This window comes from Bos taurus, chromosome 2 (genome assembly GCF_002263795.3).
Source record: "Bos taurus isolate L1 Dominette 01449 registration number 42190680 breed Hereford chromosome 2, ARS-UCD2.0, whole genome shotgun sequence".
Lineage (NCBI taxonomy): Eukaryota > Metazoa > Chordata > Mammalia > Artiodactyla > Bovidae > Bos > Bos taurus.
The window spans coordinates 74,191,500-74,263,588 of record NC_037329.1 but is presented as its reverse complement, the minus strand read 5'-3'; the positions used below and the strand labels follow the sequence as shown (position 1 = coordinate 74,263,588).

The 72,089-nt window shown below is 38.6% G+C and overlaps 1 protein-coding gene across 1 annotated transcript; it reads left to right on the top strand.

Moving 5' to 3' along the window:
* Window positions 1–35,028: 35,028 nt before the first annotated feature.
* On the top strand, window positions 35,029–35,604 carry LOC784679 (peptidyl-prolyl cis-trans isomerase A). The gene has a single exon (XM_002685454.4). It carries the CDS (start codon window positions 35,029–35,031, stop codon window positions 35,557–35,559), a length of 531 nt encoding a protein of 176 aa, XP_002685500.1. The 3' UTR covers window positions 35,560–35,604.
* The last annotated feature ends 36,485 nt before the right edge of the window (window positions 35,605–72,089 follow it).

Genomic DNA, 72,089 nt, shown 5'->3' with positions numbered 1-72,089 from the left:
TCAGATTTTAGATGAAATTAATATGTAATTGACATGTCAGATAATGAAATTCAAAGAGATCAAAAAAATGTGGACTCATTTTCCTTTTGAGCATAGATCTAAAAAGTCTTAAATAATATATTATAGTTAATTCAACCCAAGAGTATATTCAGCAAAACATAATTTCCAATTCATATAGATTTATCACAGGGATGTAAAACCAAAGATATAATTACAGGTCTTTCATTTTGTTTCACCAAATTAACAGTTTAAGGAGAAAAACAAAATCACAGCATAGCAGGCAGTAGGCATTTAACAAGTTAATATATACTAGCAAATTTAAGATACCTATAGGTAAACAGGAATATAAAAAATTTCCCTAATCTAACAAATGGTATTTACAAAAACTCCACATAAAAATTAAGCTTAATATAGAAACTAAAGAGGTGTTTTTAAGTTAATAATAAGACAAGAATACCTACAATAAGAGAAAATAATTATTAAGATCAAAAAAGAAGAAATAAAGTTTTATATGTGCAAATGATATGATAATTTACAAGAAAGCAAAACTGAGAACATATTAAAACTACTTAACTAAGTTCAGCTAAACTGCTATGTAATAAAACAATGTATAGGAGCTTCCCTGGAGGTTCGGTGGTAAAGAAACTGTCTGCAATGCAGGAGACACAGGTTCAGCCCTGGGTTAAGAAAATCCTCTGCTGTAGGAAATGGTAACCCACTCCAGTATTCTTGCCTGAGAAATCCCATGGACAGAGGATCCTGGTGGGCTATAGTTCATAGGGCCACAAAGAGTCAGACATGACTGAAGCAACTGAGCACAAAGTGCAGAACAACATATAAAATTCAGAAGTATTTTTCAACATCAATAATTTTTTTAAAGGAAAACTATAACAGAATATGATGTACAATACCAACAGCAAAATAATTGGTTGAGGAATTAACCTAACAACTTTAAAAAAAAAAAAAGAGTGGATAGAAACTCTATAAAGAAGTTTAAATCTATTAACATAAACAAAAACCTGAATAATTAGAAAGATTATACCATGTTTGTATATCAGAAGGATTAATTTTGTAAAGATGTCAACTCTATTTCAACTTAAATCTATAAACTTAATGTTCTTCCAATGGGGTACATTGTGATTAGAAACTTAAATTTCAAATATATATGGAATAATTGAAAATAAAAAAGAAGGTTAATTGCACTGATGCCATCAAGCAGTCTGACAGTTTTAGGCCATGATAATTTAAACAATACAATTTTGACACAAAAATGAAAAAAGAAGACAAAATAACCAACTTAAAACATACAGATGTGTACATGTGAAACTGCTTTTTCCTTCCAGTTTTATTGAGCTACAATTGATATACAACACTGTATAAGTTTAAGGTACACAGCACAATGATTTGATTTGCATACATTATGAAATGATTATCATAATAAAGTTAGTGAACATCCACTGTTTCATATAGATATAAAATTAAAGATCTAGAAAACAGAAATTTTCCTTGTGATGAGAATTCTTAGGATTTACTCCTTTAACAACTTCCATACATAAGATACAGCAGTGCTGATCATATTTATTATGTTTTCCATAACATCCTAGTACTTATTTATCTTATAACTGAAAAATTATACTTTTGACCACCTTCATCCAATTCTTCCCCTTTCCAACGCCTCCTCTGGTAACCACTAGACCAATCTCTTTTTGTATGAGTTGGTTGGTTAGTTGACTTTTGAATTATAAATGACCTACAACTCTGTGTAGTTCATGTTACATAGCATATTGATTTTATATTTCTATACATTTAAAAATTATATGTATTTATACACACACACACACACACACACACACACACACACACCGCATAGTACATCTTCTGTGTCCATTCGTCTACTGGTAGGCACTTAGGTTGCTTCAATATCTTGACCATTGTAAATAATGTTGCAATGAACATAGGGGTGCATGTAGCTTTTCAAATTAGTGTTTTCCTTTTATTCAGATAAGCACCAAAGAGTGAAATTGCTGGGTCATGTGGTAGTTCTGTTTTTAATTTTTTGAGGAATCTCCATAATGTTTTCTGTAGTTTCTGGCACCAAGGCCCAATGGTCCCAGAACTGGTGTTGGCTCACTGATGCGTGATAGCTGGTGTTGGCCTACTGGTAAGCAGGGTGCTGGAGCTAGTGCCAGCTCCCCAATGGGTGGTTCAACTATACACTGTCTACAGGAGACAGATATAGATTCTGAGGTACAAGATTAAAAATATGGAAAAATATATCATGAAAACACAAACAGAAAAAAGCTGGATTACTTACATACTTTCAGAAGACATACACTTTAAAACAAAACAAAATGTTACCAGAGGTAAATAGGGACATTTTATACTAACAGAACGGTCAATTCCCCAAGAAGATATAATAATTATAAAAGTAAACCTTGTAAGCTGAACAATGCAAAGAAAAAGAGGAAAACAATAGAATGGGAAAGACTAAAAATCTCTTCAAGAAAATTAGAGACATGAAGGGAACATTTCATGCAAAGATGGGCACAATAAAGGACAGAAATGGTATGGACCTAACAGAAGCAGAAGATATTAAGAAGAGGTGGCAAGAATACACAGAAGAACAGTACAAAAAAGGTCTTAATGACCCAGATAACCAATATGATGTGATCACTCACCTAGAGCCAGACATCCTGAAGTGTGAAGTCAAGTGGGCCTTAGAAACCACTACTACAAACCAAGCTGATCTATTTCAAATCCTAAAAGATGATGCTGTTAATGTGTTGTACTCAATCTGCCAGCAAATTTGAAAAACTCAGCAGTGGTCACAGGACTGGAAAAAGGTCGATCTTCATTCCAGTCCCAAAGAAGGGCAATGCCAAAGAATGTTCAAACTACCACACAATTGCACTCATTTCACTTGCTAGTAAGGTAATTCTCAAAATCCTTCAAGGTAGGCTTCAACAGTACATGACCAAGGGCTTCCAGAAGTATAAGCTGGATTTGGAATAAGCAGAGGAACCAGAGATCAAATTGCCAACATGTGTTGGATCATAGAAAAAGCAAGGGAAGTCCAAAAAACCACTACTTCTACTTCACTGACTACACAAAGCCTTTGACTCTGTAGATCAAAACAAAATTGTGTGGAAAATTCTTCAAGAGATGGGAATATCAGACCAGTTTACCTGCCTCCTGAGAAACCTATATGCAGGTCAAAAAGCAACAGTTAGAACTGGACATGGAACAAAGGATTGGTTTAAAATTGGGAAAGGAGTACATCAAGGCTGTATATTTTCATTCTGCTTATTTAACTCATATGCAGAGTCAATTCAGTTCAATAACTCAGTCATGTTCAACTCTTTGCAATTCCATGGAGCACGCCAGGCTTCCCTGTCGATCACCAACCCCTAGAGCTTGCTCAAATTCATGCCCATCCAGTTGGTGATGTCATCCAACCACCTCATCCTCTGTCGTCCCCTTCTCCTTTTGCCTTCAATCTTTCCCAGCATCAGGGTCTTTTCCAGTGAGTCAGTTCTTTGCATCAGGTGACCAAAGTATTGGAGTTTCAGCTTCAGCATCAGTCCTTCCAATGAATATTAAGGACTGATTTCCTTTAGGATTGACTGGTTTGATCTTCTTGCAATCCAAGGGACTCTCAAAAGTCTTCTCCAACACCACAGTTCAAAAGCATCAATTCTTTAGCACTCAGCTTTCTTTATGGTCCAACTCTCACAACCATCCATGACTACGGGAAAAACCATAGCTTTGACTAGACAGGACTTTGTTGGAAAAGTAATGACTCTGCTTTTAAATACACTATCTAGGTTGGTCATAGCATATCATGTGAAATGCCAGGCTGGATGAAGCTCAAGCTGGAATCAGGATAGCGAGGAGAAATATCAACAACCTCAGATTTGCAGATGACACCACCCTTATGGCAGAAAGAGAAGAGAATCTAAACAGCCTCTTGATGAAGGTGAAAGAGGAGTGAAAAAGCTGGCTTAAAACTCAACATTCAAAATATTAAGATCATGGAATCTGGTCCCATCACTTCCTGGCAAATAGATGGGGAAACAATTGAAACAGTGACAGACTTTATTTTCCAAAATCACCAGACAGTGACTGCCACCATGAAATCAAAAGACACTTGATCCTTGGAAAAAAAGCTATGACAAACCTGCTGCTGCTGCTGCTAAGCCACTTCAGTCGTGTCCGACTCTGTGTGACCCCATGGACGGCAGCCCACCAGGTTCCCTCGTCCCTGGGATTCTCCAGGCAAGAACACTGGAGTGGCTTGCCATTTCCTTCTCCAATGCATGAAAGCGAAAAGTCAAAGTGAAGTTGCTCAATCATGTCCGACTCTTCATGACCCCATGGACTGCAGCCAACCAGGCTCCTCCATCCATTGGATTTTCCAGGCAAAAGTACTGGAGTGGGGTGCCATTGCCTTCTCTGATGACAAACCTATGCTATGCTAAGTCACTTCAGTCGTGTCCAACTCTGTGCGACCCCATAGACGGCAGCCCACCAGGCTGCCCCGTCCCTGGGATTCTCCAGGCAAGAACACTGGAGTGGGTTGCCATTTCCTTCTCCAATGCATGAAAGTGAAAAGTCAAAGTGAAGTTGCTCAGTCGTGTCCGACTCTTAGCGACTCCATGGATTGCAGCCTAACAGGCTCCTCTGTCCATGGGATTTTCCAAGCAAGAGTACTGGAGTGGGGTGCCATTGCCTTCTCTGGATGACAAACCTAGACAGCGTATTAAAAAGCAGAGACATTAGGTTGCAGAAATAGGTCCATATAGTCAAAGCTACAGTTTTTCCAGTAGCCATGTACATATGTGAAAGTTGGACCATAAATAAGACTTAAAGACGGTTGGATGGCATCATTGACTCAATGAACATGAGTCTGAGCAAATTCCAGGAGATAGTGAAGGACAGGGAAGCCTGGCATGTTGTAGTCCATGGGATTGCAAAGAGTTGGACATGACTGAGCAACTGAAAAACAACAAAATGCACCTAACAATAGCAAAAATTTAGAAACAAGAAATAGACAATTCAACAATAATAGTTATAGACTTCAACACCACACCTTCAATTAATGAACTGAACAATTAGGTAGAAGAACAAAAATGAAATGTGGGTATTAAATAACCTATACACAAATTAACCTTAACAGATACCTTATAGAATCATCCAACAAGGAGTGGAAGATTATACATTCTTTAAGCAGAATTGAGCATTCTCCAGGACAGACCATATGCTAGTCCATAAAACATATTTCAATCAATTTAAAAAGATAAAATTTGATGAAATTTTTTGTCGTATTGCAATGGAACAAAATTATCAATAACAAAAGGAAATTTGAGAAACTAACAAATATGCAGAAACTGAACAAAACACCTCAAACATTCAACTAGTCAAAGAAGAAATTAAGTGGAAAATGAGAAAATATTTTGAGATGAAATGATAATAAAAACAGAATATCCCAAAACTGATGTGATATAGTCAAAACAGTACTGACAGGGAAATGGAAAGTTCTAAATGCCTATATGAAAAAATAAGTAAGACCTTAAAAAGAAGAAAAGAAAAAAGAGAATGACCTCAATCAATAATCTAACCTTCTATCTTAAGATGGAGAAAAGAAAGAGAAAATTAAGTCTAAAGCAAACGAAAAAGAAAGAGAAGAATAAAAATTAGCAGAAAGTAATAAAATAGAGGATAGAAAAATGACAGAAGTAATAAAACCAAAAGACAAACAAAATTGACAAATCTTTAGCTGAATTGACCAAGGAAAAAATTCAATGAGTCAGATAACTAGAATAAAAAATGAAATAGGGACAATTAATAACAACCTTACAGAAATGAAAGAGATTCTACAGGAATGTTATATTCAATTTTATGCCTATTAATTGGATAAATAAGATTAAATCAACCAATTTCAAATAGACCAACTACTGAAACTGATTCAAGAGGAAATCGTCAATCTGACTTAGGAGAATTACTCATTTATGTTAAATAGTGACTTTAAACAATTTCTGCCAGGTTAATGGACACATTTTGAGACTATTCCCAGTTAAACCATAAACCCACCAAAATATATGATCAGTTTTACTGATGGTGAAACCAAATCCAATAAAGTCTAACTAACCAACCCAGGTGACACACTGAGGAAAACAAAAATGTGTTTCTGGCTAAAAGCGCAATATACATTCTCTAGGCAAGGAGTTGGAAATATTTTTCTGTAAAGGGTCAGAGAGTAAATATTTTAGGCTTTGCAGGTCATGTGGCCTTGTCACAACTATTCAATTCTTTTATTTAAGCATATACAAATAAATATGAAGTATTCCCTGGTGGCTCAGATGGTAAAGAATCTACCTGCAGTTCAGGGGATCCAGGTTCAATCCCTGGGAGAAGGGAATGGCCACCCACTCTAGTATTCTTTTCTGGAGAATTTCATAGACAGAGGAGCCTGGTGGACTCAGGCTATGGAGTCATAAAGAGTATGGCTATGTTCTAATTAGTTTCAGCTGGACACTGGAATTTGAAAATCACAAATTAGTACCAATGTGAAATATATTTTCTTGTATTTTCTGTCATCTAAAAATATCAAGACCATTCACAGCTCCTGAACCATACCAAAAACAGGCAATGGGGCAGAATGACCCATAGCCATTTTTTACTGACCCCTGTACTGGACTATGCTGTTATTGTGGTGACTTCAAAATGTTTGCTTTCTCCTTTAGCAAACCCCTTTAAACTTTGTAGATTCTAATACCCTATACATTTATGCAGTCACATTTGTATTCATGCCCTGAACATATCTGTACTCATATTTTTGGCATTCTAAATCAACTCTTCTTTCTCTCTCCCTTCCATCTGTCTTTCCCTTATTCTCTGTCCCTCCCTTCTCAGGTCTTTCTTATGCCTTTGCTTCTCTGAGCACATTCCATGATCCTCAAGGGCTCCATTTCACCTCCTACCAAAATGACTTCCATCTGGGCAAGAGTGTTGTCTGCTCACATGCTGTTTCAATGTCTTCATCTTGCTCATAAGCTCCTTTTTTTTCACATAGTAAGGTAACTTTCCTTTGTGCACATCTAGTTCCAAAGTCCAAAGAAGGGGGAAATATGTAATTATACTATGCCTCATGTCCCATCCCGGCAAGCTTTCTGATCTCAGGAGATCATCGGTCATGTCGCCAGCCAGAAGGGAAGGTGTGCCCCCTGCTACCAAGCTTTGATAGATCTCAACAGACAAGTACATTCCTGGGGGCTGTTTCATCTCAAGTTTATGACTGAATTAATAACCAAACTCTTCCTTTGATACTTGGGTATAAATATTACAAGGCATATGTTAAAAAGAACTTTCCTTTAGTCTCTGATATTTCTGAAAACTGACTTGATTCTGGATTTGCTTTCATCCAGAAGCATTTTAGGGAAACCTTTTGTTTAAGACTTAAGGGCTGAATGGATGCCTCTGTCTTTTGGGCTTTTGCCCTAAACTGGGTCTCTCTCTTTATCTTTCCACTGAGCTGCAGGCTCCTTAATAATTCACTAGTTTATGCAACCACTTAATTCCCTAAGGCTTTAATTCCTTCAGAACATACACTGACTACCTTAACTATAATGTCTATAAAAGTAAATCATGCCAGAATGTGAAAAAGAGCGATGAAATCAACTTTAATCCATCTGTGTAAAGAACGTGTGTCACATTTAAAATGAACAAGTCCACTCCTGTATTCTAAGAACTCAGATCTTTTAAAAAAATAATTTTATTTCTATCTCCTGTGCAAGCTTTAAGGAACTGCTGCTCTCCATACTTTGAGATGGATGGAGGAAATATGGGAAGAGAAATAGAGGTGACTGAATTGGGATAGGAGACTGAATAGTCAGTGCTATTTTGTTCCCATGTGGCATGGCTGGACCCTTGACATATTTTTAATATGATACCTGAAAAACTTTATTGCAATTCTAATAATTATCAGAGAATGTTTTCCAAGGTATTACATGTTTTATAATGCTTTAAATACATTTTGATTAAAATCTGCAGATTTAGTCCATTCATCCTAGTCCTCACTGTCACACCAATCAGCCAAAGAGGCTTAAATTCTAAGAGAAAAAGCCTAAGTTCATTGTTTTAATTTAAATAAACTTGTTAATGCACATCCCCTTCATGAAATTCTCATTGCTGAGTTTTAATGCTAAGATGCTAACTAGCTAGCTGTGGATGTTCTCTTGCATGAGTGTTTCCTGGCTGGAATAAAGCTCCCTTCTTTGAGAAGGAAACAGTCTCGAGTTGTCCTTTTGTTGAGTGCCCAGGAGGTTCTTACAGCCTGGATCACAGCACTTTAATAGATTCCAGATAGCTGAGAGAGATACTTCCTTTTTTTCCCTTGGAAATTAGAAAAAGAAATTCATAAACAGGAATTAAGAAAAGAACTGATAGACGGGTTTCATGCAGAATAATCTTAGAGAAGGGTACAAATGAAAGTCGAGAATCCATAAATTTATTTTCTTACATCTATGTAAAGAATCCACCTACAAGGCAGGAGCCCTGGGAGACGTGGTATTCAATCCCTGTGTCAGGAAGATCCCCTGCAAGAGGAAATGGCAACCCAGTCCAGAATTCTTGCCTGGAGAATCCCATGGACAGAAGAGCCTGGCAGGCTACAGTCCAAAGGGTCACAGAGCTGGACACAACTGACCAACTAAGCATGGCACACATACATTCTCCGTAGAAAATATTTCTATGTCCATAAGGACATGTGCCCAGTTTAAAGACTGTTGATTATGAATCTCTAAAGAAGACAGGAAGAAATAATAAAAAGGTGACATTAGAGATAAGATGACAATCACCAGAGAAACCACCTGCTCAGCCCTCCAAGTGCCATCAGAGAGCAGATTGGTGATATTCGGGTCACCCTATGTAGTGTGCACAGCAGATGGAATTTACAGTGGTGTGTGAAACTCTTCTAAGAAGGAGTAAAGATGCCTCACCAACCAACTGAGAGAATGAGGCTAGAGCCAGCAGAGGAAGGGCCCTTCCAAAGGAGGAGTAAGAAAATGCTCCTTAATGATTCCTGGAGATAACCAGAATAGTGATGCATACCTAGCAAAGAACTGGTGTTACCTAAGCAGTGGCTTCCATTTTCCAAGTTACCTCTTTAAGCTGCCTGCAGAACACCCCATATCCCAGTCAGGATGGTAGTTCTATTTTGTTCTGCTTTCCAGAGAAAAGCTTGGTTTGCTCTCACTCCTGGTTCTATGTCCCTGTGTTGGGTGCAAGTAAAAGATGATAAGTGGGAAGGGATTTTGTAAACACAGAAAAAAGAATAAATAAACCTGTCAGAAGAAAAGAGTACAATCTATTAAAGATTTTGATCATCCTATTTGTCACAGAGAAATAACAGATGCGTTAGTGCACACAGCACTTATAATTCAGAGATCATCGTTACATGAGATGACAAATGATGTTACTATAATTTACCATTTGTCTTTTTTCACATAGTTAAAAAACCATAATTACGAGAAATCGTGACAACTTGCCAATTAAACAGACTCATTCACCCACAAATGAAGCATGCATCTTTGCATTTTGCAAATGAGGTTGGGGTGTGTGGGGAGGATAAGAATCAAAGTGTGCAGTATAGTGATTTATTAGCCTCAACAGGTGTAAGCTCAAAGGAGAACAACTTCCCCCTCTTTTATAGAGCATCTAAGCCACTTGGAAAACATTTCCAGTTATATAAAAAACATGAAATCTTTCAGTTTTCTTCTTAAAGATTTTCAGACTTCACTACAGTCTCACTTGTAAGGTTAATTCAATCTCATCTTTCTTTCACTTTCACTGTTTCAGTGGACAAACAATATAATAAAAGTAAAAATAATAGATTAATCTTATACTACATGAAGGAAAAAACTGAATTGTGTGTATAAAACTGCTAGGCATACTATATCGGAAATAGTGAATGAGATAGGACATCTCCTTATAGGGAAATGAGGTATATAGGGAGAAACGTTTTCAGGATGCAGCAAAGGACAGGCAGTTGGGAACACGAAAGGGATCAGGAGAAAGGCTAGTCAGGGTCAGCTGATATCCAGCCCTGATTCTTATCTTACAAAGGTAAGAGCAAGATTGAAGGATTTTCTGGTTCAAGTGATTTGGGAACCCAAGACAATGAGGGCAGCCATCTTAGCAGGTGGAGCTCAAATTTGTTATAAGCATTCATGGAGCCTAGAATATATTTCAGTCACTGGAAGTAGAAGCTTACATTTACCTGTAGAATGGCACCCCACTCCAGTACTCTTGCTTGGAAAATCCCATGGACAGAGGGCCTGGTGGGCTGTAGTCCATGGGGTCGCTAAGAGTCCAACACGACTGAGCGACTTCACTTTCACTTTTCACTTTCATGCATTGGAGAAGGAAATGGCAACCCACTCCAGTATTCTTGCCTGGAGACTCCCAGGGATGGGGGAGCCTCGTGGGCTGCCGTCTATGGGGTCGCACAGAGTCAGACATAACTGAAGTGACTTAGCAGCAGCAGCAGCAGACGACCCCTTTATTTGGAAGAAGCCACCTTTTGCCTACACAATGTAAAATGAAGGGCCGTTCCTTTTCCCATCTCTTAAGAAAAAATGGTGAAGCAATCTTGATGCAGATATTTTAGACTTGTTTAGTAAGACAAATTACAGTGTGTGTTAATTCCGGGTCATAGGGTGGAGTTTGGTAAGTGCACAGATTGTGGAAATAGCCAGTAGAGATCACATCCCAGTTCCCCGTATCCTAGCTGCTATCACTGGTTGACTTGAATTCTCTCTGCTTACATGTTCTCATCTTAAAATGAGGCTGATAACAGTGCTAATTCATCAGGCTATCTTGAGGATTCATGACTAAAGACAAGTAAATTCATAGCACAGTCTCCACACAGGGTTGATGCTTAGTGAGTGCTAGGTAGTTGGGAGGGACAGTTCTCCTCTTTGGGTTTAGGCAGCAAAATGATAAAGCTGATGCCCAGTCTCTTGGAGACAGATCTGATTTGCAAAATTCATGGCAAGATGGGGATTAGCAGAAATGTGGCCTTGCTGTCTGCTTGAGTGTGGGATATGCCAGTTATAAGTATGAAAGGGCTAATTAATTGTAGAATGGTTGAAAACCAAAATGCACTCTTTGTTTGCAAACAAAATAGTTATAGCTATAGCTTTGACAAAGGAAAGTCCAAATACTCCAAACCCATCTTCATATTGTGTGAGGCTAGGATCATTATTGACAGTAAAAGTATCTACTTTTTGGCACTGGTGAAACTGGACATGATCGTTTACACAGAGAGCACCAGTCTATAGGGTTATAGAAGTTTCAATTTCTACTGCTATACTTCTCTTTGCAAAGTTGTTTGAATTTCCTTTTGGGGATAGATGCAATGTAGACTCACTTTGACATTTGGGCTCCTTGGCCAAAACATGCACATTTGTTTCTTTTTAATTTGTCTAAATGTATCATCAACACAGCTAGAATCCCTAGGCAGTTAGTACTGGACTAGTCACTTACAAGCATAAACAACTATGTGATTAAAAATAAATTTGCTGTTTAGAATGTGTTTTGCATTTGAGGGCAAATATTCAAATATTTTGTTTATTTTTTATTGCATTTTTTAAACTTTTTTATTTTATGTTGGAGTATAGCCAATGAACAATGTTGTGATAGTTTCAGATGAACAAGAAAGTGATTCAGCCATACATATACATATATTCATTCTCCTCCAAACTCCCCTCCCACCCAGGGGCCACATAACATTAAGCAGAGTTCCCTGTGCTCTACAGTAGAAAATCCTCCATTTCTAAACAAGGATATGGAGAAGGAAATGGCTACCCACTCCAGTATTCTTGCCTGGAGAATTCCATGGACAGAGGAGCCTGGCAGGCTATAGTCCAGGAGTTACAAAGAGTCAAACACAACTGAGTGACTAACACACACACACACAGACAAGGAGAAGGTGATATATGACTTGGATGAACATATGATCCTATTTCATCAAATCTTAGTGTGAAAGGGGAATTGCTACCTTGACAGAACCTTAATACTGTCTCATAAGGAGGAGACTGGGAAGATATTGAAAGAATTTGGGGGTTTTCACTCTAGTGATATAAAGCAGATCTTTCCAGGCAGGGAGTCAATTTTTACTGGATTTGGTTCATGAGACAATAATTTAGGATGGGTAGCACAATGAGGTGGGGTCTTGAAGTGAGCCTGAGAAATAAACTATGTGGGATCTATGAACCAGTGAGCAAACCATTCAGCCAGACAAAGTGGTTTGCAGAAATTTCCTGAAGCAACAGCAACTTTATTTATTAGTTTACACACTTGTTGTTCCAAGTGAGAATTTCCTGGGAGAACTAAATTATGTGGACACAGGAGTCTGCAGTCTTCTTCCGGATGGTGAGGCTCTATGGACACAGGCTGTCTCCCTTCCCCACTGATACCAAGTCAAGTACCGGTTCCCTTGACAACCCTCTGTCTTCTTCAGTAGCATAATCCCCTGGGGAGCTTTTGTTTCCTCCTAAAACCCATCATTTTAACATACTTTTTTGGGAAAGACATAGACAGAGTTGTGAATCCCTAAACCTAGGAAAATAAATGAGTAATAATTCAATGTTTCTCAAGCTGATTTAGGTCACAGAAAACCTAAATACCTCTCTGTTCTTTCCATGACAGCATGAGGAATGTCAAATGCAAATGTTTGTATCTGAAATAATTATATGTGGATTTTGGGACTACATTTTTACTAGCAATAAGCAATTGCATGTAAAAGAGATTTTAATGCAATTCATAAAATAATTTTTTAATTAATAAAAATTATCTTCATTAAGTTTTTCACATTGAAAGTTGAGAGGGAAAAAAGTGTCTGTCTCTCACTGTAGCTTTGGACCACTAGGCTTACACAAAAGCAGAAAATGAAAACCACTGGGCTAGAAAGAAACACAGCTGGCAAACTTGATCTGTGTGGCTGTCTAATTAGCAGCTGTAGGGAATTGCATTTGCATTCTAACAGGAAGATTTTTGCCATAACTTAAAGGAGATACAAGAAGTAGAGATTTCCCACATGGTAGGGGAAATCATTTTTTTATTGAGGAGATTCTGAGATTCCCCTCATCCTGTGGTTAAATAGACATCATCTCTGCCCTTCATTAGCCTCATATCTATTATAATTGGCATTTGTCCTATGATTCCAATTCTGGTAGAATGATCCAGGTAACAAACAGCCCCAAAATCTCACACAAAATCTTAACGCATCAAAAATGCATTTCTCAGGAATTCCCTGATGGTCCAGTGGTTAGGAATCTGCCATTCCACTGCAGAGGGCACAGGTTCAATTCCTGGTCAAGCAGCTAGGATCCCACAAGCTGTGTGGTGCAGCCCCCCCGCTCCCCGCTAAAAAAAATGTATTTCTGCCTCACATAAATGACCAGTACAGATTGGCCAGTAGCTTAGGCCACTAGGGAGAGAGACTGAGGCAGTTCCATTTTGGCACATGCTTCTATGGTTGTAGGAGAGAAGAGTCATGGAGAGTCACACATTGATTCTCAGCCTCCATGTGGAAGTAACAGAGTCCATTCCCATTCAAACTTCACTTGCCAGAATTAGTCACATGGGCACACACAGCATCAAAAAGAGAAGAAAACCCAACTCTACCATATGCCCAGCAAGAAGGAAACAAGAATACAGCATTTATCACTAACTAGATTTAATGCTTACCACAACCTCAGGACATTAACTTAGATTTGGGAAATAGACATTCATACACTCAGGTCTCAGTTCCAACAGGACTGGCAAGCAGCATGAAAAGTATTGAGACCCAGAGAACTCTTTGCATTATTCCTCTGATGGTATTACCAGTGGGCTGGATTTACCTAAAGGGGCCAAAGCAGGAAAGACATCAGACTACCAGTCTGTCCCTTCCTTTAATCAATGCGCAATCTCCCTCTCTCTCCCCTGTGAAATGTCCTGTGACTGTTTCTGAATACATTGTTTGTTTTACTTTCTTCACCTGTAGCTGAGTGCACTGCCATACCACTGATGGTCACTCTTTAGTAATTATGTGACCCATGAATGGATGTTTGTTAAATTAATATGTCAGAGCTCAATATTTTAATTCCCCACCTAGTTAATAAATATAGCTTGTTTCTTCGCAATTAGATAGTAAGTTTCTCAGAGGCTTAAAACAGTTATTAAGGAGTTCCACAAAGTGCCTAGGCTAAAGATGGGCATACAACAGAAGAACTATAAGTTTATGACAGTTCACTGATTGATGAAAAACAAACAAACAAAAGCAACAACAAACTAAATGGATATGAGCTAAGCCCCTCTTTGTCCCTCAAAGAATAGATGCTACTGCCATCAAGAGCACACAGCTTAATCCTCCCACTCAGCCTTGCCACACAGAGTGAGTTGGAAAACTACTGAACAGAAATGACATTTGGCTGGGCCCACTCGAGGACAGTCATTAATATTGCTAACAGTCCATGTGTTAGACTTGGCCCAACATGGGTACCAGATGCATCCTCCCAGACAACCTGGGGGTCCTTCTGATGGCTCCTCCAGGCCAGGCAATCTGCATCGGCTTCCATTCAGGCAGCCTGGCTGCTTGGCACAAGGCAGGGCATCCATGGCAAGAATGAACACTCTCTCAGTGTGACTCCACTTCATGATAAACGAATGTAGCTAGGGGGTTGAGTCCTGCAGTCAGATCTGGACAACAGATGGTGCACTGCTGATGATAGGTGACAGCCAATGGAAAGATAACTTAGACCTATTTCTGCAGTAGTTGGGTTAACTAAGCCCAAGAATTTATATGTAGTTGTGTGCCTACCTTGTTTCTAGCCCTGTGGTCAGGAAAAAGGAAGAAGAAATAAGCCACCCTTTGACAAAACATGATATTAGAGTTGGGCAGCATGGAATTGGACCAGGAAATAAATTTCCTTCAGGGGTCAAGAGTTAAGAATTCTTTAAACTTTCTGCTAAGAGATTCACAGACATCATTTAATATATACAACCACCTTCTAAGTAGGTACTAATAACTACATTTTCCAGATGATGAAACTAAATCTTAGAGGTTACATGACCCAAGGTACAGTTGATAAGATCAAGATATGAACCTTTGAATCTGAAGAATGTGTTTCTATATTCAGCATTAGATGTTGAGGGTTATTGAGTTCAAAAAAGGCAGGCTTAGAGTGTGACTAATAATAAGAAACATTTACATGGTGCTCATGGGTAATCTGACACCTTTCTAATAATAACATATCTAACATTCATATTAACTCCATAAATTAGGTACTAATAATATATTTTCAATTTACAAATAAGATAATGAGTGTGCAGAGAGTTTAAGTAATTAACCCAGGGTCTCACAACTATATGGAGTGGGGATTTGAACCCAGATAAAGTAGTGCTTCTTTTTGCTCACTATAGTATATTAAAATGTGCTGGTAATATTCACTCCTCCTTTCTCCAAAATGTGGCTAGGCCTTTGTTTGTGTGGATAATTAATTACATTCATTTGTCTTGTCTCAAAGCAGAAGTGCCCAAACTTCTGATAATCCTCTCTGGGCTTTTTTTTCAAAACCTCGAAAGCTATATATATATATCTGGTCCCCTAGACTTGAGGATACAAGAGTGCATGTGCTGTACTAGGACATACCAAACTCCCCAGGCAAAGGTGGGGACACCAACTTTCCCCTGTAGGGCGCCCAGAACCTTGCTTATGTGTGAAGAACATAGATAGACATAAATAGATAGATAGATAGTAGATAGATAGGCATACAGCTAGTTTGTAGATAGGTAGATAGGAAGAAAATATATTGTAGATTGATAAGGAGGAAGGAATGAAGAAAAAAGAAAGATGTACATAGGTAATATACTATAGTTAGATACATACATATACACATACATAGATTGCAGACAGAAGATAGCTATCTAGATAGATGGATGGATTATAGAGAGATAAGCGGTAGGTAGATAGATATAGATAGGTAGGTAGATAGACTGTAGATAGGCTGTATATACTTAGTAAATAGACTATATATAGATAAATAGGTAGTAGATAGGTTGTAGATAGATAGTAGATTGTAGGTGGGTAGGTAGATAGATAATAGTTGGACGTTTTTTAAACTTCTGCACTAGCTCAGAAGGCAGTGCGGAAATGGGGGGAAATCCTTTAGGTGAAAGGGTCAATTACTCTGCCTATAATTCAGCACCTTGAAAAGATGGTAGAACTTCTGAGAACAAGATTTCATGGCAGAAGGACTGGGCATGAGGAGAAAAAGCTCCTAGCCTCATGAAGAGTCTTCTTGTGCAAGTTTGTACACTAGCAAAAGTGTGCAATGTTGTCAACTTCAAGGAATCACCTAGGTCCGGATATAATACATTCCTGCTGACCATTATGGATAGACCAGAAAATCTGAACCAAATATTGTGAAACATGGCAGGACCTAAGTTTTCTGAAATAATTCCCAAGAAGATAGGAGCTCTTCAAAACAAAAAGACATTACATTTTTTTTAAACTATTTTGACAAATAAGAAATTGGAGTGAGATTTAATTTGATTTGGAAGAAATAAAGTAAATGAAAGACTCTTGGATATAAGTAAATTAAAACCTTTTCAGTGAGAACATATAATCTTGAAAATCTGCAATTTAAACACTTGGTACAATATTATCTTGAGTATCTGGAAAATGTTTAATTTCTCTTTTCTCTTAATTCACACATACACGATAAAGGGGAAAAAAAGAGAGGAGGAAAAATAGCAAACTTAAAAGATTTTTTGTGGCAGATGTAAAAATAAATACCAGCTAGTTTTCCAAGTAATGGAATCAGATGTTTAGTTTAGCAGGAATTTGTTGTGTATCTAATTTTTCCATTAAGATTTTCATAAACAGAGACCTGATAATCACTTTTTCAGAGAATACTGACAAAGTATACTTGCTTGGCTGAAGGGGAGGAAAATGAATATGTGCATTTAAAATTTTTATGATTACATTTTTACTGAAGGGAGGAGGATGACTGTAGCTTCATAACGACTTTAATGCAATCGGTTCCACTTAGAGGAGATGACATGTTGAAATGTGATGTGTAAAGATGTGCAGAATGCTTCCCCAGTAATTGGATTCAAGCAACAATAACACTGGGCATTGTCAAATCCTTTATAGCTTTTTTCAAAAGGTCTTCTTCCTTCTTCTGGAAAAACATGCACTTATTATAGAGCATCATGACCTTACCCAACAGTTAAAAGGGAAATTAAAAAATTATTCCACCTAAGTGAATCTGAATCAAGCACATGCTAAAGTTTTTGCAACTTCTAACTTCACAGTTATTTTTCCCCACTTCCTCCTGTTATAAAAGCACAGAAATTTAGAACTGAATGCTGTATTTTAGGAGTAATTTTAGTGTAACATCCTCATTTTGGAGATGAAAAGATAAAGACCTAGGGAAAGAAACTTACTTATGAGTGTACCGTAACTCAAAAAAGGGGCTCTGTGACAATTTTGAAGGGTGAAATGGGGAGGGAGATGGGAGGGAGGTTTGGAAGGGAGGGGACATAGGTGTACCTATGGCTGATTCTTCTTGATGTATGGCAGAAAACTAAAAAATTCTGTAAAGCAATTATCCTACAATTAAACATTTTTTAAAATTATAATTTAAAAAAAAAAAAAAGACAGGTGCATGCTTCTTGTATCGTTATAGAAAAGTGTGTGTTGGGAGGTGGGCAGGGGAATAACAGAGGTCAAGTGAAGAGAGGGTGTGATGGTCTAAATGTTTGTGTTCTTCTAAACTTCAATTTTTGAAATCCTAGCCCTCCAAAAGTAAGGTCTTTGGGAGATGATTAGGTCCTGAAGGTGGAGGTCTCCTGAATGAGGTTAGTGCTCTATAAAAAGAGATCCCACAGAGCTCACTAGCCCTTCCACCCACGTAAGATAAATGGAAAGTCTGTGACCTGGAAGAGAATACTCACCTGACCATATTAGCTCCTTGATCCTCCAGAACTGTAAGCAGTACCTTTCTATTGTTTACTAGCTACCCAGTCTGTTGCATTTTGTTCTAACAGACCAAATGGACTAAGACAGAGAGCTTCAGGAAACCAGTAACTAATATTTCTTGGGAAATATCAAGAAGAGCTTAAGGAGAATGAGAGCTGATGAAACATAACTGGTTATTGAAAGTCGATCATTGATGATCTATTTGGTCACAGGGGCAGAAAACTACCTGAAACTATCTTGCACTGAAGGAAGATTATGCCCCCACGTAACCAAGAGGACTGAATTTGGAGGTGATTTCAAGTACACCTGGCCTCAGGTGCCCAAATGACAACCCATGCTTTCTCTCAAGCTCTGGTTCTTACCTCTCTGGGTTTGTCCCATTCTTTCTCTCCTGTATGTAGTGTCTTCCCCTATAAGGAAACAGATAACCTCTAATCCCATATTCATATCCTCTTAGTTTAGCAACGTCAGTTTAAAAAGAAGTCTTTCTTCCAATGTTCAGATGTTAATCATAGGTCAAAATGTTAATCTGCCCTGATTAGGTCATATATGAACCTTAGATTCAAGAAGTTGATTAGTATGATTGGCCATATTTAGGTCACCTTTCAATCCTATAGTGAATGTGATAGAGAGGGATTTTGTGATTCACTGACTTACTGGAACATAGAAAAAGATGAGTATCTTAAAAGGAAGGGGAAATGTAAATGGAAGAAAAATGCTAAAACATAAAAACAATATCTTGAGTTTTCCTTAACCTCACCAACAAGCACATACACACACCCTTCTCAAGCATTCATTTCTGTTTCCACCAAACAAATTACAAGGTATCTATATACAATTAAATCCTGCTCAACACTTCCCAAAGAGTTATAGCCCTAAGGCACTTCCAGATCCAAGGTATGTTCATTCTGCCTCTAATGCCTCTTGAAATCCCATTTCAATATTCTGTGGTCTACAAATAGAATGCATGATTAATTTAATCATCCAAAGCATACCAATTTAAAAGTCAAAGGAAAATAAGATAAAAATCCAAAATGTTCTCATTCAGAAATCAGAGAAAGGGAGTAATATAGACAGATTCTTAATCCATAGCACACATCATATACTAGACAATAAAAGAAATATCTCTCTGCACTATTGGTGGGATGAAATCCTTGCTTACTCAGTCTGGCTGCCCCAATTCTATTCTCTGGCACCTTTACATCCACTTTCATGCTTGACAGAGACACAGAAATAATTTACATTCTAGAAGTTCTATCATTTTAGAAGCCCACTTTCTATAGATACAATTGTAGGGATCTTGTGGTTCTCTTTGAGATTAATAAAATATATATCCCTATTTGCCAAGATTGCATTTCTTTGCCAATACAACTATGTTAAAACCCTGGTCAATTGAAATGCTATTACATTCCTATGAAGTCTTATTAATAACTTACACTGGACTATATAAAAAGATAAGATCTGTGAATGTTGACTTCAATTGGTAGGTTGTTTCTGATAGCAATAAACCTTAATGCTAGACTTACTGGATGGCATCGGGGTACCTCCCAGAAGCCTTGTCCAAGACTGAAACTTCAGCTAAAGAAAGCTGCCTTGCACAAGTTTTGCCCCCTTCCCTGGGTTTACCTACATCCAGTAGCTGGCCAATGCAGAGATATAAATTCCCTACCTGCTTTTCTAACATCAGACAACTCTGAAGGGACAACTCACTCCATAACTACAGATGGGATTGACTAACTTTATTGTTACTATATCACTCTGTCCCATAATCACTCTGCCCAATCCTGCTTCCTTTATTATACCAGAAATGTTGATTCTGAAAGCACCCCTCCCAACAAATGGCCTGTTTTCAAATCTCCATCTCAGAGTCTGCTTACCAGGAAATCCAATATATGATACAGGGTACCAAGAGTGGCCCAATGTGGAGGAATCAGGATACACTAATATGCAACCTCTGCTTATGGTCACTTACAGTTACAATCAAGAACTTATCTATGGTGGGAAAAGATGCCATGTGGAGTTCATTGTGTGAGCCAACAAAACAGACTCATAATAGATTTTATCTTTAGGGAATTATAGTTCTCAAGAACTGCTGTTTATGTGCTGTTGGACTCTATTAGAGATGAAGCCCCTAACTATGGGACAAGTGACTATGTGGCAGGAACCAATCAAAATGTAGGCTCTGTTAGACATCCAAATCCAAAAGACCCGAGAATTTCAGTTAAGGTGAATTCAAAAAGAGCCACACCAAGACACATTGTAATTAAACTGTCAAAAGTTAAGACAAGGATAGAATCTTAAAAGCAGTTAGAGAAAAACAACTTGTTACATACAAGGTAACCGCCATAAGACTATAAAGCTGTGGATATTCCCACTTTTCAAATTGTTGTGATACAGAACTCTTAAGAATGTCTTTTATGTTTTATAAAATCAAGCTTTAAATGGCAATGATGAAATAAAGTTAAATGTGTATGTTTTAAAAAAAAAAAAGAAGATTTTTTAGCAGAAACTTTGCAGATCAGAAAGGAGTGGCATGACATATTCAAAGTACTGAAAGACAAACAAACAAACCCTACCAATCAAGAATACTTTACCTAGCAAAGTTATCCTTCATAATTAAAGGAAAGATAAAGACATTGACAGACAAGCAAAAGTTGAAGGAGTTCGTCACCACTAATCTGTACAAGAATGTTAAATGGACTTCTTCAAACTAAAATGAAAAGATACTAATTATAAGGGAAAAAATGAAAGCATAAATCTCACTAGCAAAGATAAATACATAATTAAGCTTTCAGTTCAGTTCAGTCGCTCAGTCATGTCCAACTCTGCGACCCCATGAATCGCAGCACGCCAGGCCTCCCTGTCCATCACCTACTCCCGGAGTTCACTCAGACTCACGTCCATCGAGTCAGTGATGCCATCCAGCCACCTCATCCTCTGTCATCGTCTTCTCCTCCTGCCCCAATCCCTCCCAGCATCAGAGTCTTTTCCAATGAGTTAACCCTTCACATGAAGTGGCCAAAGTACTTAGAATACTGTAATTTTGTAAGGGGAAACAGTGTCAGACTTTATTTTGGGGGGTTCCAAAATCACTGAAGATGGTGATTGCAGCTATGAAATTAAAAGACGCTTACTCCTTGGAAGGAAAGTTAAGATCAACCTAGATGGCATATTCAAAAGCAGAGACATTATTTGCCAACAAAGGTCCATCTAGTCAAGGCTATGGTTTTTCCAGTGGTCATGCATGGATATGAGAGTTGGACTGTGAAGAAAGCTGAGCGCCGAAGAATTGATGCTTTTGAACTGTGGTGTTGGAGAAGACTCTTGAGAGTCCCATGAACTGCAAGGAGATCCAACCAGTCCATTCTAAAGGAGATCAGTCCTGGGTGTTCTTTGGAAGGACTGATGCTGAAGCTGAAACTCCAATACTTTGGCCACCTCATGCAAAGAGTTGACTCATTGGAAAAGGCCCTGATGCTGGGAGGGATTGGGGGCAGGAGGAGAAGGGGACAATGGGGGATGAGATGGCTGGATGGCATCACCGACTCGATGGACATGAGTTTGAGTGAACGTTGGTGATGGACAGGGAGGCCTTGCATGCTGCAATTCATAGGGTCGCAAAGAGTAGGACACAACTGAGCAACTGAACTGAACTGAATCACTTACGCAAAGAAATAGAGGAAAACAACAGAATGGGAAAAACGAGAGATCTCTTCAAGAAAATTAGAGATACCAAGGGAATATTTCATGTAAAGATGGGCTCGATAAAGGACAGAAATGGTATGGACCTAACAGAAGCAGAAGATATTAAGCAGAGGTGGCAAGAATACACAGAAGAACTGTACAAAAAAGAGCTTCATGACCAAGATAATCACGATGGTGTGATCACTCACTTAGAGCCAGACATCCTGGAATGTGAAGTCAAGTGGACCTTAGAAAGCATCACTATGAACAAAGCTAGTGGAGGTGATGGAATTCTAGTGGAGCTATTTCAAATCCTGAAAGATGATGCTGTGAAAGTGCTTAACTCAATATGCCAGCAAAGTTGGAAAACTCAGCAGTGGCCACAGGACTGGAAAAGGTCAGTTTTCATTCCAATCCCAGAGAAAAGCAATGCCAAAGAATGCTCAAACTACCGCACAATTGCACTCCTCTTTGCACTCATCTCACATGCTAGTAAAGTAATGCTTAAAATTCTCCAAGCCAGGCTTCAGCAATATGTGAACCAAGAACTTCCAGATGTTCAAGCTGGTTTTAGAAAAGGCAGAGGAACCAAAGATCAAATTGCCAACATCTGCTGGATCATGCAAAAAGCAAGAGAGCTTCAGAAAAAAAATCCATTTCTGCTTTATTGACTATGCCAAAGCCTTTGACTGTGTGGATCACAACAAACTGTGAAAAATTCTTCAGATGGGAATACTAGACCACCTGACTTGCTTCCTGAGAAATCTGTATGCAGGCCAGGAAGCAACAGTTAGAACTGAACTGACTGGTTCCAAACTGGGAAAGGAGTACGTCAAGGCTGTATATTGTCACCCTGCTTATTTAACTTTTATGCAGATTATGTCATGAGAAACGCTGGGCTGGATGAAGAACAAGCAGGTATCAAGACTGCTGGGAAAAATATCAATAACCTCAGATATGCAGATGAAACCACCCTTATGGGAGAATGTGAAGAAGAACTAAAGAGACTTTGATGAAATTGACAGAGGAGAATGAAATAGTTGGCTTAAAACTCAATAGAGTTCAAAACTCCATTCAGAAACCAAGATCATGGCATCTGGTACCAACTCTTTATGGCAATTAGATGGGGAAACAATGGAAAAAGTGACAGACTTTATTTTGGGGGTCTCCAAAATCACTGCAGATTTTGACTGCAGCCATGAAATTAAAAGATGCTTGTTCCTTAGAAGAAAGTTATGACCAACCTAGACAGCATATTAAAAAGCAGAGACATTTCTTTGCCAACACAGATCCATCTGGTCAAAGCTATAGATTTTCCAGTAGTCATGTATGGATGTGAGAGTTGGACTATAAAGAAAGCTGAGCGCTGAAGAATTGATGCTTTTGAACTGTGGTGTTGGAGAAGACTCTTGAGAATCCCTTGCCCTGCAAGGAGATCCAACCAGTCCATCCTAAAGGAAATCAGTCCTGAATATTCATTGGAAGGACTGATGCTGAAGCTGAAACTCCAGTATTTGGACACCTTATGCAAAGAACTGACTCATTGGAAAAGACCCTAGTGCTGGAAAGATTGAGGGTGTTTGGAGAAGAGGGGAACAACAGAGGATGAGATGGTTGGATGGCATCACTGACTCAATGGACATGAGTTTGAGTATCTCCAGGAGTTGGTGATGGACAGGGAGGCCTGGGGTGCTGCAGTCCATGGAGTCACAAAGAGTCAGACATAACTGATCAACTGAACTGAGCTGAACTGATGGGACCAGATGCCATGATCTTAGTTTTCTGAATGTTGGGTTTTAAGCCTACTTTTTCACTCTTCCCTTTCACTTTCATCAAGAGGCTCTTTAGTTCTTTGCTTTCTGCCATAAGGTGGTGTCATCTGCATATCTGAGGTTATTGATATTTTTTCTCTAGCAATGTTGATACCAGCCTGTGGACTATAATAATATAACTATGAAACTACTATTATTTATAATTATGATAATATAACTATAAAACTGTATATATAGATATCTATATATATCTATAGATAGACATATATAGATATCTATATAATGTATCTATAGATTAGATATATAGTTTTATAACTATAACACTGCTGCTGCTGCTGCTGCTGCTGCTAAGTCGCTTCAGTCATGTCCGACTCTGTGTGACCCCATAGACGGTAGCCCACCAGGCTTCCCCGTCCCTGGGATTCTCCAGGCAAGAACACTGGAGTGGGTTGCCATTTCCTTCACCAATGCATGAAAGTGAAAAGTGAAAACGAAGTTGCTCAGTCGTGTCCGACTCTTTTCGATCCCATGGACTGCAGCCTACCAGGCTCCTCCGTCCATGGGATTTTCTACGCAAAAGTACTGGAGTGGGTTGCCATTTCCCTCTCCAACTATAACACCATATGGTTGTAAAAATAACTTTAAAACTACAATTATTTGTTAATGGATACATAAGATGAAAAGATATAAATTACGACATCAGAAACATAAAATGGAAGGGGGCACTTTATAAATGTAGAGCTTTAGTATGTGTTTGAAGTTAAGTTATTATCAGCTTAAAATAGGAAGTTATAAACCTAAAATATTTTAAGCAAGTCTCCTGGGAACTACAAAGCAAAATCCTATAATAAATAAACAAAACATATAAAGAAAAAGGAATCTAAATACACCACTTCAAATTTTAAAAAACCATTAGGTCACTAAGGAAGAGAGCAAGAACAGAAAGAAACAAAGAATTACTATATATATATATATATATATATCAATAGTAAGTGCCTACCTAAAAGAAATACTTTAAATATAAATGGACTAAGTTCTCTAATCAAAAGACATAAAGTGGCTGAAAATTTTATTTTAAATGAGACTCAACTATATGTTGACTACAAGAAATGTACTTCAGGTTTAACAATACATACACAAAAAGTAATGAGATGGAAAAAGAGTTTTCATGCAAATAGAAAATAAAAAGAAACAGGGATAGCTATACTTATCCCAGACAAAATAGATTTTAAGCCAACAACTGTAAATAGAAAAATGGAAGGCATTATATAATAAATAATAATATAATAATGAGTCAATTAAACAAGAGAATATAACATTTATAAATATTTATGCACCCAATATGCATGTATATGCATGCTAAGTTGCTTCAATTTTATCTGACTCTACAACCCTATGGACTGTAGCCCACCAGGCTCCTCTGTCCATGGGATTCTCCAAGCAAGAATACTGGAGTAAGGTGCCATGCCCTCCTCCAGAGGATCTTCCCAACCCAGGGATCAGATCCATATCTCTTATGTCTCTTACATTGGCAGGTGGGTTCTTCACCACTAGAGCCGCCCGGGAAGTCATGTACCCAATATGTGCTCTGCTGTGCTTAGTCACTCAGTCAGGTCCGACTCTTTACAACCCATGGACATTTGTCTATAGCCTGCCATGCATCTCTGTCCATGGGGATTCTCTAGGAATACTGGAGTGAGTTGCCATGCCCTCCTCCAGGGTGTCTTCCCAACCCAGGGATTGAACCCAAGTGTTCTGCATGGCAGGAAAATTCTTTACTGTCTGAGCCACCAGGGAAGCCCTGCATCCAACATGCTGCTGCTGCTGCTGCTAAGTCACTTCAGTCCTGTCCCACTTTGTGCGACCCCATAGACGGCAGCCAACCAGGCTCCCCCGTCCCTGGGATTCTCCAGGCAAGAACACTGGAGTGGATTGCCATTTTCTTCTCCAATGCATGAAAGTGAAAAGTGAAAGTCAAGTCGCTCAGTCATGTCCAACTCTTCGCGACCCCATGGACTGTGGCCCACCAGGCTCCTCCATCCATGGGATTTTCCAGGCAAGAGTACTGGAGTGGGGTGCCATGAGCACCTAAATATGTAATGCAAAAATTAACAGATCTGAAGGGAGAGATATAAAGCAATATAAAAATATTATGGGACTTTACTACCCCACTTAAAACATGGTAGGTCATGTAGACAAAAAAATCAATAAGGAAACATCAGAGTTAAATGGAACATCAGACAAGATGGATTTAACAGTGTTTACTGAATATTCCATCCAACAAGCAAAATAATACATAGCCTTCTCAAATGCACATGGGAAATTCCTCAATAGATCATGTTTTAGACCACAAAATAAGCCTTAAAAACTTAAGCTTCTCCACCAGAAGTCTACTAGAGCTCATTAATGAATTCAGTAAAATTGCAGGATACAAAATTAGTATACAAAAGTACATTGTATTTCTATATACTAACAACAAACTGTCAGAAACTAAGGAAACAATTCCATTTATTATAACCTTAAAAAGAATAAAATACCTAGGAATAAACCTACTTGAGGAAGTAAAAGACCTATTGTCAGAAAACTATAAGACATTGCTGAAAGAAATTGAAGACAACACAGACAGATGAAAAGATACACCATGTACTTGGACTGAAAGAACTGAAAATTTTTAAATGATCATATTACCAAAGGCAATCTACAGATTCAATGGAACCTCAATCAAAATACAAATAACATTTTTCACAGAACTAGAATAAATAATTTTAAAATCTGTTCGGAAGCAAAAAGAACCTGAATGGCCAAAATAATCTTGAGAAAGAAGAACAGAGCTGGAGGTGTCACACTCCCTGACTTCAGACTATACCACAAAGCTACAGTAATCAAAACACTATGGTATTAGTGCACACACACACACACACACACACACAAATAGTTATTAATAGATCAATGAAACAGAGTGGAGAGTCCATAAATATGCCCACACACATATGGTCAATTAATCAGTGACAAAAGAGGCAGCACTATACAAGACTGAAAAGACATTCTTTTCAAAAAGTGGTGCTGGCAAAACTGAACAGCTAAGAAGAATGAAATTAGAACATTTTCTAACAACATAAAAAATAAACAAAATACATTTAATAGTTAAATGTAAGATCAGATACCATAAAACTCTTAGAGGAAATCATAGGCAGAACACTGACATAAATCACAGCAATATCTTTTTGGGTCTGTCTCTTAAAACAAAAGGGAAAAAAGCAACAATAAACAAATGGGAACTAAACTTAAAACCTTTTGCCCAACAAAGGAAATCATAGACAAAAGGAAAAGACAACTAACAATGGGAAAAAATATTTGCAAATTATATGGCCAATAAGGGATTAATATCTAATATTTAAAAGTAGCTCATAGAACTCAAAAAAACAAATGACCTGATTAGAAAATGGGCAGAAGAATTGAATATAAATTTTTCCAAAGAGGATGTGCAGATGGCTAATAGGCACATGAAAAATAGAAATCAGTTACAAGGACAAAACTAAAAAATTCACAAATATTTGAAGATTAAACAGCATGATCCTGGATCATGAATGAATCAAGAAGAAATCGAAAGGGAAATCAAAAACTATTGACAAGTGAAAATGAAAATACAACATACTGAAACTTATGGGATGAATCAAAAGTAGTTCTAGGAGGGTTGTACATAACAATAGTCACAAAGACTAAAAAAAAACCTAACTTTACACCTCAAGGAATTAGAAAAAGAAAACAAACTGAGCCCAAAATTATTAGAAGAAAGGAAATAACAATAATCAGAAAGGAAATTTTAAAAATAAAGATTAAACAAATATAAAATGAAAGTAATAGTCACTCAGTCATGTTCAACTCTTTGCAACCCCATGGACTGTAGCCCATGAGGCTTCTCTGACCATGGAATCCTCCAGGCAAGAACAGTAGAGTGCATAGTTATTCCCTTCTCCAGGGCACCTTCCCTATCCAGGTATCAAACTGGAGTCTCCTACATTGCAAGCAGATTCTTTACCATCTGAGCCCAGAATAGAAATAAATGTTATCTAGAATTACCAAAGAGAGAGAACTTAAATAAAATTAGAAATTAAATAGGAGATATTACAACTGATAATAAAGGAATACAGAGGATCATAAGACTACTATGGGCAATTAAATGCCCCCAAAAATAGGCAACCTACAAAAAATGGATAAATTCATTGAAATATACAGCCCACCAAGACTGAATCAAGTAGAAAGAGAAAATATGAATAGACCAATTATTAGGAAGACGATTGAATCAGTAATCAAAAATCCCCTACCAAAGAAAAGTCAAGGATCAGACAGCTTCACAATTGAATTCTACTAACCATTTAAAGAATTGATACCAATCCTTCTTAAATTTCTCAAAAAATTAAAGAGGAAGAAACAATTCTAAACTCTCTTTACAAAGCCAACAGTAACAAAGCCAGACAAGGACACTACAAGAAAAGGAAACTACAAGTCAGTATTATGATGAACATAAATGAAAAAAATACTCAACAAAATATTAGCAAACTAAATTCAATTATACAGCCAAAGGACTGTATGCCATAATCAAGTGATATTTATTCCAGGTATGTCAAGATGGGTTTGACATGTAAATCAATCTATGTGATACACCAAATTAACAAAATGAAGGACAAAGATCATATGATCATCTCAATAGATGCAAGAAAGAAAAGCTTTTGACAGATTCAGCATCCACTTGTGGTAAAAACTTTCAACAAACTGCATATAGAGGGAAACTACTTCAATATAATAACGCATATATGACAAGTCCACAGCTGACATCAATTTTAATAGTAAAAAGCTGAAATAATTTCCTCTAAGATCAGGAATAAGGCAAGAGTACTCACTCACTATTCAACATAGTGCTGGAAGTCCTAGCCAAAGAAATTTAGGCAAGAGAAAGAAATCCAAAAATATCCAAAATTTAAAAGAAGAAAAACTAGCTCTGTTTCTAGGTAACATAATATTACATATAGACAACCTGAAAGACTTCACCAAAAACCATTAGAACTAACACATGAATTTGGTAGAGTTGCAAGATACAAAATCAATATACCAAAATCAGTTTAGTTTCTGTACACTAAAAATTAACTAGCAGAGAGAGAAGTTAAGAAAACAATCCCACTTACAACTGCATCAAATTTAGTACCTAGATATAAATTTGACCAAGGAGGTGAAGATCTATACACTGAAAACTGAGACACTGATGAAAGAAATTGAAGATGATACATATGAATGGAAAGATATTCCATGTCCATGGATTGGCAGAATTAACATTTTTATAATGTCCTTAAGACCCAAAGCAATCTACAGATTTGGTTCCATTTCCAATAGTATCCAACAGTATCAAAATTCCAACAGCATTTTTCAAAGAACTGGAATGACCTATTCTGAAATTGTATGAAACCACAAAAGACCCTAAATAGTCGAAGCAATCTTGAGAAAGAAGAATAAATCTGGAGTCATAGTACTTTTTAATTTCAAATTACTTTGCAAGCTATGGTACTCAAAATAGGATGGAATTGGCATAAAAACAGACACAGAAGTCCATGCCACACAATAGTGAGCCAAGAATTAAGCCTATGCATATATGGTTAATTAACATGGGACAAAGCAGTCAAGATGATACAGTGAAGAAAGGACAGTCAATAAATGGTGTTGGAAAATTGGACAGCACATGCAAAAGACTGAAATCAGATGATTATTTTACACCATCATAAGTGTCAAGTCAAAATGGATTAAAGACTTGAATGTAAGACCTGAAGTCATACAACTCCAGAAAGAAAACATAGAGGGTAAGCTCTTTCACATCAATGTTAGCAATAATTATTTTGGAATTGACAACAAAAGCAAAAGCAACAAAAATAAAAATAAATTAGTAGGACTACATCAAATTTAAAATCTTCTGCACAGCAGAGGAAGCCATCAACAAAATAAAAAGGCAACCCACTGAACTGGAAAAAAATATTTGCAAATAATATATCTGATAAGGGGTTAATATCCAAACTATTTTTTAAAAAAACTCATACAACTCAATATCAAACAATCCAATTAAAAACAGACAGAGGAAATGAATATATATATATATACTTTTTTTTTTTTCCAAAGAAGATATTCAAATTGCCTCAGTCCAGTTCAGTTCAGTTCAGTCACTCAGTCGTGTCCAACTCTTTGCGACTCCATGAATCGCAGCACGCCAGGCCTCCCTGTCCATCACCAACTCCCGGAGTTCACCCAAACTTATGTGCATCGAGTCGGTGATGCCATCCAGCCATCTCATCCTCTGTTGTCCCCTTCTCCTCCTGCCGCAAATCCCTCTCAGCATCAGGGTCTTTTCCAATGAGTCAACTCTTTGCATGAAGTGGCCAAAGTATTGGAGTTTCAGCTTCAGCATCAGTCCTTCCAATGAACACCCAGGACTGATCTCCTTTAGGATGGACTCGTTGGATCTCCTTGTAGTCCAAGGGACTCTCAAGAGTATTCTCCAACACCACAGTTCAAAAGCATCAATTCTTCAGTGCTCAGCTTTCTTCACAGTCCAACTCTCACATGCATACATGACCACTGGAAAAACCTTGACTAGATGGACCTTTGTTGGCAAAGTAATGTCTCTGCTTTATAATATGCTGTCTAGGTTGGTCATAACTTTACTTCCCAAAAGTACTGCTAACTGCTGCTAAGTCGCTTCAGTCGTGTCTGACTCTGTGGACCCCATAGACGGCAGCCCACCAGGCTCCCCCGTTCCTGGGATTCTCCAGGCAAGAAGACTGGAGTGGGTTGCTATTTCCTTCTCCAAAGCATGAAAGTGAAAAGTGAAAGGAAAGTCGCTCAGTCGTGTCTAATCCTCAGCGACCCCATGGACTGCAGCCTTCCAGGCTCCTCCATCCATGGGATTTTCCAGGCAAGAGTACTGGAGTGGGGTGCCATTGCCTTCTCTGAAGAGTAAGCATGTTTTAATTTCATGGCTGCAATCACCATCTGCAGTGATTTTGGAGCCCCAAAAAATAAAGTCTGATGCTGTTTCCACTGTTTCCCCATCTATTTCCCATGAAGTGATGGGACCAGATGCCATGATCTTCATTTTCTGAATGTTGAGCTTTAAGCCAACTGATTCACTCTCCTCTTCCACTTTCATCAAGAGGCTTTTTAGTTCCTCTTCACTTTCTGTCATAAGGGTGGTGTCATCTGCATATCTGAGGTTATCGATATTTCTCCCAGCCTATGATTCTTCCAGCCCAGCATTTCTCATGATGTACTCTTCATACAAGTTAAATAGGCAGGGTGACAAATTGCCTACAAGTACATAAAAAGGTATTCAGCATCACTAATCATTAGGGAAGTCAAACCATAGTAAGCTATCACTTTACACATTTTAAAATGTATATCATGAAAAAGACAAGAGATAACAAATGTTAGCAGGCATGTGGGAAAAAAGGAACCCTGGTGCACTACTGATGGGAATGTAAAATGGTGCACTCACTATAGGAAACAGTATGGAGTTTCCTTAAAAAAATAAAAAAGAAATTACCATTTTATTTTTATCCAGCAATCCTACTTCTGCATCGATATACCCAAAGAAAATGAAAACAGAATTTCAAAAAGTTATTTGCACTCCATGTTCTTTGAAGCATTATCCACAATTCACAGTAGTCAAGACATGGACATAACTTAAATGTTCATTAATTGTTGAACAGATAAAGAAGATGTGGTCTATTTATATATGCACACAGTCAATGGACTATTATTCAGCCATGAGAATGAAGGAAAACCTGCCATTTGTGACAACAAAGATGGAACTTGAAGGCAATTTGCTAAGAGAAATGTCAGACAGAAAAAGTCAAATACTTCATGCTATCTCTTAAAAAGTCAAAATTGTGGAAAGAGAGAATAGAAGAGTGGTTTCCAGGGGCAGAGGTGTGAGGAAAAATAGGAAATTATGACTAAAGGGTACAAACTTTCAGCTATAAGATGAATAAGGTAAAAGGTCTAATGTAAAATATGATGAGCATAGTTGATAACATAACATTGTATAAATGAAATTTCCTAAGAGAGAAGAACTGAAATGTTCTTCTAAGAGAGAATAATATATGAGGTGTTGGATGTATTAATTAGATTAGGGAATCCTTTCACAATGTGTTCGTTGAGCAAACCACCATAAAGTATAATTTAAATATCCTACAATTTTATTTGTCAGTTTTTGTCAGTAAAATTGAAATTAAAAATAATTAAAATGGTGTTCACATACAACTAAGATTTGTGATAATTTGTTACCCAGAAATAGTAGGACAGACTGGTACAGAAATGGGTTGGTGTTATAACTTAAGCCTAAACCATGTAGTCTGGTTTTAGGATTTGGTGTTAAGAGCTGGACTGGTCTTGAGGAGACTTTGGGTGGAAACACACGACTCAAGATATTGTTGGTGCAGGCTCATGGGAATGTGGTATTGAAAGCTGATGGTATCTTAACCCAGCGTTACCCAGTTGAAGCTGAAACTCCAATACTTTGGCCACCTGATGTGAAGAACTGACATATTGGAAAAGACCCTGGTGCTGGAAAAGATTGAAGGCAGGAGGAGAAGGGGAGGACAGAGGATGAGATTGCTGGATGGCATCACCGACTTATGGACATGAGTTTGAGCAAGCTTAGGGAGTTGGTGATGGACAAGGAAGCCTGGCATGCTGCAGTCCATGGGGTTGCAAAAAGTCGGACATGACTGAGCGACTGAACTGAACTGAACAAAGTTGAAGAGGCTCCTGGATTCTGGTTGACAGTATCTGCTGAGCTCCCAGCAGCCAGCATCAACTCTTAAAATACGTGTGAAGGGCATTGTGGAGTGCTCATGAATGCTGTCTGATGTAGTTGATACATAGGACAGCTTTTGAACTTTTTTAGTAATCAGCTTTTCTTCTATTAATAGGATCACTCTAGTGGCTCAGACAGTAAAGCGTCTGTCTGCAATGCAGAAGACCCAGGTTCGATCCCTGGGTTGGGAAGATCCCCTGGAGAAGGAAATGGCAGCCCACTCCAGTATTCTTGCCTGGAAAACCCCATGGATCTTGGGAGCCTGGTAGGCGACCGTCCATGAGGTCGCAAAGAGTCGGACATGACTGAGCAACTTCACTTTCACTTTTCTTCTATTTAGATGTATTATTTGGAGTTTTCATGCCAGAGAGCCAACAACTGAAAAAAAAAATTTTCTATTGTGTGTATGTTTCATTTTTCTTGTCCTAGTGACTGGAATAACTAAAGCAGTATTAAGTAAGAGTGTTTATAGCAACTGTTCTTGTCTTGTCCCTACCCAAATAGTAGCACAAAGAATCTTTATGAATAGTAATAATAGGTATCATTATTATCATTGTGTGCTATATGCATAATAATGATATATCATATTGTTTAAGAGCAAAGATTAAGAGTCCAGCTGTCTACTTTTTACTACCTCTAACTGTTTGACCTTAGGCAAGATGGCTTACCAATCTTCAGTTTGCTCACCTGTGAAATGGGTAACAATATCTGCTGAGCTCATTAAATTGTTATAGGGGATTAAACAGATGAGTTAAGTTAGATTTACTTAGTGTAATACCCAAACCTTGGTAAATGCTACATAGATGTCTGTTACTCTTATCTTTTATCAAGTGAATATTATGTCCAGACTCTGTGCTAAGAGCTTTAATATGTTGCCACACATAATGCTTACAACTTCTCTATGAAGTGTGCACTATTCTCCTAAAACTTCAGAGGGGGAATCTTCTGCTCCACAGGATTAAGCAACATCCCTAGGTGCTCAAGTGTAAATGGCAGAGCAAGATTCTGAACTCCAGGATACCTGACTAGCTCATGTTTTCCTCCTGTGATGTGAGTGGTACACTTCCTGTTCCATGTCAAGTACTTTGAAAAATAAAGAGCAATATCAAACACAGTTCCAGCTGCCAAGGGTCTTAAAATCCCAGGAGTCGATCGGGGCTGCCAGCAAATGCTCAGTTTACTGGATCACTGGAGATGAGGCGAGACGAGCAGCAGCAAGGCACCTGACTCAGTTCAGAGTGCTGAATTTTGAACATTAAGGAAAGAAGCTGCTTTGGATTTCCCTGAAGAGCAGTGAGCTGTCAGGTGCAGAGATTTCATCAGACAAAGGGCTCAGGTTATCTCCCTGCAGGGATCTGATATTTGACCTTGGTTTGCTTTTATCCCAGAGTCGTAATGAGAGGCTGCAATGGGGACAGCCAAAGAAGTGTCTGGCTTGGAAAGTTGGTTCCACTGAATAAATTGCAGAGATTAAGGAGTGATCATGTTTGGAGATCTCTAAAATAACTTTTCCATTTAATGATACTTCATTTCAAACAGGCTCTCTCTTCAACGCTGACCTTCTTTATGGCATTCAATCCCACATTTTCAACTGTTTCTTTGATGGCCCCATAAGTAAGAACAATAATATCTTTTGAAACTGAAATCCAAGTAAAATGGAGTCATTATCCAAGTTTACCTTCCTATCTAGACCTAATTAGCATTGGTATTGTCATTCACATGGTACATGCTTAATACTTTAAAATAATTCTTGATCCTCTCCTTCAAGATAATCACTGGGTTCTAACGAATTTTCCTCATTTCATCTTTCTTTTTTTAAAAACTACTATCATCTATCTAGTTCATATCCACATAAGTACATGCCCAAAATTATGACTATTTTTTAATTTTTGTTATTTCTTAATTGTAATTTTTTAACTTTATTTTTTATTTTTTAATACTAAAAACATTTTGTATTGGGGAATAACCAATTAACAATGTTGTGACAGTTTCAGGTGAACGGTGAAGGGACTCAGCTATACAGTTGCATGTATCCATTCTCTCCTAAACCCCTCTCCCATCCAGGCTGGCGCATGACATTGAGCAGAGTTCCAAGTGCTATGTAATAGTTTTTTGCTGGTTATCCACTTTAAACATAGCAGTGTGTATATGACCTTACCAAAGTCCTTAACTATCCCTTCCCCCTGGCAGCCAGGAGTTCATTTTCTAAGTCTGTGAGTCTCTTTCTGTTTTGTAAGTAAATTCATTTGTATCGTTTCTTTTTAGATTCCACATATAAGGGATGTTATACAATATTTCTCCTTCTCTGTCTGATTTACTTCACTCAGTATGACACTCTCTAGGTCCATCCATGTTGCTGCAAATTGCCTTATTTCATTCTTTTTAATGACTAAGTAATAGTCCATTGTATACATATACATATAGTACATCTTCTTTATCCATTCCTAAACAACTTGGAATGGATTTGAGGAAAATTATGTCTTAAGAAGATTTTCTTTAAGTGACTAAAACAAAGTTTAAAAAGCAAATAACAATAAAAGAATGAGTACCTGGATAAAACACTCATTTTGCAATAATGCAGCTTTTAAGTACATATTATTGACTAGCCATAGTCCATGCAGAGTTACAAGTCCACAGTTCAACAATACGTTGACAGTTCCTAAAGAAAACTACTTTAGGCCTTGCAGATGCTGCCACCCTGGAGTCTCTTGAGCTGTCCAGCCACAGTCAACCCCATCTTCTTCTTTGACATCGCTGTCGACAGCAAGCCCTTGGGCCACGTCTCTTTCGAGCTGTTTGCAGATGAAGTTCCAAAGACAGAAGAAAACTTTCATGCTCAGAGCACTGGGGAGAAAGGATTTGGTTATAAAGTTTCCTGCTTTCACAGAATAGTTCTGGGACTTATGTGCCAGGGTGGTGACTTCACATGCCACAATGGTACTGGTGGCAAGTCCATCTATGGCAAGAAATTTTATGATGAGAACTTCATCCTGAAGCATACAGGTCCTGGCACCTTGTCCATGGTAAATGCTGGCCCCAACACAAACAGTTCCCAGTTTTTCATCTGCACTGCCAAGACTGAGTGGCTGGATGGCATGTATGTGGTCTTTGGCAAGGTGAAAGAGGGCATGGATATTGTAGAAGCCATGGAGTGCTTTGGATCCAGGAATGGCAAGACCAGCAAGAGGATCACCATTTCTGACTGTGGAAAAATCTAATAAATTTGACTTGTGTTTTACTTAACCACCAGACCATTCCTTCTGTAGCCCAGGAGAGAACCCCTTACATCTATCTACTTGAAATATCCTATAATCTTTGTGCTCTTGCTACAGTTCTTTGGGTTCCATATTTTCCTATCTCCCTCCAAGTTTAGCTGAATTGCAAAGTTAAATTTATGATTATGAAATAAAAACAAAACAACAGTAACAACAAAAAAGAAAACTACTTTAAAAAAAAAGGCATAACCCAGATGTTCCCTCAATTGACTTACTCCATCTAAGTTCAAATATGCAGAAGGGCTAAGGTATATCCAGAGTATTTTTTAATGAAACTCCCTCCTTTCGCTTCAAATCACTCCTACCTAGAATGCAAAAAATAAGTCATTTGATATACTCTTTAGTATTTCATGTTTTAGTGTATCTTTTTGTAAAAAAAAAAGGGGGGGGGGGAATAGTAGCATCATCAGATATATCATGTGGCTGTTGTGACCCCATCATATACTGTGATCAGAAAGACCTTCACCTCAGTCGATTCATGAGAAAAAACATCAGCCATACCCAAGCTGGGAGAAATTCCACAGGATACTTGGCTAGCACACAGTAATATTGCCAAGGTCACGAAAAGCAAGTAAAAACTCAGAAACTGACACAAACAGAAGAAACTCAGGAGATACACACTTAAACACATCACGGTACCTGATCTTCATCCTGGAATAGCAAGAGGACATTGATGGAAAAACTGATGAAATCCAAATAAAGTCTAGAATTTAGTGAGCAGTGAGGAACCAATGTTGGTTACTTAGTTTTTGACAAGTGTAACATGTAATCAAAGATGACAGGGAAAGCTAGCCGTCACACATAAACAATAACATTTATTCTACATTCATGTGGGTGTCTCTGCCATATCTAGATGTTTTATCTGCCAATGTCTGAAATTAAAATTTATTGAGCTATAAATTAGCATAAGATATCTTTTCCTAAACCAGCTAACCCTGAAGATGAGATTACATCCACAGATGCTAAGGTAAAATGAGTTCTCAGCACAGACATTATTTAATCAACAGCCAACACTGACATCTACTTAACACTCCTATGCGTTATCTCCATCATTAAAGGCCAGCCCTCATTTACACAAATGTTCATATTCAGTTCCGATAATATTTATCTTGTCAAGCTATGAAAAATTGCTGAAATGTTATTTTGCATATCTTTGGGCATTTGAGCCTAAGAGAAAATATTCAAGCCCCTAGAATGGTCCATTTGCCAGACACCACTTTACCAGAGGGAAAGTAAAGTTAGCCAAATTCTCTGTTTCTCTCAACATTTTTTAAGCAAATAATTTCTTCTGAATCTTCCAATGTGGCACTCCGATGTGCCACTTTTCAAGCTGTTAAAAAGCTAAAACACCTAAACAAGAGAAATTTAGTTAGAGGGAGAAAAAAAAGATTGTTGCTTTCAAGATCAGAAGCCAGTAAACTACTTTCACGTCAGAAGTTCAGTTTAATCTGAAAGGAAAACAAATCCATCAATGTCCATTCAACGAGCTCCCAGACCTAAGGGACACTCTGTTTCCTCCTAGTTGGATCTGTGTCTTAGATGTTATTTGAGTTTTTCTGTCCCTGAAACACTTACTTTAAGATGTACCATGTAGCTGGATTTTGTGTTCTTTTTTTTAATCTGCATATGTCTACTTTTTTTTTTTTTTTCAAATGCTCCTTAGATTTTGAACTGCAGGAAACATGTATTTAAAATGGGACAGTGATTGCTTGTTTAATTCAGTAGCATTTAGTAACAATGGGGAATCAGACCATCTCAAGTGGGCTCTAACAAGATTACCTGCTTCTGATTCAGTGGCCCTTCCCTTTCACTATGGGCCACTGGCACCTTGGCCACGAGGGCATCCCTCATCAATGCCCAGCCATCTTTGGGGAAAATAGTCTAGGGAACACATTTCAGTGAAAACTAATTTTAGTGATGCTTCACAAAAGACCAACCTTAACAGCTAAACTTGAATGTAACTATTTCCATTAAAGATATAAGACTACTTACGAACATAGCTTGGAAACTTCCATTTGATGAAGGAATCCAGGCAAATCCTCAGAGGAGCACTAAATGCTTAACTGTTCCTTATTCCAAAGAAAGGAAGCAACTTCCACATGGCAAACACCAGCTCTTCCTAGGAACCACACATTAATGGCACTTTTAGCTCCATTTTACAGACGAATAAACTGAGGTTCACAGAGTTTTAGTAACTTCACCAAGGTCACACAGACAGTAGAAAAAGGAGCCAGGATTTGAATTCAGGCATGCCATGCACTCAATATGCCAGCAAATTTGGAAAACTCAGCAGTGGTCACAGGACTGGAAAAGGTCACTTTATATTGCAATACCAAAGAAAGGCAATGCCAAAGAATGTTCGAACTACTACACAATTGCACTCATCTCACATGCTAGCAAAGTAATGCTCAAAATTCTCCAAGCCAGGCTTCAATGGTATGTGAACCAAGAACTTTCAGATATTCAAGCTGGATTTAGAAAAGTCAGAGGAACCAGGGATCAAATTGTCAACATCCACTGGATCATCAAAAAAGCAAGAGAATTCCAGAAAAGCATCTACATATGCTTTATTGACTACGCCAAAGCCTTTGTGTGGACACAACAAACTGTGAAAAATTCTTCAAGAGATGGGAATACCAGACCACCTTACCTGCCTCTTGAGAAATTTGTATGCAGATCAAGAAGCAACAGTTAGAATTGGACATGGGACAACAGACTGGTTCTAAATTAGGAAAGGAGTATGTCAAGGCTGTATATTGTCACCCTGCTTATTTAACTTATATGCAGAGTACATCATGAGAAACACTGGGCTGGATGAAGCACAAGCTGGAATCAAGATTGCCAGGAGAAATATCAATAACCTCAGATAAACAGATGACGCCACTCTTATGGCAGAAAGCAAAGTGGAACTAGAGCATCTTGATGAATATGAAAGAAGACAGTGAAAAAGCTGTCTTAAAACTCGACATTCAGAAGTATCAAGTCATCTGGTCAACAGATGGCATCTGGTCCCATAACTTTATGGCAAATAGATGGGGAAACAATGAAAACAGTGAGAGACTTGATCTATTTGGGCTGCAAAATCATTGCAGATGGTGACTGAAGCCATGAAATTAAAAGATGCTTGCTCCTTGGAAGAAAAGCTATGACCAACCTAGAAAGCATATTTAAAAGCAGAGACATAATTTTGCCAACAAAGGTCCATCTAGTCAAAGCTATGGTTTTTCCAGTAGTGATGGATGGTTGTGAGAGTTGGACCATAAAGAAAGCTGAGTGCCAAAGAATTGATGCTTTTGAACTGTGGTGCTGGATATGACTCTTGAGAATCTCTTGGATTCAAGGAGATCAAACCAATCAATCCTAAAGGAAATCAGTCCTGAATATTCATTGGAAGGACTGATGCTGAAGCTGAAGCTCCAATACTTTAGCCACCTCATGCAAGGAACTGACTAATTGGAAAAGACCCTGATGCTGGGAAGCATTGAAGGTGGGAGGAGATGGGGACGATGGAGGATGAAATGGTTGGATGGCATCACCAACTTAGTGGGCATGAATTTGAGTAAACTCCAGAAGCTGGTGATGGACAGGGAAGCCTGGCGTGCTGCATGCCATGGGGTCGCTAAGTGTCAGACACGACTGAGCGACTGAACTGAACTGATGCCATGCTCCAGGCTTCCCTGTGGCTCAACTAGTAAAGAATTCACCCGCAATGTAGGAGACCCAGATTCTGTCCCTGGGTTGGGAAGATCCCCTTGAAGAAGGGAATGACTACCCACTCCAGTGTTCTTGCCTGGAGAATTCCATGGACAGAGGAGCCTGACAGGCTACTGTCCATGGGGTCGCAGAGTCAGACACAACTGAGTTACTAGCATACACTAATGCACACACACATGCCATATTCTAAGGCCCTGGGTTTAATTCCCTGGACATACTGAATGGACATCGCTAACTGTCAGTCCCAATATTTATACCAGCGACAGCACTTATACCAATATAAAGAAAAGTGAAGAAGTGTGAGCCTGATTTCCAAGTACAAGCCATCTGAGGGTATGAAGGGTTTTGTTTTTGTTGCTTCCTTGTTGCTTTTGTGATTATGTTCCTCTAGGAAGAACATAGATGTGCCATGGAGTGGGGACTCTGCAGTCAGGCAAGCCTTCACCAGACCTTGGCTCATGCCTGTGGCCAGAATAGCCTTGAGCCAGTGACCTAACCTCCCCAAATTTCACTTTTGTCATTTGCCAACTGATGATAATAACTCTGGCTATGCCTAGTGTTTGGGGCTTCTCAGTGGCACTAGTGGTAAAGAACCCACTTGCCAAGGCAGGAGACATAAGAGACAAGGGTTCGATCTTTGGGTTGGGAAGAACCCCTGGAGGATGGTAAGGCAACCCTTTCCAGTATTCTTGCCTGGAGAATCCTATGGATAGAGAAGCCTGGTGGGCTACAGTCCTAGGGGTGCAAAGAATTGGACACGAGTGAAGCAACTGAGCATGCACACACACACGCATAGTGTTTGCAGGAGTTAACTGAAATAATGCCCCAAGTGTTCTTTGAATACTGATTGCCAAGAGTTTAGGAGGTGCTCTTGAATGTCACCTCAATTTTGCATGTTGAACTATGTTCCTTCTACCTATATAATAGGTTAAGACTGAAAGCTTAGACAGACTCTTAGAGTCCAGAAACCCCAAAGAATCAGTTACTATGGCTGACAAAGTCTTCTTAAGAAGCCCCAGCAAACCCACTTAATTCTCAATAGAGGATCTCATATTAACTCTGTGTCTCCTTTATCCTTTCAGGAATTAGTAGGAGCTGAAAATCATAAATGCAAAATTAAGACAAACTAATGCACTGTGACTCAAGTTTATGTAGAATGTCAAAGAGGGAGCCAGAGTGGGAGGAGACATCCTTCTGCTTTGCAAGACAGCTGTGGCTCACCTTTTCCTCTATTAAAAGCCAGACCCTGTGGCTTTCCTGCAAGATTAATAGAACCTCAGTGACTCTCTGATGGAGCTGACTTTTAGAATCCTTCAGCAGGCACTGTGCTTCAGATACACGATGCTCATTTCCTTCCCTGCTGACATGTTTATTTCAGTAGACAGCCAAGTGGGTGGAGGGCCTGGCTAAGAGTATCTGGGACCCCATCTCCTCAACTCTCTTCCCATGAGCTTTCACAGAGATCCAGAACATTTGTCAAAACAGGTCCTTAGTTTTTGGCTAGTAGATTGTAGCAAATCTTGTGAATAAGGTAAGAATCCGTATTGTTGTGAGTAACCTTCAGGTGGCCCCAGTGGTCCTCACATCCCGGAATTTACATCCTAATCTTCTCCCCTTCCTTTGATTGTGCACTAAGCTTGCTTACTTGCTGTTAATTAATAAAATACAGCATAAGTTATAGGATGTCAATCTAGGTCCAGGTTACAAAAACACTATGACTTAGGCTAGGGACACCCTCTGTTTCTCTTTCTGGCTCTGATAGAAGCCAGCTGCCATGTGTGAGCTGCCCTTGGAGAGGCTCACATGGCAAGGAATGGACAGGGGTCTCTGGCCAACGGTCATCCGAGAAATGAGGCCCTCAGTCCAGAAGCACAGGAGGAACTGAATCCTTCCAACACTATGTGAGTAAGCTTGGAAGTAGATCCTTCACAGGTCCAACCTCCAAAGAGACCACAGTGCCTGCTGGCACCTTGATGCATGCAACCTTGTGAAGGATTTAGGTTCAGGAGCAAAGAGATAGTCCATGCCCAGATTCTCAACCCACAGAAACTGTGAGATATAAATATTTGTCATTTATTATGAAAAACTTGAACTTGCACAGTGTTGTATGGCAAACATAACTCAATTTTCAAAAATTAAAGTATTAAAAACAGCATTCAGACTCCTTGATCATCTGCCCCTTGTCTGCTTCTCTATACTGAACTACTCATATCTCCTGACCATCACATGCCATGTCATACCTCTCTATAGGAGCAAACAGGTCCCTTGCCCCTGAGTGTCTCCTTGTCCAACAAACTCATCCACCTGTCCAGCTTCCATTAGGATCCAATGAATGCCTTATTCAATCCTCAGATGTTTGCTGATCTATGTCACTGTTACCATTTCATCCTTGAGCAATCACTACACCTCACTCAACATATCTTTATTTTTTCACAAATTACTGTCTCCTTCACTAAAATATGAAATATAAAACCTTTTAAATTCTACAGTTTAATTTCATTTTCCCAGAATATAACACAGCTTCAAGTATACAATAGAGGCAAAATAAATACATGAATGGATACAACCTGACCCTTTTGTCTAACTATATATTGCAATCTATTTGAGGCTATCGGCTACCTCTCAAACTGTTTTTCTTTTCATTGTATCATACCACACTACACACAGAGAGGTAGCTGAAGAAACATTTTTGACTGTTTTGAAACTCACTGAACAATATTGATTCATTAAAGGTTAACTGTTTGCAAGATCTTATTTGAATTCTTTTCATTCACTGTAGGGGTATAAATGAATTGTTCTTCCCAACTCTACTATCCACTTAAATTCTTGGTAATCTGTAGATTTTACAAAGTGTTTTATGCTGTATTTTAATTGTCTTCAATCATTGTGAATTAAATGTTTCTTTTTTTTTTCTTTCAATAAAATAATTCAAAATCCAGATGTACTTAGTTTATAGTAATGACTCTGAGTATTGTCAGCAAACGTAAATGTTCCTTGGATAAGGGAATTTGTGGGGTTGTGGTTTTGATACTGCTATGTAAGATATATCACTAAGAAGCCTGTAGTTCATCAGCAGAGAATCAATTCCAAAGGAAGTAGAACAAAGATGGTTTGCTGCAGTGTGACTTTTAGTTCCACATCCCAGATGGGGCTGTCCCAAATCTTACCTGCTCCTTCGTGTACCCATCACATTGATCTGTTTAACTGACCCATTCTCCAAGAATCTATGGTTTTCAAAGTGGTCTTCAGTCTAGTAATACCTCATTACCAAGGAATTTGCTTTAAATGCAACTTATTGAGCCCTACCCCGGACCTAGTGAATCAACAACTCTTGGACTGGGGCCAGTGAACTTGTGTTTTACCAAGCACTCCAGGTGATTCTGAGGTGCCCCAACGTTTGAAAATTATAGCTATAGAGCATAAGTCTTCTGAGGGCAGTGTTCATGAATTATTTAAGTTGATATTTCTAGTGTCCAGTGTTTGACCTAAAGTAAGCACTCCAACTGCAAGGAGATCTAACCAGTCCCTTTTAAAGAAATCAGTCCTGGGTGTTTATTGGAAGGACTGATGCTGAAGCTGAAACTCCAATACTTTGGCCACCTCATGCGAGGAACTTACTAATTGGAAAAGACCCTGATGCTGGGAGAGATTAAAGGTGGAAGGAGATGGGGACGATGGAGGATGAGATGGTTGGATGGCATCACCAACTCAATGGACATGAGTTTGAGTAAACTCTGGGAGCTGGCGATGGACAGGGAAGCCTGGTGTGCTACGATTCATGGGGTCGCAAAGTGTCGGACAGGACTGAGCGACTGAACTGAACTGAAGCACTCTGTAAATGTTTGTGAAAGAATGACTGGAAATATGAGTTACTTTTGAATCTTCTGAATTGTTCTATGGAGCTTTTCTGGGTCATTATGGAAAGATGGGATTATGAACTGTCAGAATCCACATAACAACAAAAAAAAGATGTCCAGAAAGGGGTGACGATTGACAAACTCATGTTACTCACCTTTCAAGCCTTACTTCAAGCCATACCTGCTTTACAAATCTTTCTAACACTACCAAGCAAGCTTATAATTCTTATCCTATGGTCTCCCTGTATGTGTCTGTTTCTTATTGTTTAACAGATCATACCCCAACTAAATACTGACTATCATTATTCATATTTTACCCTCAACAGCTAGCCCATTGCTTAGAACACAGCTAAGGCAAAACAAATATTTTTTCATCAACAAGCACTTATGACATATCCACGTTTTCTTTGAATTAAATCATGTTGAAAATGTTAGCAAAACTATTCCTGTCAAAGTTGAGGCCTAGGATGAGCCACGTCTTAGAAATAATATGTTATATTATTCCATATGCCAAAGCCTTTGACTGTGTGGATCACAACAAACTGTGGAAAATTCTTAAAGAGATAGGAATACACGACCACCTGCCTGCCTCCTGAGTAATCTGTATGCAGGTCAGGAAGCAACAGTTAGAACTGGACATAGAATAACAGACTGGTTCCAAATTGGGAAAGGAGTATGTCAAGGTGGTATATTGTCACCCTGCTTATTTAACTTATATAAGGAGTACATCATGACAAAATGTTGGACTGGATGAAGCACAAGCTGCAATCAAGATTGCTGGGAGAAATATCAATAACCTCAGATATGCAGATGACACCACCCTTATGGCAGAAAGTGAAGAAGAACTAAAGAGCCTCTTGATGAAATTGAAAGAGGAGAGTCAAAATGTTGGCTTAAAACTCAACATTCAGAAAACTAATATCATGGCAACTGGTCCCGTTGCTTCATGGCAAATAGATGGGGAAGCAATGAAAACAGTGACAGATTATTTTGGGGGGCTCCCAAATCACTGCAGATGGTGACTGCAGCCATGAAATTAAAAGATGCTTGTTCCTTGCAAGAAAAGCTATGACTAACCTAGACAGCATATTAAAAGAGACATTACTTTGCCAACAAAGGTCCATCTAGTCAGCTGTGGTTTTTCCAGTAGTGACGTATCGATGTGAGAGTTGGACTGTGAAGAAAGCTGAGCACTGAAGAGTTGATGCTTTTGAACTGTGGTGTTGGAGAAGACTCTTGAGAGTCCCTTGGTCTGCAAGGAGATTCAACCAGTCCATCCTAAAGGACATCAGTTCTGAATATTCATTGGAAGGACTGATGCTAAAGCTGAAACTCCAATACTTTGGCCACCTGATTCAAAGAACTGACTCATTGGTAAAGACCCTGATGCTGGGAAGATTGAAGGCGGGAGAAGAAGGGGATGACAGAGGATGAGATGGTTGGATAGAATCACCAACTCAATGGACATGAGTTTGAGCAAGTTCTGGAAGTTGGTGATGGACAGGGAAGCCTGGCATGCTGCAGTCCATGGGATTGCAAAGAGTTGGACATGACTGAGTAGTTGAACTGAACTGAACTGATTCCATAGAAGGGCAGGGTAACCCACTTCAGTATTCTTACCTGGGAAATCCCAAGGACAGTGGAGCCTGGCAGACTATGGTTCATACGTTCGCAAAGAGTCAGACAGGACTGAGGCTGCCTAGCATGCACATTATTCCCTAACGGATCAGAGCAGAGTCCTAGAGCCAGGTTTTCTCTACTATCTTCATTCCTCCCTTAATATTTTTTTTCCCCCTCTCTCTACTCAGTCTTGACCAGGGCATGTCTCTAGTTCCATTTCTTTCAAGATCTTGCTCAAACCTGTTATCAAAGATGCTGACTCAGATGGTAAAGAGTCCACCTGCAATGCAGGAGACCTGGGTTCCATCCCTGGGTTGGGAAGATCCCCTGGAGAAAGGAATGACTACCCACTCCAGTATTCTTGCCTGGAGAATTCCATGGACAGAGGAGCCTGGCAGGCTACAGTCCATGGGGTCGCAAAGAGTCAGACATGACTGAGTGACTTTCTTTTCAATATGATATCTGATTAAGTTTTACCTTTTCCTGATACTATAACTTTTAAAAGTTAAAATTTTAAGGAATAAAAGATCTTCAACAAGAAATTAATAAAATCACCACTTCTTTCATTAATAAATATTTCTTTTATTAAGAAAAAGTTTAAGTTTATTGAGTACCTAGTATCAGGTGTTATTTTAGGTGCTTGGAATAGATTATTAAACAGACACACAAAGACACCCTCCCCTTAAGAAGCTTGGGTCCAATGGAGGAGAGGGCAGAAAAGAGAAAGGGAGAGATCATAAACAACAAATACACAGACCAATATGTAATGAAGTAGAAGATAGGTTCTATGAAAAAAGATGCAGCAGCATGAATGGGATAATTCTGCTGAACTGATGGCCAGTTAGTTGATTTACAGGTCAGGACTGAAGACTCTGCCCAGAGGGTTCTCACAACCTATTATTTTATATTTTCTATGTTCACCTCTTATATTATTCCATCAAGTCTCAGGGCTTCAAATATAATTTATATGCAAATGACTCCAAAATTTATACTCCAGTCTAGAGCTCCTTCATGGATTCCTGAAATATACATCCATCTGCCTCTGGGCATCTCCATTCAGATACCTAATAGGCACTTCCAATTCAATTTTCCAAAAGCCTGTCTACTCTTCCCCTGACCCAATGCTTTTCCCACACACAAGCTTGTCCTCATACAGTGGCTGCTATCTCACCTGTCCCCTTCCACTTGCTCAGGCCAAAACAATTGGGATCTTCATTAACTCCTCCCTGCCTCTGCATGTGTATGTGCTAAGTCACTTCAGTCGTGTCTGACTCTTTGCAACCCTATGCACTGTAGCCCACCAAGCTTCTCTGTCCATGGGATTCACCAGGAAAGAACACTGGAGTGGGTTGCCATGCCCTCCTCCAGGGGATGGCACAGGGATCAACCCACATCTCTGATGTCTCCTGCATTGGCAGGTGGGTTTTTTACTACTAGCCCCACCTGGGAAGCTCCCCTTCCTGGCTCTAATACCCCCTCATCTGTTCTGACAAATCCTATCATCTGTACCTTGAAAAGTTCATCCAGAATCCAGCTCATCACTATCCTGTGATTCAAGTCACTAATAATTCTTGCTTGGATTATCACCACTTCTCCTGAGAAGAGTTTACTTTTGTTCTTAACATCGGGCTTCCCTGGTGGCTCAAATGTTAAACAGTCTGCCTGCAATGAGGGATCAGATCAGATCAGATCAGTCACTCAGTCGTGTCCAACTCTTTGCGACCCCATAAATTGCAGCATGCCAGGCCTCCCTGTCCATCATCAACTCCCAGAGTTCGCCTAGACTCACGTCCATTGAGTCAGTGATGCCATCCAGCTATTTCATCCTCTGTCATCCCCTTCTCCTCCTGCCCCCAATCCCTCCCAGCATCAGAGTCCTTTCCAGTGAGTCAACTCTTCACATGAGGTGGCCAAAGTACTGGAGTTTCAGCTTTAGCATCATTCCTTCCAAAGAAATCCCAAGGCTGATCTCCTTCAGAATGGACTGGTTGGATCTCCTTGCAGTCCAAGGGACTCTCAAGAGTCTTCTCCAATACCACAGTTCAAAAGCATCAATTTTTCGGCACTCAGCCTTCTTCACAGTCCAACTCTCACATCCATACATGACCACTGGAAAAACCATAGCCTTGACTAGATGAACCTTTGTTGACAAAGTAATGTCTCTGCTTTTCAATATGCTATCTAGGTTGGTCATAACTTTCCTTCCAAGGAGTAAGTGTCTTTTAATTTCATGGCTGCAGTCACCATCTGCAGTGATTTGGGAGCCCAGAAAAATAAAGTCTGACACTGTTTCCACTGTTTCCCCATCTATTTCCCATAAAGTGGTGGGACCAGATGCCATGATCTTCGTTTTCTGAATGTTGAGCTTTAAGCCAACTTTTTCACTCTCCACTTTCACTTTCATCAAGAGGCTTTTTAGTTCCTCTTCACTTTCTGCCATAAAGGTGGTGTCATCTGCATACCTGAGGTTATTGATATTTCTCACGGCAATCTTGATTCCAGCTTGTGCTTCTTCCAGCACAGCGTTTCTCATGATGTACTCTGCATATAAGTTAAATAAACAGAGTGACAATATACAGCCTTGACGAACTCCTTTTCCTATTTGGAACCAGTCTGTTGTTCCATGTCCAGTTCTAACTGTTGCTTCCTGACCTGCATACAAATTTCTCAAAGGCAGATCAGGTGGTCTGGTATTCCCATCTCTTTCAGTTTTCCACAGTTGATTGTGATCCACACAGTCAAAGGCTTTGACATAGTCAATAAAGCAGAAATAGATGTTTTTCTGGAACTCTCTTGCTTTTTCGATGATCCAGCAGATGTTGGCAATTTGATCTCTGGTTCCTCTGCCTTTTCTAAAACCAGCTTGAACATCAGGAAATTCACGGTTCACATATTGCTGAAGCCTGGCTTGGAGAATTTTGAGCATTACTTTACTAGCGTGTGAGATGAGTGCAAAGAGGAGTGCAATTGTGCGGTAGTTTGAGCATTCTTTGGCATTACCTTTCTTTGGGATTGGAATGAAAACTGACCTTTTCCAGTCCTGTGGCCACTGCTGAGTTTTCCAACTTTGCTGGCATATTGAGTGCAGCACTTTCACAGCATCATCTTTCAGGATTTGGAATAGTTCAACTGGAATTCCATCACCTCCACTAGCTTTGTTCATAGTGATGCTTTCTAAGGCCCACTTGACTTCACATTCCAGGATGTCTGGCTCTAGGTCAGTGATGACACCATCGTGATTATCTGGGTCATGAAGATCTTTTTTGTACAGTTCTTCTGTGTATTCTTGCCATCTCTTTTTAATATCTTCTGCTTCTGTTAGGTCCATACCATTTCTGTCCTTTATCGAGCTCATCTTTGTATGAAATGTTCCTTTGGTAACTCTGATTTTCTTGAAGAGATCCCTAGTCTTTCCCATTCTGTTGTTTTCCTCTATTTCTTTGCATTGATCGCTGAAGAAGGCTTTCTTATCTCTTCTTGCTATTCTTTGGAACTCTGCATTCAGATGTTTATATCTTTCCTTTTCTCCTTTGCTTTTCTCTTCTCTTTTCACAGCTATTTGTAAGGCCTCCCCAGACAGCCATTCTGCTTTTTTGCATTTCTTTTCTATGGGAATGGTCTTGATCCCTGTCTCTTGTCCAATGTCACGAACCTCATTCCATAGTTCATCAGGCACTCTAGAGGGATACCAGGGTTCAATCCCTGGATCTGGAAGATCCCCTGGAGAAGGAAATGGCAACCCACTCCAGTATTCTTTTCTGGGAAATCCCACAGACAGAGGAACCTGGCAGACTACAGTCCATGGGGTTGCAAAGAGTCAGATAAGGCTGAGCGATTTCACTTTAAATTTGTTATTCTTAACATATCTGCTAATGACATAGCAACAAAAGTGATGTAGTTACTGGTAACTCAGGCCACACCCCTCCTCTGATCAAATCCCTCCACTGCTTTCAGAGCCTTCACCCCACTTTATTGACTTCTCACACTTCAAACAACTGTCCACCTACTCTTTATCACCTCAGGACCAGGTACCAGCCAACTAGGGGTAGCTTCCAGCCCCCAGCCCACTGAAATTACCCGAACTAGCCAGTCTAAGCCTGCTTATCCTGCCTTGTCAGGTCCTTCATTTGGAAACCATAACAAAGGCTCTTGCCCACGTTTTTTTCTCACTCCTTCTGCCCCCTGACCCACCCTGTTTTTCCCTGCATGGAGTAATATGGTGTACCTCTCCTTCTGATGTACCCCTCCTCTTTTCAAGGGTAAAGATAGTTGGCCTATCCACAGCTGAATAGTAATAAAATGATCACTAACACATTCTGTCTTAGCAGGAAGGTCAAAATAAAAGAAAGTATATCTCAAGTATTCACCTGGAGATGATGATTGAGAGTCCCTTGGACAGCAAGGTGATCAAACCAGTCAACCCCAAAGGATATCAACCCTGAATATTCATTGGAAGGATTGATGCTGAATCTGAAGTTCCAATACTTTGGCCACCTGATGCAAAAAACCCATTCATTGGAAAAGACCCTGATGCTAGGAAAGATTGAGGGCAGGAGGAGAAGGGGACAACAGAGGATGAGATGGTTGAAAAGTATCACTGTCTCAATGGACATAAATTTGTAAAAATTCCAGATGGTGAAGGACAGGGGAGCCTAGGGTGCTGTAGTCCATGGGGTAGTAAAGAGTCGGACACTACTTAGCAACTGAACAACAACAGTACTATTCTGAATATGGGGAGACTTAGGTGGCTCATCATTGGGAAAGTTTTGACATATGCAAAATAGCGAGTGCATACTTTAGAATATCATGAACATATGTGAGAAGAAGAAAAAATTGCACTTAGCAAGCACCTGGGGCAATGGCCATATACTGCACTAGAAGTTTTCCATTATGTCAATTAATCCCCATAAAAAACCCTGAGAAGCAAGCGTTATTATTGCCATATTACAGAAACTGAAACCAAGAATCAAAGATTTTAGGTAACTTGCTCAAGTTCTTAGAGATAGGGAGAGGTCTATCTGTTTTTGACATCTGTGTTTCGTCTTTCACTTCACTGAAGTCTAGAGATATGACTGAACAAGAGGCTGACTTGTTGTTGTTCAGTCACTAAGTTGTGTCCAACCCTTTGCAACCCTGTGGACTGTAGCATACCAGGCACCCCTGTCCTTCACTATCTCCCAAAATTTGCTCAGATTCATGTCCACTGAGTTGGTGATGCTATCTCACCATCTCATCCTCTGCAGCCACCTTCTCTTTTTGCCTTCAGTCTTTCCTAGCAAGAAGCTGACTGGGCCCATCTAAGTTTTGCTCTCTTCTGATTTTCTTTGTTTCTTAAAACGACTTCTTATCCATTCTTTCCCTCTGTGTTTACTTAGATTCTTAGAATCTTAAAAAAATCAAAAACTTATCTTTGCCTCTCAGTTATTTCTGATTAAACACCTTGTCATTGCCTTTCTCAGAGAAGGCAGTGGCACCCCACTCCAGTACTCTTGCCTGGAAAATCCCATGGACGGAGGAGCCTGGTGGGCTGCAGTCCATGGGGTCCCTAAGAGTCGGACACAACTGAGCGACTTCCCTTTCACTTTTCACTTTCACGCATTGGAGAAGGAAATGGCACCCCACTCCCGTGTTCTTGCCTGGAGAATCCCAGGGACAGGGAGCCTGGTGGGCTGCCATCTATGGGTTTCACAGAGTCGGACACGACTTAAGCAACTTAGCAGTAGCAGCAGCATTGCCTTTCTCTTCTTGAACAGATCTAAGCTCATATACCACACTGTTTAATTGACAGACTCAGTTAGGTTGGGAACTGTCTTAAAAGGAAATTTCTTTTGACAAATTACATTTGAGTGATTGATTGGTTCCTCACCTAGAGATGCTGCTACCACCCTCCTTCCTGACTTAGATAAAACTAAGTGGTTTAATACAAATTAAACCACTTCTTGTGGTCAGCCTCCTTATCAGCAGGCTGCAAAACTACTTTCATTTGTAAGTATTGCCCTGCCCTATTTGAAAATGTAAATTTATTTAGCAGGCAAATGGACCTTCCAGAGTCAGGCAAATTCATTGGGACATAAATACAACAAAGCTTGCAGTACAAGAAAACAGAAAGAATTTGGACTTTCAGATAATCCCCAGACTATCTAATTATCCCCATATGTTAGTCATTTGATGCATTTGGCTTTATTACATTGGTATTGCTACATTTCAATTACAGTATGACCATAGATAATATTACCACCATTTAGCCTTTCTTTTCTCGTCTCCTAAATAAGTATAATCGGAGAAGGCAATGGCACCCCACTCCAGTACTCTTGCCTGGAAAATCCCATGGACGGAGGAGCCTGGTAGGCTGCAGTCCATGGGGTCTCGAAGAGTTGGACACGACTGAACGACTTCACTTTCACTTTTCACTTTCATGCATTGGAGAAGGAAATGGCAACCCACTCCAGTGTTCTTGCCTGGAGAATCCCAGGGATGGGGGAGCCTGGTGGGCTGCAGTCTATAGGGTCGCACAGAGTCGGACACGACTGAAGTGATTTAGCAGCAGCAGCAGCAGCAAGTAAGTATAATTATCTCCTGAGTTCTTGCTGGGAATGAACAGGATACCATAAAGCACTCAACACTGTGGCTGTCTAGAGTGGGCTTCCACAGCTATCAATAGAATGGACCATGGAACTGGACCACTGTGTAATCTATGTACCACTCTTAATTATGTAACCTTGGCAAGTTTCTTCACTTCTCTGTGCTTTTTCTTCAATTTCCCCATAAGTAAAATAGGGGTGGGGGGAAAATAGAGTAATCTTATTGGTTTGTTATTATGATAAGAAGAGTTAATGCATATAAAAGACTTGCACTGGAGATCTATATAAATACATATGCACATATTTGCATTTTTAATTGAGATGTCACTCACACAAAATTCACCATTTTAAACTGTATAATGCAGAGAATTTTAGTATATTCACAATGTTGTACAGCCATCACCATGACCTATTTCCAAAATATTTCCATTACCCTGAAAATAAACCTTGTAGTGTTACCTGTCACTCTCCACACTCTCATCACCTGGCAACCAATAATCTATTTTCTGCCTCTATAGATTTACCTGTGTGGACATTTCATATAAATGGAATTATTCAATATGTGGTGATTTGCCTATATTCTTTTACTTAAAGATTTTTTCTTTTACTTAAAGTTTTTAAGGACCATCCATGATGTAGTATGAATCAGTATATCACTCTTTTTTCATGACAATAATATTCTATAATCTTGCCACCATTGTTGGCAAGATTGAGCGTAGATATATGGTTTTATTTTTAGACTCAATTCTATTACATTGGTTATTGTGTTTGGCTATATTAATCAAAAACACTTTCTAATTTCCCCTGTAATTTCTTCTTTAATCATTGCTTATTTATTAATAGGAATGTACTGTTTAATTTCCATATTTAGTTGAATTATTCAAACTCATTCATTGATTCAAACTCATTCATTCATTTCACTGTACTCAGAAAACATACTTTGTATGATTTCAATTATTTAACATTTATTAAGACATAAGCCTGAAATATGGTCTACCCTGTGGAATGTTACATACTCACCCGGGAAGAATGTGCATTCAGCTGCTCTTGGGTAGAGTGTTGCCTAGATTTCCGTTAGATCTGCTTGGCTTTTGGTGTGGTTCAAATCTTTTTCCTTGCTGGTCTTCTTTCTCGTTGTACCATCCATTATTAGAAGTAGGGTATTGAAGTCGGTTCGTCTAGTCAAGTCTATGGTTTTCCTGTGGTCATGTATGCATGTGAAAGTTGGACTGTGAAGAAGGCTGAGTGCCGAAGAATTGATGCTTTTGAACTGTGGTGTTGGAGAAGACTCTTGACAGTCCCTTGGACTGCAAGGAGATCCAACCAGTCCATTCTGAAGGAGATCAGTCCTGGGATTTCTTTGGAAGGAATGATGCTAAAGCTGAAACTCCAGTGCTTTGGCCACCTCATGCGAACAGTTGACTCATTGGAAAAGACTCTGATACTGGCAGGGATTGGGGGTAGGAGGAGAAGGGGACGACAGAGGATGAGATGGCTGGATGGCATCACCGACTCGATGGACGTGAGTCTGAGTGAACTCCGGGAGTTGGTGATGGACAGGGAGGCCTGGCATGCTGTGATTCATGGGGTTGCAAAGAGTCGGACACGACTGAGCGACTGAACTGACTGAACTGATTGAAGTCTTCAACTGTTATTATTGAATTTTCTATTTCTCCTTTCAATTCTGTCAGCTTTTCTTCACGTATCATGGGGCTTTACTCCTAGATGTATTTGTGTTATAATTGTTATATATTGATGTACTGATGTAAAATATACAGTATACTTCTTTGTCTCTAGTAACAATTTTTGTTTTAGTCTGTTTACTATCTTTATAACCACTCCAGTTCTATTTTGATTTCTATTTATGTAGGTTTTTTTTTCCATTCTTCGCTCTCAACTTATATGTGTCTCTTCACGATAGTTTATTGTTGGATCATGTTTTTAATCCATTCTTTCATCTTTACTTTTAATGGGAAAGTTTACTTTATTTACATTGATCTAAAGAAGGATTTGTTCTGTTTTGCTATTTGTTTTCCATATGCCATGAATCTTTTGTTCCTAAAATATACTGCCTTATTTTGTGTTAAATTTAAACTTACTAGTATACCACTTTAATTCTCTTGCCACTGCACTTACTGTATACTTTTTAGTTGTTTTCTTGGTTATTGACCTGGGGATTACAACTATTGATATCATAACCTATTTCAAATTAATACCAGTTTAACTTCAATAGGACACAATTTTTTTTTTGTTGTAGCTCCATTTCCCTCACGTTTTTTGTGGTGGTGTTAATATTTTTAATTAAATCATTTTGCAGTGTATGTCCATCAACATGGGTTTATAATTATTGATTCATGCACCTGATCATATAGGGAGAAAGGATTACAATAAAAAGAATAAGTTCACGCCATCTTCTGTATTTACTCATATGGCTGTGCCTGCTCTGCTGTTCTCTATGTATCTATGTGGATGTGAATTACTGTCGAGTGTCCTTTCATTTTACCTTGAAGGACTTTTTTCTACGAACTTTCTCCTACTTTAACATTCTCTCAGTGCTTGGTTCTCTGGGATGTCTGAACTTATCTTTCATTTCAGAAGGATGGCTTTGCCAGATACAGAAATCTTTGTTGATAAATATACCTGTTCTTTCAGCTCTTTGAATTTGTATGCACAGATTAACATTTGGGAAGTTTGAGCCATTATTTATTCAAATATGCTTTCTTCTTTTTCCTCCTCTTCTTCTTTGGGACTTTCATTACACATAGTTGGTACATATGATGATATTCCATAGGTTTCTGAGACTCTGTTCATTTTTCTTCATATTTGACTTTTTATTCTTAGCCTTGATAATCTCAGCTGATGTATCTTCAAGTTCACCAACTCCTTCATTTGCTTGAGAGTGCTGTTTAACCATTAAATTTACTAAAATAAATTTTTCTTTTTTGTTTCAGTGGTACTTTTCAACTCTGTAATTTCTATTTTAAAAAAATTCTATATTTTTGTTGAGATACTCTATTTGATGGATATTGTTCTTGACTATTTCTTTAGTTCTTTAAAGAAAGTTCACTTTTATTATTTGAATATATTTAAAATAGCTGATTTAAAGTCTTTGTCTTAAAAGTCCCATATCTAGGCTTTCTGCAGGGACAGTTTATATTCACTGCTTTGTTTTGGGGTTTGTGTATGTGTGTATATTGGGGCTTCCCTGTTGGCTCAGCTGGTATAGAATACACTTGCAATGCGGGAGACCTGGGTTTGATCCCTGATTTGGAAAGATACCCTGGAAAAGGGACCTGCTACCCACTCCAGTATTCTGGCCTGGAGAATTCCATAGACTGTATAGTCCATGGGGTCACAAAGAGTCAGACACAACTGAGTCACTCTCACTTTCATAGGGTTCATACTCTCTTCTTCTTCTTTTTTTTTTTTTTTTTGCATTTCTGTAATATTTCTAAAAGCTATGGGTATCGTCAGTACTCTGGAAATCAGACCACACCTGCCCAGTTTTGCTGCTGTTATGTTTACTATACTTGTAGTTGTTTGTTCAGTGTCTTTTCTAAATTAATTCTATAAAATCTGTATTTCTTTTCAAGTGATCCATTGAATTCTTTGTCCATCGCCTTGTGGTCAGTTAATGACTGAATAGAAAATTTGTTTGCAACCCCAAACCTCTCAGTCTTTCTCTGGAGGGTTCTGTGTGCATTTGGGCAATCCTTTGACACTTAGCCAGGGAGTTACAACAATGGCTTAGCCTTCGCTTTCTGTTTGCATAAAGACTCAAACAAGAGGTGAGAATCTCAGTACTTTCCTTAGCATGTACACATCCCTACACGTACATCTGGTCTTCCAGGTTTCCAGGAATCTGTCAGAGCTTTTCAAGTCTGTATCTCCATCTCTTCTCCAGGGGATCTTCCCAACCCAGGGATCAAACCCAGGTCTCTTGCACCTCAAGCAGATTCTTTACCAGCTAAGCTACCAAAGAAGCCCAGGCTATCTCATTCCCCAGCTTTTCCCCACATACTTTTTTATTATCTGTTTGGCCCAACTATTTTCTATTGCCTCAGGCAGCAGCAGCTGAAACATTTGCCTGTCAATGTTTTCAGCAAATACTCCCTAGGTGGTCGCTTTAGCACTGGGCCAGTTCTGACTCAGACAAGCCTTTCAAGGTAGTTTTCTAGGGAGCCACCAGACAGTTCAGATTGTTGTAAGCCTTGGGTTAATTTTCAGAAATTAAGAAAAAAAAAAAAATTCTAAGCATTTTTGCTAGTTTTTTCATCACTTTTATGGAAGCACAGATTTTCAAAGTTCCTTGCTCTGCCATTTTCACTGACATTACCCCACTATACATGTGGGGTATATATACCCTACATTATACATCTATATAATTGCTGTTATTATCATAATTGTTATTTTCCCTTTCCCCTATTAGTACTGAGCCCTTCAGGTGAGATCTGAGGCGAGATTTATTATCTAATACATCATTATTTCACATTATAAAACCAAAGGCTGATGTAAGCATGTGATATTCTCCAAACAAGACCACACCTAGATCTTCATTTCTTAGGTGCTGTGACATAAGCCACATGTTTGACAGTTTCCCAATGAAGTAAAGAAACAGTTTCAATTCGGACTCTGATTTTTTTTTTTTTTTTTGGTTGATAGGCTTCCTCATCTTGAAAAAAAAGCCTTTTAATATTTATTTATTGACTTATTTGGCTGTGCTGAGTCTTAGTTATGGCGTGCAGGATCTTTCATTATAGCATGAGAGATCTAGTTCCTTGACCAGGGATGGAACCCAATCACCCCTACACTGGGAGTCCAGTACCTTAGTCAACTAGACTACCACTGAGATCCCTCAACTTGAAGAAATTGTAGTGGTTCTATGGCTTTTGATTCATTCTTCACTCAGAGCATTTGGAAGGGGCTGTTGATCCAGATGGAAGCACAGCATACAATCACAGCCTTCAGCAGAGTAATCCCTGACTTGAGCCACATGCTTGAAATACTAGAGTTATTGTTTTTGCCACTTTATTTTTTTTTAATTGAAGGATATTTGCTTTACAGAATTGTGTGGTTTTCTGTCATACATCAACAAGAATCAGCCATAGAATTATTTGTAATAAATAATTTTGAAGTACAATGTGCATATAGAGAAGTGCACAGTCAGAAACAGTCTGAACAATTTATGCAAAGTTAATGCATTTTGTGTAACTAGCCACCGGATCAAGAAAGTAACAATAATAAGCATCTCAAAAGAGTACTTGGTGTCTCAATTACCACCATCACTCTCCAAGCACAGGAGACTTTGCTGACTTTTAACAGTACACTTGGAGAAGGCAATGGCACCCCACTCCAGTACTCTTGCCTGGAAAATCCCATGGACCGAGGAGCCTGGTGGGCTGCAGTCCATGGGGTCGCTAAGATTCAGACATGACTGAACGACTTCACTTTCACTTTCCACTTTCATGCATTGGAGAAGGAAATGGCAACCCACTCCAGTGTTCTTGCCTGGAGAATCCCAGGGACAGGGGAGCCTGGTGGCCTGCCATCTCTGGGGTTACACAGAGTCAGACACAACTGAAGCGACTTAGCAGCAGCAGCAACACAACATTTTAGTTTTGTCTGTTTGGGGACTTTTAATATAAGTGGATATCTGCTGGATCTTCAAAAAAAGCAAGAGAGTTCCAGAAAAACATCTATTTCTGCTTTATTGACTATGCCAGAGCCTTTGACTGTGTGGATCACAATAAACTGTGGAAAATTCTGAAAGAGATGGGACTACCAGACCACCTGACCTGCCTCTTGAGAAACCTCTATGCAGGTCAGGAAGCAACAGTTAGAACTGGACATGGAACAACAGACTGGTTCCAAATAGGAAAAGGAGTTCGTCAAGGCTGTATATTGTCACTCTGTTTATTTAACTTCTATGCAGAGTACATCATGAGAAATGCTGGGCTGGAAGAAGCACAAGCTGGAATCAAGATTGCCAGGAGAAATATCAATAACCTCAGATATGCAGATGACACCACCCTTATGGCAGAAAGTGAAGAGGAACTCAAAAGCCTCTTGATGAAAGTGAAAGAGGAGAGTGAAAAAGTTGGCTTAAAACTCAACATTCAGAAAACGAAGATCATGGCATCTGGTCCCATCACTTCATGGAAAATAGATGGGGAAACAGTGGAAACAGTGTCAGACTTTATTTTGGGGGGCTCCAAAATGACTGCAGATGGTGACTGCAGCCATGAAATTAAAAGACCCTTACTCCTTGGAAGGAAAGTTATGACCAACCTAGATAGCATATTCAAAAGCAGAGACATTATTTTGTCAACAAAGGTCCGTCTAGTCAAGGCTATGGTTTTTCCATTGGTCATGTATGGATGTGAGAGTTGGACTGTGAAGAAAGCTGAGCACTGAAGAATTGATGCTTTTGAACTGTGGTGTTGGAGAAGACTCTTGAGAGTCCCTTGGACTGCAAGGAGATCCAACCAGTCCATTCTGAAGGAGATCAGTCCTGGGTGTTCTTTGGAAGGAATGATGCTAAAGCTGAAACTCCAGTACTTTGGCCACCTCATGTGAAGAGTTCACTCATTGGAAAAGACTCTGATGTTGGGAGGGATTGGGGGCAGGAGGAGAAGGGGACGACAGAGGATGAGATGGCTGGGTGGCATCACCGACTCTATGGACGTTGAGTTTGAGTGAACTCCGGGAGTAGGTGATGGACAAGGAGGCCTGGTGTGCTGCGATTCATGGGGTTGCAAAGAGAGTCGGACATGACTGAGCGACTGAACTGAACTGAACTGGACTCATATAGTACTTCCTCTTTTCTGTCTGGATTATTTTGTACAAAAATAAATGTTTGGGAGATTTATCCATGATTTTGCATGGAGCTGTGGTTTGTTGGTGAATGGCTGTACAGTATTCTTTTGTTTAAAGAAGGCACAATTTATTTTTTCCACTTTACTAGTAAGAAGGCAATGGCACCCCACTCCAGTACTCTTGCCTGGAAAATCCCATGGAGGAAGGAGCCTGGTAGGCTTCAGTCCATGGGATTGCTAGGAGTCGGACATGACTGAGAGACTTCACTTTCACTTTTCACTTTCATGCATTGGAGAAGGAAATGGCTATCCACTCCAGTGTTCTTGCCTGGAGAATCCCAGGGACAGGGGAGCTTGGTGGGCTACCGTCTATGGGTTCCCACAGAGTTGGACACGACTGAAGCGACTTAGCAGTAGCAGTAGCAGTGATGAACACTTGGTTTTTTGTTTGTTTGTTTTTTCCTTGTTTCATCCTATTATGTATTAGGTTACTATACTCATTCCTGGACAAATCTTTGGATAAACACATGTGCTTGCTTCTTTTTGGATATATATTCAGGAGGGGAATTGTTTGGTTCTAGGGAATGTATATGTTCAGTCAGTTTTTCAAATGATTCATTTTACTTTCACTCTCCCTCCAACACCATTTGAACATTCCAGTTGTTCTAACACAAAGTATTATAGGTCTTTTTCTCTTAGTCATTCTGGTGGGTATATAGCTCTGTTCCATTGTTATTTTGCATTTTCCTGATTCCCAGTGAGATTGAGTATATCTACATACATGTTTTGCCTATCTGAAGTATCATATGTTTTTAGAGTCCTTTCAAAATTTGTACAGTTTTTCATTTAATTTTCTTGTTGATTTGTAAGATTTGCATACGCTCTGAATGAAATTATGTGTTGGTTATATGTATTGCTAATGTTTTCCCATTGTGATGTTTGCTGTTTTCACTCTTTTAAAGATATCCTTGATCCAAAGGAGTTGGTAACTTTAATACAGTGAATTTCTAAATACACTTCTCTATTGTTAGTATCCTATTTAAGAAAACTTTGTCTATATTATGAAGATAATATCTTTTAGCTTCGTTCTTCTTATTAAAGGTAGATCTACAATCAATCTATTGTTTTTGTGCAGGAAGTAGGGTAGTAGTCAATGTTCATTCTCTAACATATGGGTATCCAATTAATTTCAACTTCAGTATAGTTCAGTCACTCAGTCATGTCCGACTCTGCAACCCCATGGACTGCAGCACACCAGCCTTCCCTGTCCATCACCAACTCCTGGAGCTTGCTCAAACTCATGTCCATCAAGACGGTAATGCCATCCAACCATTTCATTCTTTGTCGCCCCCTTCTCCTCCTGCCTTCAATCTTTCCTAGCATCAGAGTCATTACCAATGAGTCAGTTCTTCACCTCAGGTGGCCAAAGTATTGGAGTTTCAGCTTCAGCATCAGCCCTTCCAATGAATATTCAGGACTGATTTCCTTTAGTATTGGCTGGTTTGATCTCCTTGTAGTCCAAGGGACTCTCAAGAGTCTTCCCCAACACAACAGTTCAAAAGCATCAATTCTTCTACACTCAGCTTTCTTTATAGTCCAACTCTCACATCCATACAAAACTATAGCTTTGACTAGATGGACCTTTGTTGGCAAAGTTATGTCTTTGTTCTTTAACATGCTGTTTAGATTGGACATAGCTTTTCTTCCAAGGAGTAAGCATCCTTTAATTTCATGGCTTCAGTCACCATCTGCAGTCATTTTGGAGCCCCCCAAAATAAAATCTCTCACTGTTTCCATTGTTTCCCTATCTATTTGCCATGAAGTGATGGGACTAGATGCTATGATCTTCCATTTTCTGAATTTTGAGTTTTAAGCCAATTTTTCCACTCTCCTCTTTCACTTTCATCAAGAGACTTTTTAGTTCTTATTTTCTTTCCGCCTTAAGGATGCTGTGATCTGCATACCTGAGGTTATCTATATTTCTCCCGGCAACCCTAATTCCAGCTTGTGCCTCATCCAGCCTGGCATTTCACATGATGTACTCTGCATAGAAGTTAAATAAGCACGGTAACAATATACATCCTTGACTTACTCACTTTCCAATTTGGAACAAGTCAGTTGTTCCATGTCCAGTTCTAACTGTTGCTTCTTGACCTGCATATAGATGTCTCAGGAAGCAGGAAAGGTGATCTGTTATACCCATCTCCTGAAAAATTTTTCACAGTTTGCTATGGTCCACACAGTCAAATGCTTTGGTAGTCAATAAAGCAGAAGTAGATGTGTCTCTGGAACGCTCTTGCTTTTTGATGATTCAGCAGATGTTGACAATTCGATCTCTGGTTCCTCTGCCTTTTCTAAATCCAGCTTGAACATCTGGAAGTTCATGGTTCACATACTGTTGAAGCCTGGCTTGGAGAATTTTGAGCATTACTTTGCTAGTGTGTGAGATGAGTACAGTTGTGTGGAAGTTTGAGCATTCTTGGCATTGCCTTTCTTTGGGATAGGAATGAAAACTGACCTTTTCAGTCCTGTGGTCACTGCTGAGTTTTCCAAATTTGCTGACATATTGAGTGTAGCACTTTCACAGCATCATCTTTTAGGATTTGAAATAGCTCAACTGGAATTCCATCACCTCCACTAGCTTTTTTTGTAGTGATGTTTCCTAAGGCTTACTTGACTTTGCTTTCCAGGATGTCTGGCTCTAGGTGAGTGATCACACCATTGTGATTAGCTGGGTCATGAAGATCTTTTTTGTATAGTTCTTCTGTGTATTCTTGCCACCTTTTCTTAATATCTTCTGCTTCTGTTAGATCCATACCATTTCTGTCCTTTATTGTGCCCATCTTTGCATAAAATGTTCCCCTGGTGTCTCAAGTTTCTTGAAGAGATCTCTAGTCTTTTCCATTCTATTGTTTCCATTTGTTTGCACTGATCACTGAGGAAGGCTTTCTTATCTCTCCCTGCTATTCTTTGGAAATCTGCATTCAAATGGGTATATCTTTCCTTTTCTCCTTTGCCTTTTGCTTCTCTTCTTTTCTTGGTATTTGTAAGGCCTCCTCAAATAACCATTTTGCCTTTTTGCATTTCTTTTTCTTGGGGATGGTCTTGATCACTGCCTCCTGTACAATGACATGAACCTCCATCCATAGTTTTTCAGGCACTCTGTTTATCAGATCTAGTCCCTGGAATCTATTTGTCATTTCCACTGTATAATTGTAAGGGGTTTGATTTAGGTCATACCTGAATGGTCCAGTGGTTTTCCCTACTTTCTTCAATTTAAGTCTGAATTTTGCAATGAGTTCATGATCTGAGCCAGTTAGTTCCGGTCTTGCTTTTTCTGACTGTATAGAGCTTTTCCATCTTTGGCTGCTCAGAATATAATCAATCTGATTTCAGTATTAACTATCTGGTGATGTCCATGTGTAGAGTCTTCTCTTGTGTTGTTGGAAGAGGGTGTTTGCTATGACCAGTGCACTCTCTTGACAAAACTCTGTTAGTCTTTGCCCTGCTTCATTTTGTATGCCAAGGCCAAATTTGCCTGTTACTCCAGGTATCTCTTGACTTCCTACTTTTGCATTCCAGTCCCCTATAGAATAGTCTTTTGGACTCTGTGGGAGGGGTGGGGGGGATGATTTGGGAGAATGGCATTAAAACATGTATAACATCATATAAGAAACGAATCGCCAGACCAGGTTTGATGCAAGATACAGGAAGCTTGGGGCTGGTGCACTGGGATGACCCAGAGGGATGGTATGGGGAGGGAGGTGGGATGGAGGTTCAGGATGCGGAACACGTGAACACCCGTGGTGGATGCATGTTGATGTATGGCAATACCAGTACAATATTGTAAAGTAAAATAATAATAATAATAAAATTTAAAAAATAATAATAAAATGAAGAGGACAGCTTTTTAGGGTATTAGTTTTAGAAGATCTCATAGGTCTCATAGAACCATTCAACTTCAGCTTACTCAGCATTACTAGTTGGGGCATAGACTTGGATTACTGTGATACTGACTGTTTTGCCTTGGAAATGAACAGAGATCATTCTGTCATTTTTGAGATCGCACCCAGGTACTGCAGTAAGTAATCCAACTTATTGAATATTTCACTTCTCCAGTTTTCTGCATGCCATTTTATCATAAAAAACAGTATTTTATGTATATCTGGGTTTCTTTCTGCATGCTCTATTCAACTGATCAGCCTCTTACCCCTTGTATAATACCAGACACTTTTAATTATTGTAGATTTATAGCAATATTTTTAACATTAACTTTGTTCTTCTTCAACTGCTTTGGATATATTTGATTAGGTGGAAGCTGGTTTTAGAAAAGGCAGAGAAACCAGAGACCAAATTGCCAACATCCGCTGGATCATTGAAAAAGCAAGAGAGTTCCAGAAAAGCATCTATTTCTTCTTTATTGACTATGCCAAAGCCTTTGACTGTGTGGATCACAATAAAATGTGGAAAATTCTGAAAGAAATAGGAATACCAGACCACCTGAACTGCCTCTTGAGAAATTTGTATGCAGGTCAGGAAGCAACAGTTAGAACTGGACATGAAACAACAGACTGGTTCCATATAGGAAAAGGAGTACGTCAAAGCTGTATATTGTCACCCTGCTTATTTAACTTCTATGCAGAGTACATCATGAGAAATGCTGGACTGGAAGAAGCACAAGCTGGAATCAAGATTGCCAGGAGAAATATCAATAACCTCAGATATGCAGATGACACCACCCTTATGGCAGAAAGTGAAGAGGAACTCAAAAGCCTCTTGATGAAGGTAAAAGAGGAGAGTGAAAAAGTTGGCTTAAAGCTCAACATTCAGAAAACGAAGACCATGGCTTCTGGTCCCATCACTTCATGGGAAATAGATGGGGAAACAGTGGAAACAGTGTCCGACTTTATTTTTCTGGGCTCCAAAATGCAGATGGTGACTGCAGCCATGAAATTAAAAGACCCTTACTCCTTGGAAGGAAAGTTATGACCAACCTAAACAGCATATTCAAAAGCAGAGACATTACTTTGCCAACAAAGGTCCGTCTAGTCAAGGCTATGGTTTTTCCAGTGGTCATGTATGGATGTGAGAGTTGGACTGTGAAGAAAGCTGAGCGCAGAAGAATTGATGCTTTTGAACTGTGGTGTTAGAGAAGACTCTTGAGAGTCCCTTGGACTGCAAGGAGATCCAACCAGTCCATTCTGAAGGAGATCAGCCTTGGGATTTCTTTGGAAGGAATGATGCTAAAGCTGAAACTCCAGAACTTTGGCCACCTCATGCGAAGAGTTGACTCATTGGAAAAGACTCTGATGCTGGTAGGGACTGGGGGCAAGAGGAGAAGGGGATGACAGAGCATGAGATGGCTGGATGGCATCACTGACTCGTTGGATGTTAGTCTGAGTGAACTCCGGAAGTTGATGATGGACAAGGAAGCCTGGTGTGCGGCGATTCATGGGGTCGCAGAGTCGGACACAACTGAGCGACTGAACTGAACTGAACTGAACTGAACTCTCTTATAAAGTTTAGAAATAGCTTGACAATTTCACCATAAATAATTGTTGGGATTTTAATTCGGATTGTTTTATAGATTAATAGAAGGAAAATGTATATTTTTTTTAATCTTGCAATTCATAAACATAATTGTTGTTCTTGTTTAGTTGCTAAGTCATATCTGACTCCATTTATTTAGATGTTTTTAATTTCTCTAAATAATATCTTGCAACTTGCTCATATATAGATTTTATACATCTTTGGTTAGATTTAGTCCAATGAATGGACATTATTTGAAGAAATGGTGAATGTTTTTCTTTTAAAAAAAAATTTCCATCTCTGTTTATTGGTAATATAAAACAGATACAAGAATTTGGAAAGCTTTTCAGTTCTACAGTTTTCAGTTTTACAGTGAAGTTTGTCTTTTATTGCTCCTATTTTATTTAAGAATTAAAAAAAATTCAATGGTGAAATTATCTAGACTGAAAATTATGGATTAAATTATTTAAAGATTTTAAAACTTTCAGATTTTCTATTTGTTCTTATTTTGTTTTTTCATTATGATTTCAAGGAATTTGTCTATTTCAACTATATATTTAATCTATTGTCATTCATTAATGTATTTTTAATATTAATTATATGTGCAGGATATTATAATTTGTGCCTTTTCAGCATTCTTCTCTAATAGTCTTTACCAGTTTTGTGCAAATTATATTAATCTTTTTGAGATACCATTGTCAGTTTCTGTGCATTCTGTCTATTGCATGTTTGTTTCTTTTTAAAAAATAATTTCTTATCTTTAATATTATTTCCTTCCCTCTGCTTTCTTTGGTTTTAATCTTTTGTTATTTTTAAAAATGTATATGCATATTTAGACCATAAATTCTCAAACTTTTATCTGTTGTTATTTAAAGCTATAAATTTCTCTTTAAGCAGAACTTTTGCTATATTCTACATATTTTATAAATTGTTTTAATTTCCATTTGATTTCTTTTTTGAATCCATGACTTCTTTAAAAGATTTTTTCCTGGCTTAATTTGCATAACTGAGAATATTTTAGATTTTTCTTTAGTTTCTGTTTTAGTTCCACTGTTGTCAGATTTGTTTAAATTACTTTGTGATCTAACATGTCTTTAATTTTAAATACTGTTCACTGGACATATAAAGACAATGTATATTCCACAGTTGTTCAAATTGTCTATACATTCAAATTGTCTATTTTTTCTATCAGCTAATGAGAGGGTTTGTGTTAAAATGTTTTGCTATGATTGTAGATGTGTCCATTTCTATTTTTATTTCTATCTCTGTTTTATATATTCTGAGATTTTGTTAACCAGGCACATTCAAATTTAGAACTTTTTGTGTATTCTGGTGAATATTTAAATACCCTTTTTAGTTTCTGTGTGTGTGTGCAGTTGTTCAGTCATGTCCAACTCTTTGCAACCCCATGGACTGTAGCCTGCCAGGCTTCTCTGTCCATGGAATTTTACAGGCAAAAAACTGCAGTGGGGTGCCATTTTCTTCCCCATGGGATCATCCTGACCCAGGGATCAAAACTGTATCTTGTCTCCTGCATTGCAGGCCGATTCTTTACTACTGTGCCACCAGGGAAGCCTTTAATTTCAAGCGATGCTTTGTTTCAAAAAGTCTCTTTTTTCCTGACATTGATATACTTATGTTTTCTTTTGATTAGTGTTTGCTGGATTTATCTCTTTATTTTTTTACATTCAACATTTTAATATTCGTACATTTAAGTTGGCTCTCTTCCTAGTAGAATAGAGTAAAAATTTTAAAATTCACCCTAACAGTCTATGTCTTTAAGCCAGATGAAGTTATAATTCCTCACAGAGAATATGTTTAGACCTCTGGGAGAATGTTAGTTAGGGAAAGACCTCTTTAATCCAATTAAGGATTGACATGATTTAGGATTAAAATTGTGGAAGTCAGTTTATTTTGTTGTTGTTGTTTTACTTTTACTCTTGGTTATATCTCTTCAGGGATACTGACCTAAAAACTGGAGATTTTGCCTGAGCCTCTTCACTTTAGAAGGTCCTGAATTCCAGCTTTCAAATTCCCAGACCTATGATTTGGTGAAGTGAAGTGAAGTGTTAGTCATTCAGTCGTGTCCAACTCTTTGTGACCTCATGGACTGTAGCCCATCAGGCTCTTCTGTCCATAGAATTTTCCAGGCAAGAATACTGGAATAGGTAGCCATTTCCTTCTCCAGGGAATCATCCTGATCCAGGGGTGGAACCTGATGATTTACTGAAGGATCTGCAAATATTGTTAATCTGTTAGCCTTTGATGTCTGTGTCATGGCGTTCAAAATAAAGGTAAGAGTATGATTAAAACCAAAATGGCAATTAAAGCATAGAGTATCCTGCATGGCAGGAAAGCAAGGGGAGAAGCAGAAGATAAAGAAAGTTAGGCAGGTTGAGTTTCAAAGGGATTCCAACATCACAATTAGCAGTGGAGATTTTATACCACAGGATGAAAGCCAGGCCTGTTCGTGAAGTTAATCCTTCAGTCCCCAGTTTACAGTTCTTCCAATGGACTGGCCCCTTACCAGTTGGGGACAACTTCTCTTCTCCTTCCTTAGAAGGACTTAGTTGGTTCGATGTGGGGAAACATAGTGCTTTCAGAACAAGCTCCTTGGTGTTTTTTCAAGAGGAGCCAAGTCTCCACATCAGAAGACATTTTTCAACACACAATCCCATAGAGTATGTGACTGATACCCAAGGGGAAAGACAAAGACGAATCAGAACTTGCTTTTGAAAAGCTGAGATGTGAAATTCATGAGCCCTTGCCTAATACCACATTTGCCTCTTACAGATTAGGTTTTCAAACACATCAGTTTATAAAAGGCAATCATTATCAGTAATATTGAAATGAAGGGAAGCTACACACCATGTTCTGAACAGCAGGATTTTTTTTTTAATCTTAACAACTTAATTATTTTTGCTTTCATTATTTCTCCCGGGTTAAAGATTGACATTTTATCCTGCAGGCTTTTACAAGTTTTGTTTTTTTATATTGAGTGTGTTAAAATCTCCAAAAACCATTTCAGCGTACTACCAATTCTTTTAATTGAGACAGCAATAAATTAATTTTAATTGTTTCTGAAAACATTCATTGAGTAAATTAGATATTTTAAAATTCTTCAAATACATATTTGAAGAATATGTATTTCAGTTCAATGTGAACTGAAAAGGTTCTTTCATTGACAATAAATTACTTTGTTTCTCACCAAATTACTTACATTCTTTCTACTCATATTTTGTTTAAAAGGGTTTTTAGAAGTTTTCCTGGTGATATAGAAGGAACTGGGTCTCAAAAGTGACAAATTATCTTCTCTGAGACAAAGTTAGTAGAATTGAGTCCTTTGTGCTTGGTTCTCTATACCTTCTGGTAACAAGGATTCCAAAAATAGCACTATATTTCTTCAAGATTGAGAAAAAGAGTTTTTAAAATGCTAATCATTTCTATGCATGCCCTTTTTTAAATTATACAGTCAGCAAATCATCTCGAAGAATGATTAATACAAGAGCTCTAAGAAGCGTGAAGTGAGCAGAGAGATAAGACAAAGGATGAGTCTATTGTGATAGAGATTTGATATAGACCTGGTCCAGATCAGAGAGTGTGAATTACAGCAAAAGTAATTAATGAAAGATATTCTGAGGAAGAGAAGATAGAGCTCACTACAATCGGTGCAGTACAGTTCAGTTCAGTCGCTCAGTCGTGTCCGACTCTTTGCGACCCCATGAATCGCAGCACGCCAGGCCTCCCTGCAGTACAGTTAGATGTAAATTATATAGGCTTCTGTATTAGACATAATATGTTCTCTTACTGCTCATGTCTGCATTCTCAGTGACTTCTAAAAAACTAGCACTGAGTAGGATGCTCAATAAATATTTGAATAATTATGGGTCAATTAAAGGGATAAGTGGGAGGTCACATCATAGCAGGTTTTCTGTGTGCATGTGTTTTAATTTCATTTTATTTTTTAATAGACTATACTCCATTTAAAGTTTTTACAAAATGATGGCTATATTTCCCTGAGCTGTTTAATATATCCCTGGATCTATTTATTCTGTACATAGTAATTTGTGTCACTTAATTCCATACCTCTATATAGCCCCTCCCCTTTCTTCTCCTCGCTGGTAAACAATAGTTTGCTGTCTATGTCTGTGAGTCTGTTTCTGTTTTATCATAATCATTCATTTTATCCTTTAGATTTCACATATAAGTGATAGCATCGAGTATTTATATTTCTCTGCCTGACTTATTTCGCTCAGCATAATTCTCACTAGGTGCATCCATGTTATTGCAAATGGCAGAATTTCATTCTTAGCATGGCTTAGTAACATTACATTGTACATTTGTACTACATATTCTTTATCAGTTCCTCTGTTGATGGACACTTGGGTTGCTTCCATATTTGGGCTATTGTAAATAAAGCTGCTGCAAACATTGGAAAGCAGGTATTAGCATTTTCATTTTCTTTGAATATATAAGCAGTGGAATTGCTAGATAATAATAGTTCTGGGCTTCCCTGATAGCTCAGACAGTAAAGAATCTGCCTGCAATGTGGGAGACCTGGGTTCGATCCCTGGGTTGGGAATATCCCCTGGAGGAGGGCATGGCAACCCACTCCAGTATTCTTGCCTGGACAGAGGAGCCTGGTGGGCTACAGTCAATGGAGTCACAAAGCAACCATGGACATGGATATGGACATGACTGAGTGACTAAGCACACACAAGGTAGTTCTATTTTCAGTATTTTAAGGAACCTCCGTAACTGTTTTCAAAAGTGGTTGCACCAAATTATAATCCCATCAACAGTGTACTAAGGTTCTTTTTTTTACATCCTCACCAACATTTTTATTTGTGTACTTTTTGATGATACCAGTTCTGACAGGTATGAAGTGATATCTCATTGTGATTTTGATTTGCATTTCTATAATTATTAGCAATGCTGAGTATCTTTTCATGTGCCTTTTCATCATCCACATATCTTCTTTGGAAAAATACGTAGTCTGCCCATTTTTTTTTTTTTTTTTTCAGCTGTGCTGGGTGTTTGTTGTGGCACACAGGCTAAATTGTGATATGTGGGATCTTAGTTCCCCAACCAGGGATGGAACACTGGCCTTCTGACTTGGGAGTGGAGTCTTATCCACTGGGCTACTAGGGAAGCCCGCTGCTGCCTATTTATAAAAAAAATTGTATTTTTTTCTATTAAATTGTATAAGCTATTTATATATTTTGGATATTACCTCTTTTTGATTGTGTGTGTGTGTGTGTGTACGCACGCACATGTACACATGCTCAGTCGCGTTCAACTCTTTGCAACCCCATGGACTGCAGCCCACCAGTCTCCTTTGTCCATGCAATTTTCATGGAGTGGGTTGCCATTTCCTGCTCCAAGGGATCTTCCCAACCCAGGGACTGAACCAACAGCTCTGGCGTCTCCTGCACTGGCAAGGGTATTCTTTCCCACTGCACCAACTATTATTTACAAATGTTTTCTCCCATTCAGTTGGGGTCTTTTCATTTTGTCAATGGTTTTCTTTGCTTTGCAAAGCTTTTAAATTTAATTAGGTCCCATTTGTTGATTTTTGCTTTTATTTCCTTTTATCTTAGAAAATAGATCCAAATAATATTGCTATAATTTGTCAGAGAACAACCTATGTAGAACAACCTATGTAGAACAACCTATGTTCTCTAGTAGTAGTTTTATGGCTTCAGGTCTTACATTTAGATCTACAGTCCATTTTGAGTTTATTTTTTGTATATAGTACAAAATACTATATACATTCTTTTACTTATAGCTCTCCAGATTTCCCAGCACTAATTTTTGAAGAGACTGTCTTTTCACTATGGTATATTCTTGCCTCCTTTATGTAGAGTAATTAACCATAAGTGTGTACTGGGCTTACTATTCTGTTCCATTGATTTATGTGTCTATTTTTATGCCAGCACTATAGATTACTGTGGCTTTTTAATATAGTCTGAAGTCAGGGAGTGTGAAAACTGTAGCTTTGTTCTCTTTTCTCAAGATTGGACTGTCAACTCAAGGTATTTGTTTGGTTCCATATAAATTCTAGTTCTGTGAAAAATGTCATGAATGTTTTGATAAGGATTTCATTAAATCTCTAGATTGATTAGGGTAGGATGGACATCCAACATTAATTCTTCTAATCTATGAGCGTGAAATAATTTTTCATTTCCTCATATCATTTTAAAATTCCTTCATCACTGTTTTATACTTTTCAGTGTATAGGTCTTTCACCTTTGTTAAGTTTAAGGTATTTGATTCCATTTTAATGTGATTGTAGATTGTATTGCTTTCTTAATTTTTCTTTCAATAGTTCATTATTAGTGCATAGAAAAGCAACAGATTTCTGTATATTAATCTTGCATCATACAACTTTGCTGATTCATTTATTAGTTCTAATATTTTTTAAAGGAGACTTTAGGGTTTTCTATATAAAGTATCATGTCAACTACAAATGGTGAGAGTTTACTTCTTCAATTCCAGTTTGAGTGTCCTTTATATATGTATTTATTTGTCTGATTGCTGTGACTAGGACTTGTAAAGTGAAAAGAGTGTCCATCTTTGATTTGTCCCTGATTTTAGAAGAAAAGCTTTCAGCTTTTCATCCTTAAGCCAATTAGACCCAGTGGTGGCATGATACATTTTAAAATTTTAGTTTTCAGTTTTATACCAGTCGTCTTTTCACAAATAAAAATGTACAACTGATGTTTTTCCAACTAAAATTAAAGTGTGTTCTTTAAAAATATCTATTCTGGAAATGAAAAGAAGGTAATTAGAAGATGAAAGAAGAGCAATACAACATCTATTCCTCACAGTTTTACCTGATTTTCTTTTTCACGCAAGCCTAAAAATCTGCTTTACCATGTTACCATTTACTCTGGGTATGTCATAAATGATCTTTATTACATTGAGATATGTTTTTTCTATATCAATTTTGATGAGAGTTATCATCATGAACAAATGTTGAATTTTGTCAAATGTTTTTTCTGCATATACTGAAATGGTTATGTTATTTCTATCCTTTCTTTTGATAATGTGGTATATCACATTGATTGACTTGCAAGTATTGAATCATTCCTGCATCCCTGGAATAAATCCCAGTTGATCATGGGGTATGATCCTTTTCATATATTATTGAATTCAGATTGCTTGTATTTTGTGAGTTAAGTTTGAGCAACCTCTAACAACTTTCATTGCTCAGATTAGCTGAGAGGAAATGCTCCATAGACACCGAGTAGTATTTTTCCCCACAGCTCTCCTGCCAATCCATAGGGCTAGATGGCTCCACTCCTCCAAGAATTCCTTCTTTCTGAGCATTCTAGAATAGAATAGCATTCTCATTCTCTTTTAGTCTCATAATAATAGTAACAAACAATCATTCTATTAAGTATTGTGTTAAATGCTTTACATGTGCAGCCTCATTTAGTCTTCATAATCACAAATATTATTAATCTGTAGGTGAGAAAAATTAAGGATTTACTTATCTTTATCAATGCTAACAATAAAGGATGTAACAGCAACAATATACTTTCTCTTTTCATGGCTAATTTATAAAGCATGTACCTTGAGTTCAGTTCAGTTCAGTCACTCAGTCGTGTCCGACTCTTTGCGACCCCATGAATCACAGCATGCCAGGCCTCCCTGTCCATCACCAACTCCCAGAGTTCACTCAGATTCACATCCATCGAGTCAGTGATGCCATCCAGCCATCTCATCCTCTGTCGTCCCCTTCTCCTCCTGCCCCCAATCTCTCCCAGCATCAGAGTCTTTTCCAATGAGTCAACTCTTTGCATGAGGTGGCCAAAGTACTGGAGTTTCAGCTTTAGCATCATTCCTTCCAAGGAAATCCCATGGTTGATCTCCTTCAGAATAGACTGGTTGAAGCATGTACCTTAATGGTTATCATCCAAGCAGAAATTCCTCATTTTTACATGAGGATTTAAGGTCCAGAAATAGTAAGTTCCTCATCCAGAAACACAACCAGTCCATACATCTTCAGATTCCCACTTGGTGTTCTTTATCCTACAGTGTGAAAAGTGTTAATCACTCAGTTGTGTCTATTTGCAACCACTTGGACTGTAGCCCACCTGGCTCTTCTGTCCATGGAAATCTCCAGGCAAGAATACTGGAGTGGGTAGCTATTCCCTTCTCCAGTGGATCTTCCTGACCCAGGGATTGAACTTGGGTCACTCGCATTACAGGCAGATTCTTTACCATCTGAGTCACCAGGGAAGCTGGTATTTGGTCATAAAACCTCTTCACTATGTAATCTCTAGAACATTTATTTTAAGTATTATCTTCTTGCTATTAGCACCTTCCCATCATAGTAAGGTGAATTAATG

What these genes read in the sequence shown, in the direction of transcription:
- LOC784679 (XM_002685454.4), top strand. Translation starts at nt 35,029, where the DNA reads ATGCTGCCACCCTGGAGTCTCTTGAGCTGTCCAGCCACAGTCAACCCC.